The sequence below is a fragment of the Leptodactylus fuscus genome, chromosome 10, assembly GCF_031893055.1.
Source record: "Leptodactylus fuscus isolate aLepFus1 chromosome 10, aLepFus1.hap2, whole genome shotgun sequence".
In the NCBI taxonomy this organism is placed as follows: domain Eukaryota; kingdom Metazoa; phylum Chordata; class Amphibia; order Anura; family Leptodactylidae; genus Leptodactylus; species Leptodactylus fuscus.
The window spans coordinates 15,519,247-15,591,335 of NC_134274.1; the positions used below are offsets into that span (position 1 = coordinate 15,519,247).

Consider the following 72,089-nt stretch of genomic DNA (forward strand, 5'->3'; position numbering starts at 1 on the left):
CCTTCAGAAGAGCAATATTTGGGTATGTGACCATCTAGTACCACTTTGGCTTGCTTGGTACTGAGGCTAACCAGTACCAGGTGCTTTGCAATACCTCTTGTGCCATTGAAGAATGACAGAAATGAAGCGATCCGGCACCATGGTATAAAAAAGTGTACAAAGACCACAACCCTTTCATGGTGTGCCATCCTATGACCTCTATACAATGCCTGCTGCTGTGTGACACAACATTAGGCCAGGGCTCCATGGTGACTGCATGCAGGTGAGTGCATTAGATCATACTGTATCCCTATGGGGTCAATTTAACACCAACAATTCTAGGTTTGAGGTAATAATGACCTATATTGGGCGGTTTTTTTCCCATAGGGTTATATTACACTGACGTCTACAATACTATGCTTCCCCTCCTCAAGCAAGGTTCTATATTCAAATCAGAAAAATTGTCATTTGATGTGTTTTTTTTTTTTGCATTGTGAGGTTTCGTAAAAACCTTTGATTGATTGCATCATTTCTGATTTGTCATCTTTCATCAGATCATATGGTAAATCTAAATCTGATATTTCATCTGCAGATGAAATGCAAACAATGCTGCAGAAAGAAATTCAATGCAATTTCGTTGTGGATTTTTCTGCAGTTTTTTTGCTGTGTTTCGCTATGTTGGGCTTTAACCTAAAGGGGTTTTCCAAGCAGTAGCTTCCCGTGTCCCTTGTCCAAGTGGAATAGTTATGTCAGGCCTGGAGTAAAACCTGAGCTTTTTCTCAAAAACCAGTGGAGTATAAAACAGTGGCAACTTTGAGTGAAAGGGTCCTTGTGAGCTTGGTGCATCCCCTGTGCGAGCAGGAATAATGTTGTGTTTCTGTGGGTCTGCGACTTTAGGCTCCGGTCTCATGTTGCAGATTTTGTTGCGGTTTTTTGAGCCAAAGCCACAAGAGGATTGAGCAGAAGGGAGAACTATAAGAACTTCTTATAATGTTTCCTATTCCTTTTGTAGCCATTCTTGGCTTTGACTCAAAATCTGCAACGAAAAAGCTACATTCTTGCAACGTGAGGTGTCGGCCTTAGAGGTTGTCTAGGATATACTCTGTTTTTCTTTTTTCTTTTTTGCACCTTCCCTGACTGTCAAAAAAAATAAATAAAATACTCACCTCTCCCTAGTTGCCCCAAGCTGTCCAGTTTGGCGGTGCACCGGGGCTTATTCTAGTGAAAGTCTGGGGTTCATTCCAGATTGGCCTCAGCGGACATGTGCGATGGGGACTTCAGCTGAAACAAGCTCCAGGAGTATGGGACACTGGGGATAGGTGAGTATGTTTGTTTATTACCTTCCCCTAGTCTCCAGAATTTTTTATTTTTTTCCCGGACAACCCCTTTACTGCTGTCAGTAAAAGCATACTGTAAAACAACTGTCGAGCTGTGAAGTTTCTCTACACCCAAAAACTGTGACCAGCAAATATTGGTAAGTAACTAGGAGCCCTGGCATAGTGGTGAGCCAGCTGCCTGTTCTTCTCATTGGGGTAGGTAGGTATATTAGGAGGTGCCTGGTGCCCATACATTTCCCCAGGTGTACACAAACACAGCCCCATACAATACGGTCGTACAAAATGGTATCAGCAATGTTTCTAAAAACTAACCCTGCAGCACTCCTCGTTCTCCTGCAGAATTCAATCCTGCTTATACCAAAAATCTGAGTTGTATGAACGATGGTGAGGTTTTCTATAAAATAAATAAATAACAGGACTTGGTGTGGGGCAGGGAGCAGGGGTTTCTAAATGCTGACCCAAATGCAAAAAAATGCACAAAATACCCCCCCCCGGGGTCATCTATCAAGTCTGCTAAGGCTCCGTTCATGTGTGAACCGGGTGTCAGTCCAGCGCAGATCCAGCAGAAACTTTTTCGGCCTGTGATTTCAGGGGAGAAAAAAAAAGGATACCCAATGGACGCTGTTGCAGTAATGGGGTCCCTGGGGATCCGTTTATGTGTGTCATTATACTGACTGGTTTTCTGTTGTTCTGGTCCTGCAGCGGACACAGATGTGAACGGAGAATAACTCCGCCCCTTTTTTTACATTTACATTATGTGCTCAAGATTTATCATGGGGTAAAAATAAGTCCAAAAAAAAAAGGGGCAACTGCTCTTCCTACAGCGCAAAAAACCCAACATATCTAACAGATCAGGAAACAAGATATACATTATATGTATTTGTGCAAAATATATCACACAATTGCATCTTTTTTACATTATCTAATAATAATAATAAATTTTCACTCTCTCTGATTCATTCTCGCCCTGACTACTGTAACTCCTTACTAATCAGTCTTCCCCTCACTAAACTCTCCCCTGTACAATCTATTCTGAATGCAGCGGCCAGGCTCATCTATCAGGCTAGACGCTACAGCGATGCCTCTGGTCTGTGCAAGTCGCTACATTGGCTGCCTATTCATAGAATAAAATATAAAGTTCTCCCCCTCCTCCACAAGGCTCTCCATAATGCCGCACCTCCATACATTTCCTCCCTCATCTGTCTACCGCCCAACCCGTGCTCTCCGCTCACTCAATGACCTAACACTTACATCCTCTATTATCAGAACCTCCCACGCTCGTATACAAGACTTCTCCCGAGCTGCACCACTTCTCTGGAATGCTCTACCCCGGACAATCAGATTAACTCCCAATTTCTACAGTTTCAAACACAAACTAAAGACGCATCTTATCAGACAAGCCTATCACAATATCTAACGTAATCCCTTAACCCTCCTCTGTCCCCGCTCCCACATTTCCCCACATGATATGATGTCATCTCAGGATAACTTTATAGGTCCAAGCTCCATCCACATGTTACAGGACACGACTGTTGATGGCTCATAAAGTCTTGTTTGTTTAATGACAGTCACCTCTATTACAGAAGTGTCTGACCCCTGTATAAGCAATGCCGCCCCTGCTACCTCTTGTGTCACCTCCTCTACCTCATAGATTGTAAGCTCTTGCGAGCAGGGCCCTCAGTCCCATTGTGTGAAATGACTTTCTTTGTAATGTATCTCTCTGTCTGTATTTAAATCCTACAAATTGTACAGCGCTGCGGAATATGTTAGCGCTATATAAATAAAATGTATTATTATTATTAAATTTTATTTATCTCTTCACACTCGCGTCACCTCTCTGTTGTTCTAGTCCAATGGAGGATCAGTATAATGGATGGACACGATAACACGCAGAGTCCTACAGACTATTATGGGCTCTGGTGTTTTCATACTGAAGCCGGTGCAGGTAGTTGCCCTCTGCTGATTGTCAGGTGGACTCAGTGATGGAAACTCCGGCACCAATGTGAACGTAGCCTTAGTATAATAAAAGGGAAGTGTCAAAAAAAAAAAAAAAAAAAGTGCATGCTAAAAGGAAAAAAATGGTAAACCAAAAATAACCTCCAATATGTCAACGTCTGTGTGTGTGTGTGTGTGTATATATATATATAGAGAGAGAGAGAGAATATGTGTATATAGAGAGAGAGAGAGAGAGAGAGAGAGAGAGAGAGAGAGAATATGTGTATATATAGAGAGAGAGAGAGAGAGAATATGTGTATATATATAGAGAGAGAGAGAGAATATGTGTATATATATATATATATATAGAGAGAGAGAGAGAGAGAGAGAATATGTGTATATATATATAGAGAGAGAGAGAGAATATGTGTGTATATATATATTTACCCACACACGTGTGTGTGTATAAATATATATGTGCGTGTGGAGATATATATCATACTCACACGCACAAATATACAGTATATATATACAGTATATATACACAGTATATATATATATATATATATATATATATATATATATATATATATATATATATATATATATAGTATATATATACATGCATACACACAGCTCTGATTTCCAGGGCTACATGAGAGAACCACTTGTGTCAGGACACTGGCAGCCACACAATAGAGCTTGTCATTTATGTTACAATGGATCACACGACACAGGATTCCCCCGCTGTGACGTCACAAAGCCTGCTGTCCCGGCGTGACGTCACAATAGCCAGTGGGAAGGAAGAAGTGGAGACTAAGTGGAGGGGGCGGGGAATCCCGGTTGTGTCGTCATCGCAATCCCAGAGCAGCGACAGGGAAGGAGGAGGAGGAGGAGGAGGCGGCCGCGGTGCTGGTGTAGCCGGAGGTCAGACGGAAGAGGGCAGGGGGGCGCTGCTGTGCACTCTGCAGGCCCTCGGCTATAGGGGACGAGGGAGGGCCAGAGCTGGCATCCGGAAGCCGGAGGGAGCATGGAGGCCGAGGACGGGCAGGAGCTGCGGGTCGGCTCCCTGGTACCGGTCCTGCTGGAGCAGATAGTGAATGACACTCTGGTGGTGACTCTGAGCTGCGGGGAGAGGAGCTATACTGGCGTCCTGCTGGACTGCAGCAAGAAGTGAGTAGCCTGCTGCTGCCTGCCATAGCTACACCTGTGTACACATAGCCAGACCTCTGCAACTTCTACAGGGTTATACTCCATGCACTCCTATCTGATTCCTGGAGAGATGGGTGACCACCAATATGGCTGCCAGTACTCCCTTACAGGGCTTGTCACCCACAGCCTCCTACTTCAGCAGCTTTGTCACATGTTTCCCCTATTTGGGATGCTGGGAAAGCTGGGTGATTGGGTGTCATTAGTGCGGCCATATTGGTTGTCATTCTGCTTTTCCTTGTCCTGATAGGATGACACAAGTTCTCCGGGATGTCTTTGATCTGAGTAGTTGGGTTGACATGATTCGCCCCCGATCTTATAAAGGCCAGCTGCTGGCAGAGGTGTAATGTGTAAAATCTGTAATGGGGCCCCCACTGATCATGTGCTATGTGGTAGAGCGCCCCCCCGATACTGCAGGGCCCAGTAGGCATTGCTACCTCCGCACCCCCCACACCTCTGGGGAAGATATATGCTCACTTCTAGTGCAACAATGGCAGCCATTTTGCTACAGTTGTAATGGTGTCAAGTATGAGGGCTACTGAGTCTTTGTATTGTCTCGCAGGGGACAATCCTCAGCTGCAAATGTTTGCTGCATTTCTGAAGAACTTTTTTTTAAAATTTTTTTTACTATTTTGTGTTTCACAGTGACAATTATCAGCACATTGTCACACCTAGGGCATGCTGTGACTTTGAAAGTCTGTGGCATGACCTAAGAGACCATGTGTGAACGAGTTTTCTACAACTCCCTTCACTAGCATTGTAGTGTACTTTATGGCAGATTTTCTGATCGATTCTACGCATAGAATACACGATATACCTGCAACATAGATCACTGCCACTTTCTATTATAATCTGGGCATTAGATGCTTTCTTTGGGGTATGTTCACACAGGACGTGTCCACTGCTGATATTTTGTTGCAGGAAATCGACACTGGATGTTCCAGAATTCCATCACAGCAAAAATGAGTCCAAAATGGGGTAGATTTTAAGGGTAGTCGCTGTTCACACTATGTGCTGTAAAGGGTACAATAAGAACCCGGGCGTAAGACTGGGGCTACAACCAAAGATTGCCACGTGGCCTTGGAATTCCTATAGGTCACATTGTGACTCTTGCCAAAACAGGGCTCAATCTTTTGGCAACTAGAAGTTACGGTCACTTACGTTGGTGAAGGAGTCGCAGGGCGGCGCAGTGATCTCTGGTCGCATCATAGGAGTCCCAGCCAGCTGGAAAACCTGCGCTAGAATAGACACATGCTGCCGTTTTGTGTGCAGAGAGCGGATGAGTTTATATGTGTCTCCTCCACTTTGCCGCTGTTGTATCGCGCAGTGGCGGGTCCGCTGAGGTTAATGTGCTCCATATACATACCCTTGGAGAAATTACTTTATTTGAGCACATCGGTGAAATGTATGTAACAAAATATCCATTGTGGATTTGCAGTGGAACTTGTTGCAAAATTTGTTGCCAAAGCCATATGTTTACATGTGGAATTTGCTGCAGATTTCATTCTGCTTAGCTAAGGCCTGGATCACGTGTGCGTTCAGTGTTTTAGTTGGCAGAGTCGGCTTGGGGACCCCCCCAAAGGGAATACTGAACACATTAACAACCCCATAGACTATAATGGGATCCATGTGTTTTCTGTGCGGTGTCCGCCCGAATCATGCGAAGAGGGAAGTAATTCATGAACTACTTTTCTCTTCGCATGACTCGTGCAGAAAACACACGGACCTCATTCTAGTCTATGGGATCCATGTGCTTTCATTGCTCACCGCTTGTCGATGTGTTTGGTATTCAGTTCGGGGGTCCCCAAGCGGACTCTCTGAATGCAGACGTAAATCAGGCCTAAGGTTGGAATACGCTGTTAAAATCTGCAACATAATGCCGATTCTGTATTGTTCTGTTGTTAAAATCTCACCCGCTTTCCTGCTCCTGTGCACACTGTAGATTTCCAGCCTGCAAAATGCATATGGAAAATCTCCAGTGTCTCAATCCCATGGGCAAATACCCCGAGGCTGGATTTACACACAGTGGATTTTAATAAGTTTTTATTTGCAGTAACTCCATTGAGGTGCGTTCACATATTGGTTGGAGACTTCATCTAAAATCGTGGCCAAAAACGGCCTGAAAGCACAACTTCTTGGTTTGGGAAATCACAGAGGAAACCACATGTACCCAGCGGATCCCATTATAGTCAGTGAGGGTCCCTTGGGATCTGGCTTTGTTAATCCATAGGAACAGAGGACAGGATTAAACAGGCAGATGTGCAGCCACCCTTAGTATTGTTTGTTTGTTTGGTTTGGTGGGGGTTATATTTGGGATGGGTCTCCTCTAGTCGTTTACCTACAGCTGCCTAAAGCTTCCATTCTGCAAATTTGATCAAATTTCCCATCAGCTGGCAGGGCGCATGTTGCAGATTGATGCCTGGTTTATAGATGGGCGCACTATTAGGGAATTGTGGATCTGTTGTGTATTCATGTATGACTTGTGTTCCAGTAGGTGTCCATGACGGTGGTTTATGCCCCCCTCCCCATTACAGATAAGCAGATGATAAATTTGCACATTGTCCTTGGAATACAATCATGGAACACAGGGTGTCTACTTAACAAAAGAAGCCATTTTGCCTTTACCTTGTTAGATCTTCAGTGATTCTTAAACATTCCTGTAATCTCTGGTCACTGAACCTAGACTGAGGAGATGAGAAGGAAGCCATTTTTATTACCTCCAGCTTCAAATGACTATACAGGCTGCTGGCTATTGGCATGGGGCCATCCAGACTCCTCGGAGACTGTATTGAGAGAGTCTCACCTAGAATTAGAATGGATTTGACCGGAATCTGAAAGAATCAAATTATAGAGGCCTCGCGCACCTCTACAAAAGTCCTATATCATCTCTGTACAATACAACCATGTGAATGAGCCCAGAGAGCCAACGTAGAAACGGGAGTGTTGGCAGATTGATGTGGTCTGACTGTACAGTTCTGCCAACCCAGATTAGTGAACCAGGACTGTACTGACTGTATAGTATGTAATGTCACTGCCATACAGTGAGGACACTTGGAAGATTTCCTGCTTGGTAATAGGAATAGCGTGACGACTGGCGCTTGTACGTGTAAATGGGCAGTGATTGCGAGTCTAGGGAAGAGCAATCACAAATACGTCTATGCTTAGAATGGGCGACGATCAGGAACGGTTCACATTCATTTACGGTTCTCATTAGCCTATATGGCCGGGCCCCACGTGGTGTAAATGCCGCTGCAAAAACCCCAGTGTATCACAGTCTCTGCAAAGTGGATGGGAGTCTAGCAAATCCTGTCCACACATTGCAGGAAAATACGTGCAGCAGAAATGCTGCGATTTCCTAAACTGTTGCGTTCTTGGAGTTCACTGTGATTATACTTAAGGAAACGCTGAAAGTCTGTAGAAGAAAACTTGGTGGATTTTATGTGAAAAGCCATTTGGTAGAAACCACAATGCGTTTCCGTCACAGTTTTTCCCGCAGTGCTTTTTTGTTGTATCTCACTATGTGGAGCCTTAGCCTTAAATTGCTTTCGGTCCCAAATCCATATTTAATACTGATGACCTATCCCCATACTCAATCCCATCATACTGAATAGGTAGGGTGGGGGGGATATATATGGCTGAACTATAAAACCCAGCACAGGCACAATGTATGGCATTATGTCTGTTTTCAGTGAAGGAACCATAGTGCTCGTGTGGAGGCTGCGGTCTCTTCAAAAATCTTATCATTGTGTGTCCTGGTGTCAGACCTTTCTGCTGATGCCACTTTGTGTGGCCATTGGTGACTTTGCGTGGACAGAGTTTCGTCCCATCGCTGTGGCTGCCAAGTGTGAGTTATCTATAGGATGTGTTTCCAGATTCAGGTTTTTTTTAATGCAGTTTTTGATGCCAAAACCAGGTATGGATCATCATGGGAGATAAAATCCAGGGCTTCATACAGATGGCCAAATCCCAGCCTGGAAACAGTCTATGTACTTGCCATATTTGCTAGACTAGTGAGATATGGATGCAGTGAGCTTCTGAACACTCGCTACATCATATCTTACTGGCAGGAGCGATATGACCATTCGGGAGCTAACAGCACCATAACTCACCAGAATGCAATGGGTTCCAATAAAGCGGCCATGGCCAATCCTACACTGTCATCCTCTTCAGCCCACACATGGCCGGTTGTTTGACACCTTAAGGACAGAGGACACTTCTCTTTTTTTGCAGTCCAGTTATGGTTTCAGCTTCAAAATCTGCAACAAAAAACTTGAATGTGCAAACACACCCTTATAACTGGGCACTGATCTGGAATAAGCTCTTGAAATTATCCTCTGCCCTTATAAAAGGCTGGACATAGACCTTTATAGCTCCCCAAACGCCTATAACCCCACTGACCTGCACATCGGCCGCACGTTGCCCCACTGACCTGCACATCGGTCGCACGTTGCCCCACTGACCTGCACATCGGTCGCACGTTGCCCCACTGACCTGCACATCGGTCGCACGTTGCCCCACTGACCTGCACATAGGCCGCACGTTGCCCCACTGAGCAGCACATCGGTGGCACGTTACCCCGCTGACCTGCACATCGGTGGCACGTTACCCCGCTGACCTGCACATCGGTGGCACGTTGCCCCGCTGACCTGCACATCGGTGGCACGTTGCCCCGCTGACCTGCACATCGGTGGCACGTTGCCCCGCTGACCTGCACATCGGTGGCACGTTGCCCCGCTGACCTGCACATCGGTCACACACCTCTGTCACTTTTCTCTAGGATAAAATGTGGATAGAGTAAATAAGGATTGACTGCACCAGGCACAGGTACTACATTACATTACTATATAGAAAATTAATTATTCACTGTTACAAATTGTATAACATAATTAAAAATAATAATTGAAGTCTGAATTGGAAATTAATTTTTTTAACTTAAACTCTGCTCAGAACTGGTTCTGACCCTACAGTCCTGCTTATAGGGAGTCTGTCACTAGATCCCAGCAGTTAGATAGGTTAGGGTCACCTGAAGCAAATGTTGCCCCCCATCCTTTTGTGAATCGCTGCCTCGGCTGTTTTTGTCCATATACAAATGAACTTTTTAAAGCAATGAGGATGTTGCTATTGCTCCAAAGTACTACGCGGTAACTTCCTTGTTGCTCCATAGAGCTCATTTGTATATTAACAAAACCATCATTATCTCGGTAACAGAGGCAGCGATTCACAAGTGGAAATCTCCATTGTATTCGGGTGACCTTACCCTACCTATCTGGGGTCTGGTGCCAGTCCCATTCAGACTAGACAGTCTACATCGGGCTGAAGAGATCCAAGTACATCGTAACAGCTGTCCTCGATTGAGAGACTGTACCTGGTAATAATCCCAGCGTCATTGCAAAACAAAGGCCTCTTGGAAGGTCAGGCATGATGCTAAAGGGAGCAGCCATTATAGGGTTATTTTACTGGAATCCTGTCATAAGACAGGCTTGCACATTCCAGTGAGCGCCCTCTATTGGTTTGCAATACTGAGGCAGCAGCTGTCTTCCTAATTACATCAGGGAAGGCAGATTTGCATATTCTTCCCATAGACAGTCTAAAGTCAGTATAAGCCACTGTGGCACATTTTCAGAAGGCCTATCTTTTGGCTGTCTAATGACTAGTATATCTGGGCCTTTGTTTTTTTACCTTACCCCCACCCCCATCGATCTGTGAGCGTGAATCAGACACCTTAGTCACTGTGGGTTTCCCTTTGGAACAAAGGGTTTTATTGCAGGAGCAATACTGTAATACATGGTGAGAGCTGCACTTTGTTAGGGGGGAGCAGAGCGCCCCCTATGTCCTCTTCATTCATAGGGCCAGCTTTATTCAAATCCACTCCTGGGGTGATCTAAATGGTCAGAGCAATTACCCCTCTCCAGATAAGTACACGGAGTGGTGTGGGCCATGGATAGGCAGATGGTTCCTGGGACAGCTGCCCGGCCTCCGACCATGTGTGTGATGTTCTAATAACATGGCAAAAGGAACATGTAATTGTACAGAGACTTCCAACATGTACAGTATAAATCGTTGTCGCTAATTGAAAAGGTGGATTGTCTTCCAGATTTGGTCCAGACATGGCGGAGAAGGGGGAGACGACTTGCAGTGTTTTTTGGAGAGAGATCAGCTTGAGCCTACCAATGGCATGGTGCTATATAAGGCAGCAGAGATAAATGCGTATTTCTTACAGACATAATACTTAGGATATGTGTGTAATACATTGCCATATAGGGTATGAAGGAGCTGTCCGGACAATAGACGGATTGCTGAAGGCATATGTCAGATGTCTTCAGTTTAGTTTTACTATGCCAACTTCTGTAGACTACCTTTTTATGTTTATTAGACGCTGGGCATAAAACTTTGGGTGGGCATTACTGTGATCTAGAGAGGTGATCAGGAGAGAGGAAGATAAAAAAAAGCAGCTGGCAAGGCCTTGGATATAATCAGCTTTAATGAATGTAAGCCTTGCACGGTGACGTGGGGGATGGGTGGCAGGCTGCTTTCATATGATCTGCTGTCCTTCTCTGTGTTCACTCCATTTACCTTCACTGCTGGGCAGAAGACGGCATACGGCTGCATTCACACACAGCGTATTGCTGCGGTTTTAGTTAGTTAACGATTTAAGCTGCATTTTTATTTTTTATGGTAAATTCTGCACCCAGGTGTTACTTTGTAGCCTGTAGTGATGTGTAACAACAAGGGGGAAATGTATCATTTCTAATATTCTTTTTATCTCTGCCATGCTTATCTCTTTTAGGCTACATGCACACACGTGTTCCCTATACGGGTCCATGAAATACGGAGTGGACAGGACACGGCAGCCATGTTCTTCACAGACCCATACAATTCAATGAATGAGCCTAGACAAGAATAGGACTCAATTTGGTGTGTGGGCTCACGGCGCCCTTAGGCCCGATTCACATGTGCGTTTGGTATTCCATTCAGGCGGAACGCATTGACAAGTGGTGAGCTTATGAAAGCACACAGACCCCATAGACTATAATAGGGTCCATGTGTTTTCCATGCGCTGTCCGCATGCGGAGAGAAAAGTACTTCACGATCTACTTTCCTCTCCATATGACTCATGTGGAAAACACATGGACCCCATTTTAGTCTATGGGGACCGTGTGCTTTCATTGCTCACCACTTGTCAGTCCGTTCAGTTTTCCGTTCAGGGGATCCCTATGCGGAATACTAAACACAGATGTGAACCGGGCCTTAGAAAGAACAGTAAAAAAAAGGCTGTCATGTGTATGAGACCATAGAAAGGAATGGGACAGTATGTGAACAGATCATCCGTTATGGGCAAATAGTCTTGTTAGTGAGAATCGGTGTGGGTAACTCGTCAAGAATGTCACGCTACATTTATTGCAACATTTTTGCATACTCGCATCATACTGTAATTGGTAGGGTGGGGGGATATATATGGCAGGAGCCATCCTAGACGTTTAACCCCCTCCTGACCTAAACCATGCAGGTTTGTCAGAAAGGACGTAGGCCTCATGCACATAAACGTCGTTTATTTCCATATATGATCTGCAATGACGGGTCCACAACACAGACGATACAAGCCCTATCTTTTCTATGGAGTTTTTGTGACCGTGTGTCTGGGCCGTGAAAAAGAGTTGCATCGGTATAGGACATGCTCCGTATTCTGCAGCTCTTTCCTACTGCCCAAATACGCAGCCACAAAAACTACATAGAAAAGAATGGGCTCGTATTGTCTGCATTAGGAATCCGTAATTGTGGATAATATACTGGCCGTTCATTCAAGTGTAGGGGATAGTGAAAATCCTCTTATTCCTACTATCTCACAGTAAAGTTGAAACCCCAAAAGACAATACTGGTGTTTTTATTTTTTTTTTTTTCTCCTATTCTGTAGTTTTAATGAATTGTATTAAAAACCTGGCTAATGTGTATTGTGAAGAGTGTATATAATCTGCTCTTTCTTTCATGCCCATGTCAAGTAAGACAAAGGGCTGAGATGATTTTATCAGGTCTCCGCGTTTGCACAAACAACTTTTTGCAAGTGCAAAAAAAATCCCTGGAAATGTAACTAAACAAACCTTGGCTTGATGAATCGGCATTGTACGACTGGTTTCTTTCAAATACCACAGCAATATTCTATTTTAGATGTGGATATATTAAATTATGTACACTGGTAAGACAAAAAATGTTATTCAAAACTTGTCTCGCTCGATAAATCACAATGTTTTTGTTTGTTTGCCCCGCTAGGTCTGGTTTGTTCTGTGTGCCACCAGCTTCAGTTCCAAAAGACGATGACCCACCGTGCAATAGTTCCTGTAACAGTATTCTTGGAGATGCCAATTTTTCACACCCTGTATCTGAAACGCCTACTCAAGACACTGGTCTCCCTGTAACAAGTATCACTGATCAAGTTCCTCCGATCCTTCCGCCTCCTGGGACCGCGCCACCTTATCCTCCGTACTTTGAAGGTGCTCCTTTCCCCCCTCCTCTATGGCTGAGGCACTCTTATAATCAGTGGGTACCTCAGCCCCCTCCTCGCAATATCAAAAGGACAAAAAGGCGAATGTCAAGAAACAGAGACCCCGGTCGGCTCATAATGAGTACGATAAGACTACGGCCTAGGCAGGTCCTTTGTGAGAAATGCAAAAATACATTAAATACAGAGGAGACTCCTAAAGAGAAACAAAACCTTCGAAGTAGTAGGAGGCTTCACGGTGAGGAGAAAGAACGTCAAAAGGTGGAATCGGATCCTGAGGAGAAGAAGATCGGGAAGGAGAGGAGGGAGGAAAACAGTGCCTCTAGAGACTTTGTACATAAAAGTCCTACTAAAGACTTGGTGCATAGGAGTCCGGTCATTAAGATCTCTTATAGCACGCCGCAAGGTAAAGGGGAGGTAGTGAAGATTCCTTCACGTGTACACGGCTCCGTTGAGCCTTTTTGTCCAAATAAAACTCAAGAAAATGGAAGTGGGGACCATGAGATGTCGAAGGATGCAGACAGTTGTCAAACACCGAAACGTTTGATGGACAGATCGACGAATAGTCAGGTGGCTTCCATTCCAAAGTTAAAGCTAACTAAGCCTTTGCATTCCAATGTAGATGTTCCCCCTCCCAAAATCAGACTAAAGCCCCAAAGGATTAGCGATGGACAGAGTGTTTCGATCTATAAATCTGAGCTAATAGATGAGATAAATGTGCTTCAGAGCAGCAGGGAATCGGAGACAGATTCCTCTGCTTTTTATATGGACGATGCTGCCGAAAGAAGCTACCATGATGTCTCCTTGGGAAGCTCAGGAGAAGATGATGACTTTAAAGGATTTCCGCACACCCAAGAGGGACACAACTTAAATCTCCTGGGCAGTTACCGCAAAAGAAAAGCCGATTCTTCTAGTGCGTCCTTGTGCAGTAACGATAGTTTGGAAGAGTCCAAATCTTCTTGCTTGGAGTTGAACAGGATGGATTTTTGTGATCTTATCCCCGGTGATGATATTTCAGTGTCCTCTTCTAAAGACGAACCAAAAACTGTGCCACCGCTTACGGTTAGACTGCATTCTAAGAGCGTCTCGAATTGCATCACTGTAGAAGGAAAGACTATTTCAGTGGGGGATATAGTGTGGGGGAAAGTCCATGGTTTTCCATGGTGGCCCGCACGTATTCTAAGTATTAATGTGAACCAAAAGGAAAATGGCGATCCTTCTTGGCAAGAGGCTACAGTCTCGTGGTTTGGTTCTCCAACCACCTCTAGTTTATCTGTTTCAAAACTTTCTTCTTTCTCGGAATTTTTCAAACTGAGGTTCAATCGGAAGAAGAAAGGGGTCTACCGGAAAGCTATTGCAGAAGCTGCCAAGGCTATGAATCAACTGACTCCAGAAATTAGGGAACTTTTAATGCAGTGTGAAACGTAACTTCCATGGCTGGAACGTAAGTAAACCCTACAGACACCTTGTATTCCTCGCTAGCGGAAGATTCTTCAAATCTGCAAAGGCGGCTTGCTTATTTATGTAATCTGTTGTTTTATCTTTATTCATCTCTCTCTTTCTGATGATTCAGGAAATCGAAGATTTTTTTCACTGTTGAGAATATATTTAGGGCATTGCACATTCTATTTGCTAGAAGTTTCAAAGTCCTTGATTGAAAAAAAAAATAGTTTTGCGAATACGTAAGCAGAATTTTCAGGAGCGTGATAGAATGTGAAGTATTTGACATAAACTTAGAAACCAAAGTGTATGTATAGTGAAGGGTGCAGTGAGTCTAACATGGAAACCAAGGAAGCTTGAAAATACGGCGTTTGTGGGCAACGGGTTTGGCATGGTGAGGTGAGCACTGGCCACGTATTTTGGACCACAAAAAAATAAATATAAGTATATATATATATATATATATATATATATAAATACAATAATAAAAAAAAAAATAGTAAAATATATATATATATATATATATATATATATATATATATATATATATATTAAATACAATAATATTAAATATATATATATATATATATATATATATATATATATATATATATATATATATATATATATATATATACTCATACTCACCGGCCACTTTATTAGGTACACCATGCTAGTAACGGGTTGGACCCCCTTTTGCCTTCAGAACTGCCTCAATTCTTCGTGGCATAGATTCAACAAGGTGCTGGAAGCATTCCTCAGAGATTTTGGTCCATATTGACATGATGGCATCACACAGTTGCCGCAGATTTGTCGGCTGCACATCCATGATGCGAATCTCCCGTTCCACCACATCCCAAAGATGCTCTATTGGATTGAGATCTGGTGACTGTGGAGGCCATTGGAGTACAGTGAACTCATTGTCATGTTCAAGAAACCAGTCTGAGATGATTCCAGCTTTATGACATGGCATTGCATTATCCTGCTGAAAGTAGCCATCAGATGTTGGGTACATTGTGGTCATAAAGGGATGGACATGGTCAGCAACAATACTCATGTAGGCTTTGGCGTTGCAACGATGCTCAATTGGTACCAAGGGGCCCAAAGAGTGCCAAGAAAATATTCCCCACACCATGACACCACCACCACCAGCCTGAACCGTTACCGATACAAGGCAGGATGGATCCATGCTTTCATGTTGTTGACGCCAAATTCTGACCCTACCATTCGAATGTCGCAGCAGAAATCGAGACTCATCAGACCAGGCAACGTTTTTCCAATCTTCAATTGTCCAATTTCGATGAGCTTGTGCAAATTGTAGCCTCAGTTTCCTGTTCTTAGCTGAAAGGAGTGGCACCCGGTGTGGTCTTCTGCTGCTGTAGCCCATCTGCCTCAAAGTTCGACGTACTGTGCGTTCAGAGATGCTCTTCTGGCTACCTTGGTTGTAACGGGTGGCTATTTGAGTCACTGTTGCCTTTCTATCAGCTCGAACCAGTCTGGCCATTCTCCTCTGACCTCTGGCATCAACAACGCATTTCCGCCCACAGAACTGCCGCTCACTGGATGTTTTTTCTTTTTCGGACCATTCTCTGTAAACCCTAGAGATGGTTGTGCATGAAAATCCCAGTAGATCAGCAGTTTCTGAAATACTCAGACCAGCCCTTCTGGCACCAACAACCATGCCACGTTCAAAGGCACTCAAATCACCTTTCTTCCCCCCCATACTGATGCTCGGTTTGAACTGCAGGAGATTGTCTTGACCATGTCTACATGCCTAAATGATGCACTGAGTTGCCGCCATGTGATTGGCTGATTAGAAATTAAGTGTTAACGAGCAGTTGGACAGGTGTACCTAATAAAGTGGCCGGTGAGTGTATATGTGTATATATATATATATATATATATATATATATATATATATATATATATATATTATAATTTAAACCCAGAATCAAGTATTCCTACTTGTTTCTGGGTTTAAAATATTAATGTCCTATCCTAATAATTAGTCAGTCCGAAACCTGGCACCCCTATGGATTAGCTATGTTTCCCTGTGTAGTGCCTGAACCGGAGTACCCGCAGCTAGGTACCCATTTATTGAATGGGAGCTGATCTGCGGTACCCTGGTCTGGTCGTTGCACAGCAACATAATTTTCTGTGTATCAGCTGCTGAGAACAGTTGATCTATAAGGGTGCCAGGTGTTGTACCCCCACAGATCTTATATTTATGACCTGTCCACAGTAAAGGACATCTATATTTTTAGCCTAGAATACTCCTTTAACTAAAGGTCATTGGACATCCCTGAGTCCTTGTGGGTCATGGGGGAAGCCATGACGTTGTTGTTTTCTCCATTTCTCATTTAAGTAGGATGGTCAGCCATGCAAGGCCTCATATTATGGCTCTATACAAATCTATGGGGTCACACTGTATGTCTTATGCCAACTCGGAAAAAATGTACAGTATTATATTGGGTACTTTTATGTAGATATGCAAATAATTGCAGTAATATAATGTGATGTGTACCATATAGCCGCATATGGAGCGTTCCCAGTACTGTACTATACCGCTGTGTGCACGCCATGTACTGTATAGGCCATACAGTCTGTAGGGCCAACAAAGGCCATTAGATTAATAACGGCTGAATATGCTTATTTTGGCGGGACTGCACAACCATATAATGTTATATAATAACATAATAAGAATTTGTGTGTAATACATATTTATTATTTTTCATAAGACGGCCCTTTAATTTGCTTTTGGTTTCCCCATGTGTCTGGGATGGGCTCCGTACTAGGTTATAAAGGTGTTAATTACACTATTTATTTAGCATTTTAATTAACTTGACTGTCATGTTGAACAGTGATCAATTTCATAGCTTTAAGATGACAAGTTTCTGGAATTTTCCAAGTAGTAATTATGGGTTATCTGTTCGGGAGGAGAATTCCCTTTTTGTAACGGTTATCTCACCCATTGTTTAAGGGCGGCAGTGACTACATGATCATGTCCTGAGCTATTGCAGGTATCCCAGTCATTTTGATATATATTGACTATACAGATCCCTTTTCATCTCTATGGGGACCTTCTGTAAAACGCACACAAGGCGACATCTTCTAGCCAGGGCTGCACTTAAGCACCAGAGATGTATTGCAGGGATCAGAAGAGGCAGCTTTGTGTGTGATGAACGACCATGGCGTCACATACGGAGCAGCAGGTCCTGTATACAGAGATTTCCTTTAATGCCTTGCTAAACATATTAGACAGTGTCTATAGAACTAGTCTCACATATCTTTGCAGAATTTAGGCTCTGTTGTCCTCTTGCCTTACCGTTCCACTAATATTGTCCAGGTTGCCACTTGTCTTGTTTGCTTGGTCTTCCTCTGAATACTTGCAATGAAGTGGCTACAGGAAGACTCCTCTTGTGTAAAAGGCTCACGTCACAGGCTTGTCTTAGGGACCATCCACTTGAGTCCCGATGCATTCACACCGTGTTTTGCCGTGTCTGCCCGGGGTACACATTGGGAGGGTTTGTCTATGTGAAATCGAGCAGCCTGACAAGACACTTTTTTGACCTCCAAATTAGCGGAGCCGATAAATGCAAAAACGGACGCTGCAAAATTCAGTGGGAAAGAAGCGAACTTGAGAGTTGTAAGGAAGAAATTGCACAATTTAGCATACGGAACAATGAAGACAATGGGAGCTAGTTATTCTGGTTCCATTGTTTCCAAGGGACTGGAGCGTTAATTGTCCAAAGTAAATACTGAAAATTAAAAGGAGTCTGTGACCAGGAAATGCCATATCAAACCAGCCACAGCGCATTGTAGCCGCCATTATGCTGAGCACCATCTTTGCTTAAAGGGGTTCTCTTATCTCAGCCAGGCTGTATGCATTGTCTGCTTCTCACTCTCTGTATTTCTCCTCCCCTTAATGGGACACAGAACACTTAATCACAGCAAATATGCACATTGTTGTACAGAATGGACTCCATGTTATCTGTGTGTTTACATAGAGAGATAAAAGACTCAGCTTTATCAGCAAATTGCATTTAGCTGAAGTATTGTCCTGCCAGTACTTAGGAAGTGATGTCACTTGTCCTCTCTCCCAGGTCCGTGGATATAGCAACGCTGTGTAAACAATGGAAGGAATAAGGTCACGTTGCAGGCTAATAAAGCAGTATTTCTAAAGCAATATATGTAGAAAAGTCTTCAATTTACATAAGCCGCCAGTATAGATAGGATCCTTGAGATGGGACAACTCCTTTAAGATAGTTAGGTGGCCCAATGAAAGTACAATGTCCTTTGAACAAAAAGTTTCTAGAAATGAGCAAATTAGGAAGAAGTGCAATGCGAGTGTGCCCGAGCCTACAAGGGCTCTGTATTCAGGGTTCACCCCATTGCACTTCAGCCTCGTTTGCTTATTTCAATTACTTCTTTCTTAAGAAAATGGTGCTTGGACTTTCTAAAAGTATGATGGTGCTCTGCATAATATCCCCTTCAATGCACTGTGTGACTAGTGATAGGCGCCCTTTAATGAGGATGTGCAGAACTAGAAAATATGGCTGCTTCCTTTTCAGCAAGTCTTCTCATGTGTTGGTCACATGGCAAGGCTGTAGTTCACTACCAATTAAGACTGGCGTTTAATATGCCAGTCTTGGTATGAAGTGCACTGGAGTAACATGCTCTAAATCAGGGGTGGGGAACGTATGGCTCTCCAGCTGTTGCAAAACTACAATTCCCAGCATGCATACTGGCTCTTCTGTTCTTGGAACTCCCATGGATGTGAATGGAGCATGCTGGGAGTTATAGTTTCACAGCAGCTGGAGAGCCGAAGGTTCCCTATCCCTGCTCTAAATGTTTGGCTCAAGCGTTAAATGGGTCCGTTGGGGTCCAACCCCTACAGAACAGCTGTTTGAAGTGGAACCACCGCTTGAGTAAGGCCCCGTTCCCACGGAGTAACGTAACGCTCATTTAGACACGTAAACACGTGTCAGAGCGCGGCACTTCAAAACATATCCGATTGACTTCAATGGGTGCCGACTTATGCGCGCTACACATTGAAATCAATGGGAGGCTTTATGATGATGTGATGTTACGTTCATTAGTTACAGGTCTCCGGATTGCAGTTCAGTCCCATTCAAGTGACCGGGATGAGCTACGATACCAAGTACAGCCCTATCATGAGGCTGCAGCTTCTTCTAACATTTCATCGGACCACTGCTAATCCTTAATTGATGACCTGTTTTATGGATAAGCCATCAATTAATAAGACCTGGATAACCCCTTAAGTAAATGTAGGGAATCTTCTCGTAGTCCATAAGCACTCAACCCTCCTCTGTTTCTTTAAACCATGACGTGAGTGCCAGGAAAATCACAAAAATCTGCAAATATTGCTAGGCCGAGCCAAATGTCTATTTGTGTGGTGGCTTGGGAGACGTAGCTGTTGGCTGAATGTATTCTTTGCCTTGTTAGACCTGCAGACAATGGGGCAGAAGGACCGGATTAGTTTAAGTTTTAGACAATGCAAACTTAGCCTAGACAGTCATAAACTGCGCCAGTTTCTCAGTGTGTCTGATACTATTTGAAAAACCAGGCACAGTTTTAGCCTAGTCTAACTTTACACCACTTATTGGCTTAGTTGCTGCCAAAATTTGGCCACTTTGAATCATAGAAAATTCTAACGCTAGGAGTCCGTCTCCCAGTATAGTGTTCAGGTCAGTAAATACGGCCAACACATGGACAGAGTTTGATGGATGATACTCGGAGATGTTACAAAGTATCTATTAGAAAATGAGGCGTTCCGTTTTTTTGTTTTTTTTTTATGCAAGTCCTTAAGATCTCTGGTGCATCTATTCTCAATGCTGAAAACCCAGGCATTTTCCGCCACATTTTATTGCACTAATACAAATTGGCATGCAGCTGCTTTGCTTGCATTGTATGCCTTTTGCTGATGTGTGTGTATACAATGTGCCTGAATGACTCTTACCATTCCTGTAATTCCTCCATGCAATGTGCAACAAACATGTTTACAGAGAGGCGCAGTGTGCGACCCCTCCCATGTTATTAAGGTATTCCTTAAACATATAAAATCCATTCTGGCATTAGGTCCCTGGCGTCTGTGTACACAGAAGTTCCATAAACACTTTATCCACTGTGTCCAGCAAATAACACACAGAGCTGTTAAGTGTCTCGTTTCCTTGCGACAATTCCAAGAAATTGACATTTGTACTTGGAAATGTTTGTTCTTGGAAACGCCAGGTACGTTATACCCACTCGCCAGCTAGAGAATAGAATACCTGTTATGTGGTTTTAGCTGCATAATAACAAGTGATACGCAATCCTTAAAGGGGTTGTCCCATCACAAGGATCCTATCTATACTGCTTGTTAAGGTGGATGTAAGACTTTTCCTAAATACATTGCTTCAGCAAAACTGCTTTGTTTGTCCACTATCTTAATTTATTCACTTTTTTTGTGGCCACAGCCCTGACTTAGCTGCTCATGAGTCAAATGATGTATCTGCTGCTCTCAAGGGGAGGGAGGAGGGGCTAAGTGCAGGGAGCGAGCCTGTGTATCTAGCTATTCCTGTGTCTACACCACGTGACCTAGGTCCCTGCTCTCAGATAGGGGAGAGGAGCTGCTTTCATTTCTTCTGTTCTCCCAGTTATCAGGCTAACTAATTCAATTGTGTTCATTATGGCAGAGACAGGCAGTCTCTGTATGTAACACAGAGTTGCTGCTGCCTGTACTTCATAGTCCAATATGGGTGGGCGGAGCTACACGCTAATTTGGGGGCAGAGCTAAACGGCAGGTTGCATGTGAAACCCCACCCACCAAATGATGCAAGAAACCTGGAAGAAAGAAGATTTTACAGCAGTGAAGACTGGTGAGTATGCGACGTGGGAATACCCCTTTAAAGGGTGTTCTTACATGAAAATCATTTAAGGAATAGCCAAAGGATTGGTGTGAGTCTCACCTCTGAGATAACTTAATCTTTTTGGGGAACAGACAAGGTAGCGCGCGCGGTTGTTTTCACATCTTTCTGATAGAAGAGGTGTAAAAATAGTAAGTTGTTGAACACAAAAATTGCTGTCGATCAGATAACTGTAATCAGAGGCGTCAGAGTATCGGTGACCTAAAAATGGCTGGACTCTAGGACAGCCCCTATGAGACGTGACGGCGTGAATGTGTACAATGCTTCACTTCTGATTCTTCCTACGAGGTCTCCACTGACTATGAGGCGTGTGCATGTGGTTGGTGTAGTTTTTACATGTACGTAGCATTGGCACTGAACCAACTCCATGACTCTGACTCCATAGCCCTGGTATAAAGTACTAATAATTTATCCTTAGTTTTCGGTTTACACTCGCATTCAGGTCCGCAAGGGAATGTGAAAGAGGGAGAACCTGTCCGCTCAGGAAGAGATTACCTGTGGACCCCATAGACCAGGGGTCAGCAACCTTCGGCTCTCCAGCTGCTGTGAAACTACAACTCCCATCATGCTTCAGTCACTTCCAAAAACAGCAGAGCAAGTATGCATGCTGGGAGTTGTAGTTTTACAACAGCTGGAGTGCTGAAGATTGCCGACCCCTGCCATAGAGAAGTATATTCTTTGCAGGAGTTTTCTCTCTGACGATTTTAGGCAGGAATCTGTGGCGGAGACTCCAACCCAGATGTGAACGTAGCCTTAGAAGAACATTCACACTTCCTATTGGCACATGTTTGTGAGTGTTATCTTTGTGGCCTGTTTGCTTGTACAGTGTCAGCATGTGACCTGTACACAATCTCCACTGATAATATACAATGGATTAGAATTATGACCTGCAGGCAGCCCTGCTTGGCTCATGGCACAGAGTACAAATTTGTCATTTCTGTGCTTGACATGAGACCTGTAAGGACCATGAAGGCTGCATTACTTGCTATATACTATGAAGGTGTTCCTACACTGGCAGTAATCTGTATCTCTGTGTCACGCACAGCACACTTTTGCACTTTTTCTTCCTAGTGGCCTTGTGTTAAGTGTCATGATAATAAAGCATTTAGCAAAACGACGTCCTTGTTCTATTTCTAGTAGAAATCTATTCTAAGTGATGAGTAGGTTTTTGTTTACACCGGTGGATTTTGCTTTTCGAGTGCTACAAAAGTACAGGAAACCTGACAGAATTACAAGTTAATCGGATCCTTTGGGATTTGGTTGATAGACTTTATCATGGCTTAGCTATGAGAGCCTTACAGAGGACCTGTCACTATTCCTGAGATGTCTATTTTAGTAAGTAATTGTACTCCCCATTCTCCAACAATTCTGGAGCATCTTCATTCCTCTGTATTGTATGAATAGACTGACAATTGGATAGTTGTCCTAGCCACAGGATAGGGAATATGTGTCTGATCACTGGGGATGGAAGCACTGGGACATGAGACGATCCTGAGGATGGAAATCTTAAATTTTAAGGGAACCTGCCAGGGTGATTTGGAATACTATACCATTCACAGGTCCTCATGGACTGGTGGTTTAGTGCCCCTAAACGCCTTGGTGTAAAGCCATAAGCGCCTACACAAAAAAATAGGGATAAAAACCCTTTATGCTTGACCTGCTGCGGTACTCCTCATTCCAGTGCAAGTTCTTCACTGATGCCAGAGGAATACACTTTGGGTTCAGTGTACATGCACCGTACCTTCAGCGCATGCACCGTACTTCCAGTATATGCACCGTACCTCCAGCGCGCATGCACTGAAGCCAGGTTGTATGCCCTCTGCTTCACTGAAGCCCCACAGGTGAGTACGATGAGACTTAACTTCTATGTAAATATAAAGTTGTTTTTTTTTCTTGTTTTTAAATGAGTGCATGGATAGCTTTAAAACAGTGAGATTTGAGACACTAAATCCCTGGTCTATAAGGACTGTGTGTCCTAAATTGACCCGACAGTGCTTCATGTGAATTGAGTGGTGTTGCACATGTGTGACCACTGCTCTGTTTACTTCTACGGGGCTCTCTGGTTCCTGTTGCAACGATCCCATAGAAGTTAACGTGTGCACCCACCACTCCATTCACGGTGCACTTAGAGGAGCTTGGGTCTTTTTTTGTTGCAGAAAGAATTGCGGTTCTCTTCCTGCGTCCTTTAGTATACATAAAACTTATCATTTTTTTTTATCATGGAATAAAGTGTCTCTTGTCACTTATTTCCCATGGGGGCCATGCTTAGCTCATTAGAATTTACATTGTATTTCATTTCAAGTAAAACGAGGATTTGACCATCAGAACTAATTGCAGTTATTCATTGGGGATTGCCCTTATGGATCCCTACTGTATAATCTCTATAATCACAGAGCTGGACAATGCCTGGATTAGTTTGGGGAACGCCTAGAAACCAGATGACCGGGGTTGACTTCATATGCAGTTATGTAAACTGACTGTAAAGGGAATATGAACTATCACATGTAACTCTGCAGGTCATGTATGTGTGGTCAGGGTGTAGGTCAGAAAGCTTTTCTGTGCAGTTATTTCAGCTATTTCGGTATGTCCACGTAGGGTCACAGTCTGTCAGGTGACCCCCGCCGGGTATATGTGTTATTTATGGAACATCCCCTGTTGAATAATCATTAAAGAGATTGTCCTGGCTAAAAATATTGATGACTTATCCTCAAGATAGGTCACAAATATCAGATCTATGTGGGTCACCCTGACTGGTGTGCTGCCAAATATCATCTTATATTGTAACTGGTTTGTAGGGAGGACAGTCTCCTGTTTTCTTGAGACATCATAGCAGCTAGTCTCTATCTACTAGCTCAAGAACAGCCAAGAATTATAGAGAGGGGACCTGCAGAAAATGCACAATGCTAAGGCCAGGGCCCCGTATAGCATGAACGCTGTGGATAGGATTCTAGCTAACACCAATTCTGCAGACTTTGCGACAGGCGCTGGTGAAAAAACTGTAGTGCAGTTTTAAGACCCTATCATATACTTTTTCACATATGTACAGGGAAAAGTCATAGGTATGGCATAGCCTGTCTCCATATTCTTCAAGCCATTATATACCTCGGTAAATCTGCCCTAATGTTTTTGTGTACTTGGTACCTGTGAGATAATTCTGTTTGTTTTGCAGCACAGAACAGGTAGGGCGAGATTGGCTGTATAAATATGTTATCGTCTACCCTTGTTGTTATTCCTTTGTAAACCGTGATCTTGAAGATACATAACCTGTGTGTGACGGTTTGTTTTACAGATTGTTTTTGTATGTGGTTTTTATCCCTTAGAGAGGGGCATGTGGTCATCATGAGAGTGTTTATTAGGTGATAAACCCTTGCTAATGTGTCTCTCTGGCTTCATGCACACACCAGTATTTTGGCCTGTATTTGTAAGCCAAAACTAGCAGTGGCATCTACACAGAGGGAAGTAGAACAAAAAGATTTGTCCACTATTTTTTACTTTTTTTCCGCAACCAATCCTGGCTTACAAATATTGATACAGAAAACAGCAGCAAGATAGTGACTTTAATTACCGCATATACTCGAGTATAAGCCGACCCGAATATAAGCAGAGACCCCTAATTTTACCACCAAAAACTGGGAAAACTTATTGACTCGAGTATAAGCCGAGGGGGAAAAATCCACCATTGCACATAAAAAGCCTGGTCATGTGCACTGCAGCTTAGTAACTCCATGGGGATCATAGTAATAGCAGTTAACCCCATCATGTCCCTCACATTAACCCCCTGTGTGCCCTGTGTGGGACATATGGAGGTAATAATTAGGTATCTTCATAATTAAGGTCCTTCATTAGTCCCCTCATGTGTCTCACATATTAGTAAGCCTTATATGGGGCACACGGGTTAATATGAGGGACATGATGGGGTTAACTGTTATTAATGTGAGGCACATGGAGTTACTGAAACTAAATTAATAACCCCAAATACCTGACATTAATAGGCAGAGTAACTAAAGGAAGGTCCCTGTGTGTCACATTACTGGAGCTTCCTCTCCTCCATACTACATTCATCTTCCTTAAGACACAATGAATCCTGGCCACTCATCTGCAGGGGAGATGCTAAATCCTAGTGTGCTAAAGGACCTCTGATGACGTCATGTCATGACCATGTGATTGGACTCTGGTGTGGGCGGAGCTACTAGGATTTAGACTCAACCTTATCTGCAGATGTTACATACCAGTGGCTACAGGACCTTTGATGACATCACAGTCGCGTGACCTCATGACAAGCCAATCACAGAGCAGTAGCTCGTGTATAAGCCGAGGAGAGCTTTTTTAGCATGAACAATGTGCTGAAAAAGTCGGCTTATACTTGAGTATATACAGTATCCCGAATATACTTCATACTTTTCTTTCTTTTGCAAGATTACACTACTGTTTTCTGGTATAAGTTGGGAAATGAAGCTCCTTGGGCCTTCTAGGGGGGATGACTCTTAGGAACCACCCAAACATCTGTACACAACAAATTCCATTGTAAACGAACACAATTGGCACAAAAAATTATACCCCACCTCCAGAGAAATCTGATTGGTTTATCTCCCAGAGAACAAAGAGCTGGGTAGTTGAAATCCAGTTGCCCGATCCTCATCTCCCCTGTCATCAGGAGGGCATCATTCAGATTAGACTGTCGGCCAAAATTGGTGGTTTTGCTTGGCAAGGTAATATATACTTAGATATGGATGATTATGACTTAAATCAAAATCACAATTAATTGGGCGTTTTGGCTCGAATACAATTCATGGCGATTATTTAGGTCATGCCCCCCCTTAAACCTCACCCCTTTTACAGTATGAATACATGTTGGGTGAACCTGCGAGATTTGTTTCATAAAGATTGTGGTCAGTTTTGTTCGGACTGAAGATGGCTGAACAGAAAATGCCACTATATTCTTGGGTCTGTTCAGATTATAATAAGCGGAAGATGACAAAACATAACAACAGTGGTGGCCACATGGTGGCTCAGTGGTTAGCACTCCAGCCTTGCAGCACTGGAGTCCTGGATTCAAATCCTGCCAAGGACAACATCTGCGAGGAGTTTGTATGTCCTTCCCGTGTTTGCGTGGATTTTCTCCCACACACAAAAGACATACTGATATAGGGGGAAAAAAAAACCCGAAACTGCAGATAGAACCTCACAAATTTTGTAGCAACTGACATGAACTATATATATACTTCGTTTTTTGCTCTGATTAACTATACAGCTCTATGTGTACTGCTACTGTAAAGAGCTTTTGTTTCATGTATATTCCAGGAAAAGCACCTAGTGTATGCGACTCATGTATCTATAGGGTTCTGTACACCACACAGAGAGTGTCCTTTTGTCCTCTGATGGCCCGTATACTGTGTACAGTATACTCCAGTGTATGGAATAGCATAGTAGACTACACAATCCCATGTAGTATTATACTACATGGGATTATTATATTGTACTGTGAAATATGTCACAACCTTTCAGCAGAGGCAGATGTGAGGACATCCTCTTGATATCTATACTACCATCCATGTAAGGACTTGCACTTTATGACCCATCCTTATCTCTAGCTATAAGATGGAATTTGATGGCTTCTAGGGAACATTCTTCCATATTACGGCATGTGATTTTTGGGTCCTTCCCAGGGGTTCAAGGCACATTAATGCCATTCTATGTGCCGTCTGTTCCATTTACAGTTGTGAGAATGAAGTTTTAGTTGCTGTTCAGAGATATTTTTCTATATAATTTTTTTTTTTTTTTAATGGAAAAATTCCTCTGAAGGCATACCCAAGTATAATGTATATAAGAGGCCTTGTGCACCTCACCGAGAGCACCATTACAGCGCTAATGTTCATGAGGCGTAACCCGTGAGTAATCTGTCAAAAATGGGGACACGCACTCTCATCTACTTTACTTTTACATTTACTTTGCAAACAGTAATTGGCAGATGAAGAGTCAGTTATCAGGATATCCTCTTCCTTTTGTACACGTATGTGTCATAGAATCCTTTACATGCCCTTTATCTTGTGTTTTTTAAAGGATTTACCGTTGACAGATAATAGAGCAGTGTTTCCTTACAGAATAATATCTGTCCTTAATGAATTGTCTATTGTCTTAGTCCTTACATTTTATGTGCAGGTTCTTTCTTCAGGATTGGAGCCCTGTGACATCGGTGATTTCTTATTGAGTTCATCTAAGTGATCACAGAATTCTTGCCGACAGCACGCGAGCAGTCTTGTGGGGGTTTTTACTCTAAAGTTGCTTCTCCTTTCATGAGGAATTTGTTCCTAAAGGGAACCTGTCAGGACACTAAATTTTTCGGCTTAAGTCACAGGTTATGCCCACATCTCTTTTGGTCACAGAGTCATTTCTTCCTATAGATTTTTATGGTTCTTTGTCACTGTTGTAAAGCGTACTGGCAAAAGCTGCAAAATAATGCTAAGACAAAATAAGATGGATGTACATAAAATGGAAAAATAATCAAATCTAGGAAGTTAAAGCAATTTAGGGAAAAAAAAATGTTTCTTTGGGTGAATTCACACTGAGTAAACGCTAGCTTATTCTGAACGTAAAACACGTTCAGAATAAGCGGCGTCTAAAGCAGCTCCATTCATTTCTATGGGAGCGGGGATACGAGCGCTCCCCATAGAAATGAATGGGCTGCTTCTTTCACTCCGTGCAGTCCCATTGAAGTGAATGGGGAGTGCCGGCGTATACGGCAAGCTCTGCTCATGCCGGAGCGTACACGCCGGCACTCCCCATTCACTTCAATGGGACTGCACGGAGTGAAAGAAGCAGCCCATTCATTTCTATGGGGAGCGCTCGTATGCCGGCTCCCATAGAAATGAATGGAGCTGCTTTAGACGCCGCTTATTCTGAACGTGTTTTACGTTCAGAATAAGCTAGCGTTTACTCAGTGTGAATGCACCCTTTATTTGGTTTTAGGTAGGTGCTATGTACCCTTTAATACCAAACTGCATGGTGTACGTATAACACATTCACTTATGACAATATATAGGATTGCTGCATATTCTGGTACCATTCCCAGAGGAAACTGCTGCACTTTATTAAAATGCTAATTTATATCATTACAATTATTTAACATTATTTTGCTATGGCTTATACTATTTGATTAATTAGTTATATATTTCTATATACAACTTCTCCAAAGGAGAAGCTCAGCTGAAAGACAGCACAAGTGTTTCAGTTTTAATTGTTGGTTATTTCTACATAGAAGAAGGCTACAAAGATGGCCCCGTGTACACAGTCTCCTTTAGGACCCATTGTTATCGTCTTGTGTGAACCCAGAGAGTGGTTAAGTGATGAAAACAGAGGACTCAGCCATTTCTTGTAGTAGGTAGGGTGAGGCCGTTTCTTGCTGATTAGGATGTATAATGTTCCTCCTTAATATTGATTGCGTCCTTGCTCGGTCCCTGGTGGTTTTGATGGCTCGCTCATCAATCATTGTGTTGTGCTGCTCACACAACGTTGCATTTATCTCTTCTCTCTATTCTGTGTCTTAGTGAATTTAATGCCGATGATGTATTCTAGATTGTTGTGTTATGGCTAATTTGCTTTGTGTAGTGTGTTTTTTTTTTCGTGTGGGTGTGTACAGAGTTACAGTTAGTTGGAGAGTAAGCAGCGTGGTGTGTGTGTGTTTAGTACAGTGTGTGTCTTAGGTTGTATTTGTGTATTTATAGTTTGACTAGTCATATGCTGAGAGGCCTACAGTCACTGGGGCATGTATTGGTTTCTGTAAATCGGTTGTTTGTGTCATTTGGTGACTAATTCCAGCCATCACCATGCCTATCAGTGTTTATGTCTAGATTTCTGCAGGTAATACTTCCTGCTGCTTCTCACTTTTATAGTCTGCCTTAAAATAAGGCCTCCTGCACACAAGTATATTATGGCTACCTGCAAGATAAATGCATATGGCCGTGACTTTGTCTGCGGGTTGGTGATGGCGCTGAGCCGCTTATATTTAGCCAATTGCTGTTGCGGATGATTGGCCTGCTCCCGCGTCTCGGCTCTGCTACATCGCAGCATATGCGCAGCATACCCAGCTGTATGTACATCTCTGCATATGGAGAGCGTACTCAGCTGTGCTACAGCGCTGCTTAAGCTCTGCTACATCTGGCCATTTGGATTATAGGGGTGTTCTTATGTCAGTGTGTGAGCAGCTTCTGTGTTACAAAGGGCTGAATGGATGTTGCTGAAATGTGCCAAAGTTCAAGCAGCCTGCTCCCGCGTCTTGGCTCTGCTACATCACTGCATATGTGTAGGATACCCAGCTGTATGTACATGTTTGCATGTGGAGAGCCTACAGAGGTGTGCTACGGTGCTGCCTAAACTCTGCTGAAACGGGCAATTTTTAGAAAGGAGCAAAAACTTAATACAGTATTCTATGAAATGTATTAATGACACAAATTACTGGCAGAAAAATAAAAATCCTAAAGCAAGTGATGTCAGCGCCCAGTAAGGGTTGGAGGGCATCTTTAGACTTAAGACCACACGTGTTGGGATGCAGCAAAAAAGCGCTGTGGGGAAAAAAAACATGTATTTTTTCCCTGCAGTGCTTTTTGCTTTTACTATACCTGTAGGGAAACCACCTGTGTTTCTGTAGGTATACTTAACATGGTGTGATTTCCAAAACTGCAATGTTTTTGGAAAATTGCAGTGTAACCACTGCACATATGTTTCTGCATTGTGTATATGAGAGTTGCGAAAATCCCATCTACTTTCCAGGGACTGTAAAATGCTGCAAACTGTCCAGGTGTCTAATGAACATTTGGTCACTGCTGCCACAGCTGCTCAGCGAGTGTGCCGGGTGTTTGACCCCTGCCGATCTGATGATGGTGATGGCCTATCTGTCCACAGTATAAGAATGCAGCAACGTTTCAGGGAAGATTGTCCTTTACCAGGCTAAACTGGTGGACCGTGTCAGGAGAAAGTTGCAAAACTATATCTATAACTCAAATTTTTATTGAAAATTTTTTTAAACAATAAGAAAAGAAAAAACAATTACAAGTTACAAGGCGAACACCCGCCCTGTGAACAGAAAAAGCACACAGTGCAACACAAAATACAATCAGAAGAATAAAATAAAAAAATAAAAAAATAAAAAAAAAAATTAAAGACAAAGAAAGCAACATAGAAAAAAAAGAAAGAGGAAAAAAAGGGGGGGGGGGAGGGAGGGGTTAGTGGGACAGATGAGTGGGGGAGAGGACTAAATGTGGGGGGTGAAAGGGTAGGTAGGGGTGAGTGTGAGCAGTCAGGAAACCAGTGAGAGCGCTCGCCAGGTCATCCATACCACAGCCAGTTGGGAAGGGCTCGGGAGCAACCACTGGTCAAATACCTGAGACGAACAACAAGAGTATCAATCAGAGGAGGGGTCAGAGCCCAGGAGCGTCCGGTACTCTGCAGACTGTTGAAACCTGAACCAGTAGAACCAGGTTTTGATGTACGCCTCAGTCGTGCCATGCAGGAAAGACGTGAGATTTTCCATGCGCATTATCTCGTTGACCTTCGAAATCCAGAGGGAGAGAGGAGGAGGATCCACTCGTTTCCAAAAAAGGGGGATACAAGCCCGGGCAGCGAGGATCAGGAATCTAAGTAGGGAACGCTTAAAGACCTTTACAGAAGACTCACAATGATTAAGGAGGAACAGGGCAGGGCCCAAATGGTGAGAAGTTTCAGTAAGCTGGAGGGTTATCCGCTTGACCCCCTCCCAGAAGGACGAAAGGGCAGGACAGGACCAAAAAATGTGTAGCAGCGTGCCTTCCTCGTCGCCACAGCGCCAACATAATGGGGAGACCTGAGGAAACATAGCATGGAGTCTCGTAGGAACCCTATACCATCGGGACAAGATTTTGTAGCTGGCCTCCTGGTGGCGAGAGCCGATGGAAGCAGTATGAGAAAGGCGAAAAATGCGCCTACGCTGTTCCTGAGAGAGGGAAAGGGATAAGTCAGATTCCCATTTCAACAAGAACGGCGGAACAAAGTCCTCCGGAGGTTCAACCAGGATCCGGTAAGTGAGCGAGAGGGAGTGGCGAAGGGGGCCAGCACCAACAAAAATCTTCTCCAAGGGGGTAGGTTCGACGCGGAACTCTGCAGGAGCAGGGAGAGAATGTAAAAAGTGACGAAGTTGCATCCCCCGCCAAGCGTCCAAAGGGGGCAGCTCAGGAGGGGCCTGGGAATTCAGAAGTGTAGTCCATCCCCCAGCGTCCTGGAAGTGACAGGCACGGAAAATCCCATGACGGCGCCAATTACGAAAAACTCGGTCAAACATTCCAGGTGGAAAGGCAGGATTGCCCAGCACTGGGAAAAGAGCGGAATCCTTAGGGAGGAGAGTGGAGCGAACAAGGCCCCTGGAGCAAATCCGAAGCGTGGGACCAAGGGTAGGGTGAGAAAAGAGAGATGACAATGAGGAGGAGTCCAACCATGGGGCAACCTGCAAAGGGATCGGAGAGAATGCCTGTTCGATGTAGACCCAAGGTTTAGAAACAGCATGCCTACACCAGTCCACGACACGAGTCAGGTGGGTAGCCAAGTAATAGGACTTCAGGTCCGGAAGCGATAAACCACCGCAACTCTTGGGACGAAAGAGAAAAGCCTTGCTCACTCGGGCGGGTCTGCCCGACCAGATGAACTTCAGTTGGACGGAAGTGAGGGATCTAAGAAAAGACAGAGGGATGTGAATGGGAAGCGCCTGCATCAAGTAGAGAAGACGAGTGAGAATGTTCATTTTAAAAATCGCGCATCTCCCGAACCAAGTAAAGGCTCCAGCGGACCATCGAGTACAATCAGCCCTGATAGACGCCAGAAGTGGGGGGAAGTTGCAACAAAAGAGATCTTTCGGGTCCGGAGTAAGATAAACCCCCAAATATTTGAGAGAAGTGGGGGCCCAATGAAAAGGGAAAGATTGACTCAAGGAGGTGGCCGCCGAGGAGGAAAGGGTCACATTAAGGGCTTCTGATTTCGAAAAGTTGATTTTAAAATTCGAAAGGGTCGAGTAAACCTGAAAGGCAGACATCAGAGCTGGAAGAGAAACATGAGGGGAGGAAAGAAAAAATAGCAAGTCGTCTGCATAAGCCGCCACTTTGTATAAACAGGAAGAATGAGCAGCGCCTGAGATGTTCGGGTCGGCTCGAACCTGGCGGAGGAAGGGTTCAAGAGTCAGGACGAAAATGAGAGGCGAGAGGGGGCATCCTTGCCTAGTGCCATTTCGGATAGGGAAGGACTGGGACAATAAACCGTTCACCCTAACCATCGCTGTAGGGAGAGAGTATAGAGCCATGATCCAACTCATCATGCGATTTCCAAGGCCAATATGTAACAGGGTCTCTTCCATGAACCGCCAGTTGACCCTGTCGAAGGCTTTCTCAGCGTCAGTTGAAAGAAGCATGAGAGGAGAGCCCGATTGTTTAGCCCCATACATGAGGTTGATAGCTTTGGTAGTATTATCTCGAGCCTCACGGCCGGGTAAAAATCCAGCTTGATCCGCGTGAACAATATTTCCTAACAAGGGCGATAAACGCGTCGCAAGGATCTTGGCTAAAATTTTTAGGTCAACATTGATTAGCGAAATGGGGCGGTAGTTAGAGCACAGAAGAGGGTCCTTTCCGGGTTTGGGGATAACCGCTATGTGAGCACACAGGGAGTCACGACAAAGGGCCGAGCCATCGGTGAGAGAATTGAAAACTTTCAACAGTCTGGGGCGGAGTTCAGGGCCAAGTTTCTTATAGTATACCAAGGTAAGGCCGTCTGGGCCTGGGGCCTTACCCGTTGCCATACTGGAGATAGCTAAAGAAATTTCCTCTTCAACAATAGGAGATTCCAAGGCCGTCAATTCCTCTAGAGACAACGACGGGAGACCAGAGGAGGAGAGATAAGAACGAATGCGATCTCGGAACTCCGCTTCAGGGAGAGGAGAAGGGCCAGAGTTTACAGAATACAAAGAGGCATAGTAGTCCCGAAAGGCAGCTGCAATATCAAGGGGCATGTGTAATCGAGTACCCTGGGTGGAATTGATGCATGGAACGTAGGTGGAGGACTGCTGAACCCGAAGGGCCCTAGCTAGTGAACGCCCGCTCTTATTTCCAAACTCATAAAAATGACGTCTGCATTTAGCTAGAGTACCCTTCACCCTATCAGTGACGAGCGTACGCAATTCCTCTCGGGCGCTGGCAAGCTGGGAATAAACATCAGGAGTGATTTGGCGTTTATGAAGAAGTTCCAATGAGCGGATCCGCTGCAGCAGAGATTCAATACAAGCCCGGCGTTCCTTGTTTAAGCGGGAACCATGTTGCAACAGGATACCCCGGATAAAACATTTGTGAGCCTCCCACACCATTGGAGGAGCAATCCCCGACAATTCCTCCCTCTCAAAGTATTCCCCCAAACGGGTCTTAATGTCATCCAGGATGGTTACGTCATCAAGAAGTGATGCGTTAAGTTTCCACTGACGCTGGAAGGGAATAGGAGAGGACAAGGAAACAGACAAAGTAACCAAAGCATGGTCGGAGAAAGTAATGTTATCGACTTCCGCAGCCAACAAAGAGTGGAGATGTTGGTGACGGATAAAGAGGTAGTCGATACGAGAATATCGGTGATGGACCGGAGAGTAATAGGAGTAATCCCTATCCAATGGGTGGAGTAACCTCCAGGAGTCCACAAGCTGGTGGGAATGAAGGTCCCTCTTAATCCTCCTGATGAGCGAGTAAGGGTGAGAAGAGACGCCAGCAGAAGAGTCCAATGAAGGGTCTAGGACCAGATTAAGATCACCCCCCGCCACCAGGAAGCCCTCCACAAAGCCGTCCAACAGCCCTAAGTAAGAACTAAGGGCACGACCCTGTCCCGAGTTAGGCAAATACAAAGAGGCAAGAGTAAAAAGCTGAGAGGAGATACGACCCTTGACCATAACAAGTCTCCCCTCAGAATCAGTGCGAGTCTCCAAATGTTCCCAAGGCAGGGAGCGAGAAATCAAGATACTAGTCCCTCTGGATTTCGGATCAGGAGAGGAGCTATGATATGCATGAGGAAACCAAGCATTAGTCAACTTGTATGGCTTGGTAGAGCAATGGTGAGTTTCCTGCAAAAACACAACATGAAGGCGCTTACCTTTGAGCAGATTGAAGAGTACGGAGCGCTTCTCTGGACTATGAAGGCCTCTCACATTGAGGGAGCCCACAGCGATGGAGGAAAGGCGATCAAGCGGAGGCATGGAGGGAGACGGGCTTTCCCAGCTCACACCCTAGGAGCAGAGGGGAAAAAAAAAAAAAAAAGGGGGGGAAAGGGGGGAGGGAGGGGAGAGGGCGAAGAATTGAAGAGGGTAAAGGGGAGGGAAAGAAAAAAAAAAGAGAGAAAAGTAACAGAGTAGAGGAAGGAGAGCAGTAAAGAATGAGGGGGGGGGGGGGGAGAAAGGAAAGGGAAAAAGAACCAAGAGTAGAACAAATCTAACTACCCCTAGACAAATGGGCCAGGGGCACAACAACAGACAGGAAGGAGTGAGGGAGTAAGAAAAGATGGGGGGAGAAGTGGGCCCGCAAGCACCACGAGTGTACCTGGTAAGGAAGACCCTATGCCCCCACCCCCAACAAAGTGTAAAGGGATAGGAAGCACAGGGCTACAAACTGACTCTAAGGTCCAAATAACAACATTGTATAAAAACACAGCAATACCAACAACAAGGGCCATCTATAAAGCCCAGCAGGAACAGGATCAAGAGGAACAGAGTAGTCACAGAACAAAATAAAATAAACATAGTGAAAATGTCCACCAACCGCGAAACAAGTCCAAGACCACTCAACATAAAAGGATATTAACACTGTCCTGTGGGCAGATCAAAGACCGGCGGTATGAGGGCTCATGCTTCAATGGGAAGCTGAGCTGAGAGATCTGGTTGGCGGAGTGGAGACCCAGGCGGATCCGGTATTGGAAGACGTCGTGGAGATGAGTTTCGCCGAGGTCTCTCTCTGGAAGCAGCCGAAGAAGAACGCCTGGAACCGCGGCCGCGCCTGGGTATAGTAGGGCGGGAGGAATCCAGAGCAAGCCAGTTCGGGACTGAGACAGGGCGCACATCCAGGGAGGCAAACAAATCAGGCAAGTCCGCCGGGGAACGGACAACAATCGAAGACGAGCCAACACGAACAATCAAATGGAAGGGATGACCCCACCTATAGGAACCTCCACAGTCCTTAATCAGAGTCAACACCGGCTGAAGGGCACGGCGCATAGCCAATGTGCGGGATGAGACGTCAGGATAGAGCTTGACAGAGGTATTCTCAAAAGGCACCGATCCCATATCCCAGGCACACCTCAGGATGTGTTCCTTGTCCGTGAAGTAATGTAGTCTACACAGAACGTCTCTAGGATTAGCAGGGTCAAGCGGGCCAGAACGTTGGACTCTATGCACACGGTCCATCATGAAGGTAGCATCCAGCGGGCGTTGAGTCGCCATATTGAAAATGGTATTAATACGGCTGATCAGATCATCCTGAGGGCCTTTTTCTGGCACTCCTCGTAATCGAATATTATTTCTGCGACCCCGGTTCTCCTGGGCATCCAGGAGCAAGGCAATTTGTTGAAGGCGGGCCTCAGAGTGGGTTTGATTGCTCTCCACTGCAGACAGGCGTTGTTCCAAAGAGGACAGTGTTTGATCAGTAGCGTCAGCCCTAGTAGTAAGTTGAGACACATCAGACTGGATCGCACCGAGGGCCTGTGCCTGGGATTGTTCCATTCGGGAAACTACAGCATCCAGGTCCTGTTTAGTGGGCAGAGCTTGAATAAGGTCCCGAAGTAGCTGAAAGTCCGCAGAGGCAATATGGGCTGCCGAGCAGGGCAGGGAGGCCGAATCCATGGATTGCACGTCATGTCCAGGGAGGGTGGCAGACAGTGAAGGAGGTGGCTGCGATTGGCGAAGCGGAGGAGATGGAGGAGCCATGTCATCAGTGCCAGACCCAGTAGCCGAGGTTCCAGATCGGGACAGGAAGGTAGAAATTGACGGTGAGTGAGTAAGAGAGCGACTCGGCGTGCGGGAAGGAGCAGTAGAGGTGTTAGGACGTCTTCTGGACATATCACAATGAGAAGCGACCATAGAAAGTAAGGAAGGTACACTCGCAGTATCACCAGGCCTTACATGAGGCGGTCACACAGTTTCATAATCAAACCTGGTACCCATGAGGTGCAAAAGGAGCAATGGGAGAAGTGCTAGTTCCGTGGGGATATACTGCAGAACGTGGAACACACAGCAAGTGGAGGAAGGTGAGGAGCCCCCCCTGATGGTGGAGTAGGGGCTCAGCACTCCCTTCACACCACTGCAGTGCACGACAACAACAAAAAAAAAAAAAAAATTCCCTGCTAGAAAGGTCTCTGAAGAGGGTAAGAAAGTCCAAAAAACAGCAGGGAGTACTCACAGAGTTAGCAGAATGTCCCAGCAGAAAGTGTCAGGATGGGAGCCAAACAGCAGGGGGGGGTGAGGTGTCTCCACTTCAGGCCGCAAAACTATATCTGACAGTCTAGGGCAAAGTCTTATCTCCTGTGTTTCCTTAGTCTAAATCTTCATACAAACGCCATGGATCAGTTATACCAGTATACGGCATTGTGTAAATTTCTTGCTGACTTAATTTTGCATACCTGGTATGGTCTATGGCTTATTTACGTTTTGTACAGCCCGTGAACCCGAACATTTCCCTGAACTCTGACTATACAACCTCATGTGATGACTTTTATTGCTTGTTGCATTCTTTTTCATTGTCATCACACAGGAATCTTGAATGATGATGCCATGTGTCACGTTTGGGTGGTGGCAGCTTGCAGTCTTTCTTTTCTATGTATGGATAAAAAGGGCTTTCATGTGACTACTAGTATTAAACACGTGTTTAATGGGGTTTTCTGTTTCCTAATACGTTCCATACTTTTCAGGTTTGTGGGGTCTCCGATGTTGAATAGGAGCAGAGTTCATTTTGCTTTCTGTCCACGGCAGCAGTAAATTCTGGTGCCTGGAACAGCTGATCTGTGCTGGTCCTGTGGATAGGTCATCAAAATGAAACATGCTTAATGCTAGGTTCACAATTGCGTTCACAGCAGTGAAGTAATAGTGTAAATAGGACATATGGGAAGGGATTGTCATAAGTAAATGGCACCTTCAAATTCCCACAAATAATTGAGCAACCTTGTAAATGGAATCAGTTTGGGCTAGTATATTAGGCTAGAGCTTTCATGCTTTGGCTTTGTGGCATTTTTGCTGTAGTTTGTGTGAAATTAGATTTTGCAGTCATTTATTTGAAGGGGTTAGGGTAAAAACACAGCGAGGCAGTGGCCACAATCTGGGCCGCCTGTGCTTTCTGTTGAGTCAGTGATTTATTGATTACTGCCTGTAACTTGTTACCGGCAGCATGGCAGCCGATGAAACCTCACTGCCAGTAACAAGTCACAGAATCAATCAATCTTCACTGTGTTATGTAAAGACATCAGCGGCCTGGTCCTGAGTGCGGCTGAAGCGTTTGTCTTTACTCCAGATTATTAAAATTGATGGCTTATTCTTGAGACCGTTATTTTACGATAGTTGGGGGTCATTCTATTACCCACCTGCTGAACAGCTGGGATGAAGGGGCCGCAGAGCTCACACAAATGCTATTCCGCTCCTACTTGGCTATTTGATGGGGCCGCAGCTTGTGCAAGAACCGTGGCTGCTTCATTGTTTACCTTGGTTGCCAGGCGTGGTTTTATTTACTTGCCGTATTTTTCTTGGCCTGATTATTGTAGCATTGTGCCATTCAAGTCAATGGGGAAAAATCTGCAATAATGAGAACGACCACTAAAAAAAATAGAACGTTTTGAGTACAGACCACGCTGGCCAGCACCACTAAGACTTGGATATATGAATCTATTACCTAGGATATAAGCACCGCCATCCTCCAGAGTGCACACTCACTATTACCACCAATCATCTACTACTGATGGAATGGCGTGGATGGAAAGAGTCAAACCCCCTACAAACTAAAATTGAGGATGATCATCAATTTTGAACATGGGAAGAATATGCAAACCTGACTTCGTTGATGTAATTAGGAAGCCAGTGCCTCAGGCGTGCACACCAATAGAGGGCGCTCACTGAGAATGTTCAAGTCTATCTTCCATGATGTAATTAGGAAGACGGAGCCTCAGTCAAGCAAACCAATAGAGGGCGCTCCCTTTAACATCATGCCGACCTTCTCAGAGGCCTTTGTTTGCAATGATATTGGGATTTTACCAGGTAGTCCCTCAGCCAAGGACAGCTGTTTCGATGTATTTGCATCTCATCAGCTTGGTGCAGAGAGGACTGACCTGGCCGAGGTGAGAGGCTTAGACAGGGTTGAGGGGATATCGTCACTCCATAGGGAGAGAACCACCGTTTAGGTGTGCGGAGTCTCATTAAGCCATGAGCGCTCCACTATGCAAAGGAACATGGGAAGAATATGCAAATCTGACTTCCATGATGAAATTAGGAAGACAGAGCCTCAGTCAAGCAAACCAATAGAGGGCGCTCCCTGCTTTTTCACCTTTGAATTGCAGCCATATAGCTTTTTTTTATGTACCCACTGTATGTAAATATAACTTAGCAGCTTGTCCAGTTTCCTCAGTTCTCTATGCTGTACTACTTTGGAAGACTGTCCCAACTTGTATGGTTTTTAGAGGTTTCCCTGCTATTAAGAGATAAGGCAGAGAATGCTTTATCTGCATTATATGTTCCTAAATTATGATCATGAGTTATTACAGTTGTTATACATGACTGTGGGGCATTTATTCCAACCATTTTCCAATGTCCTACATAACCTCCACTGTGTTCTCCATAGGTTAGGTCTATGTTACATAGTTACGTAGTAGATGAGGTTGGATGAAGACATTAGTCCATCAAGTCCAACCAGTGCATGGCTCGGTAAAACCAGCAGTGCATCAGCCGTGATTTTCACTGATCCATATATTGAAAAGTATGGACCCAACCGCGACGTGGACATATTTTGTGGCTCTTCATTATGAGCCCATAGAAACGAATGTGTTCATGCTTTCACCCGCCATTGTGTATACAGTACAGTTGTGTGCAAATAGATCCAGAAATCTTCATACCTACTCTTCAAGTGTTGATAAATGTTCTGAGTAAAAATGACAAAAAGCCCCAAAAACATTTCTATAGTCCAGGGCTTAAGGGCCCACATTGCGAAAACACCTAGTTTTCTCTGTGGCAAAAAAAAATTCCCCAAAAACGTTTTGTTGTTCAGTACCTGCCAAGTGGATAAGATTCTAGTCAATCCCATCTATACGTTGCAGAAAAAGATCTTCAGAGGAAATGCTGCGCTTTCAAAATCTGTTGCGTTTTTGTAAATTGCAGCGTATCAATTATACCTATGGAAATTCTGGATTTTTCAATGTAGGTATAATGGGGGCAGAAAGTCCGCAGATAAAAAACTTTGCATGCTTTCTGTGAAAATCATGTGATCCGCCATGTTTTTTTCGGTAAGGTTTTTTGGTTGGGGCTCGTTTTGTGGGTTCTGAGAGTGAAGGGGTTTTCCAATTTCAGACAAATATTGAAACACAAAATGTTGTTTTCTACAATGGAAAGCTATGCAATTTTCCAACATCCTTCTGTGGCATTCTTCATGGTTTTCTAGATCTCTGCCTGCTGTCATTCATTCTGCTTGCCTCCATGGTCATGTGTTGAACACACGAGTACACCGCTTGTTAGTCACGCCACAGTAATCTGACATGTTTTTTTACCAATTTGTGTACATTAGAGATGAGTGAGTAGCATTCAATCGAATACCTCGCAGCCATAGGAATGTGTGTAAGCAGCCGAACACAAAGGGGTTAAACACATCGAATATTCGTTGCACTTAACCCCTTGGTGTTTGGCCGCTTACACGCATTCCTATGGCGGCGAGGTATTCGATCGAATACTACTTGCTCATCTGTAACGTACATGTGTCCTTCACATGATCTTAGGCTGATTCTTATCTACTAGAAGTAAGCTGAATGGATGACAGCGAACGGAGATCTATAAAACCATGAAGAATGGATAAAGAAAGTATACTAGAAAATGTTACTTTTCATTACACAAACTTCTATCTGTATATCTTTCTGAAACTGGACATCCCCTTTAAGCAATCCTACACTTTTCACAACCCCCTATAGTGTTTGGATGTGTATATCCACCCTTATACACATGTCTTTAGTTAAATCCAGCCTTGTCCATAAAAGTATTTATGTAATTGCTTATGATGGCGTATCGTGTGGCCTGATGAAGGAGCAGACTTCTGTTGAAAAGTGAACATACTGTAGGCCTTTCCTTGACATTGTTCCCTGGGGTGTAGACATTGATTTGTTTTGACATGTATCGTTGGTTTTGTCTTACTGTGATAGTTAATGCATGACCACATATATATTACCTATGTTTCCCTTCCTTTTTAGATAAGAGGATCAGAACACAGCTGTTCTAGAGTTTCACTATGCCTATAAACATCCCGTCAAGCTCCCCTGGAGACTCCTGCAGTGGCTACGCATCTGACAGCAAGATGAGTCTTCTGGTCATCTGTGAAGGATGGTCGTCGTCACCTGGACATCGACATCAAAGAGCTGACCTACAGAGTGCTCAAGGACATCCAACCACGAATAAACCTGCTCTGTTACTTTATAGTAGGGGTATAGGAACAGCAAACCATCACAAACTTAATTTATTACAAATTCTACTTTTTTTTTTTGTTTAAACTACAAAAAAAAATAATGAATCTTGCTGCTGCTTAGTTTACAGGTAATAGACTAAAGCTATGAAACCTAACACTAGAAGACAGACATATGTAATCAACGCCTAAAAAAACAAAAAAAAACCTTAAAATCTCTCAATTAGCAACATGATGTAAATGGTTTCAGCTTGTCATCAATGAATAACACCAGTATGTTTTGTTTTGTTTTCTGCACAAAATGTTTCTTTTCTGAAATCTCTACCAAAGGAAACTGTAGTTTCAACTAGTAAAATAAGTATTTATTTAAGAAACCGCTTTAGGGATATATTTTTTTTTTTTTTAATTTCTAAATCCTAATGTGAATTTCATGTATTCACTAATGTACATGAACCTTTTGCAAACTTTGTTGGTTGATTTTATCCCAAACTTAGTAAAAACAATTTTATTTTTCAAAGCGATTTACTTTTGTATATTATTTCTAGTCTATAGAAATGACAGGACCACTTCCACTTACTTTATGCTGTATGATATGCTGCCTACAGATGTAGTGAACACTGGATTTGAAGCCTGAATGCTCGCTGGTAAGTCTAAGTCTATCGCAGTAAGGCTCCATTCTCACAGATCCCATTGGTTTCAATGGATTACACGTGTAAGCCGGCACCCATTGAAATCAATGGGATCTGTTTTGAAGCGCCGCTCTCTGACACGTGTATACGTGTCTAAATGAACGGCGCGTTACTTCGTGAGAGTGAAGCCTAAGGCTGGGGGATGTCACGTGGGGCCCCAGCCTAAGACTGGTTTTGTAAGGCTACGTTTACACTGTCATGTGATCAGAACAACAGACTGAAAAATTGACAAAATAATGGATGCAGACAGAACACCTTTGGTTTGCATCAGTCATCATTGACTAATGTTCAAAAAACCCAAAAAAACTTGGAACTTCAGTTTTCCATGTAAGATAAAGTTTTTTGTATATGTTTTTGCACGTAAGAAAGTTTCCATCTTTTAATTTGAGGGTCAATAAGGACTGATAGAAACAGAAGGTGCTCAATCTAAATCCCGTGTGCCCTTCACTCCAACAGTACTAACCAGATGCCAGTCACAGGTAACACAGGAACAATCCTTACCTTTTACATCCAGTGCCTAAGAGGTGACATTTCTTTGGATTGCAGACAGACTCATACTGGAGAAGACGAGGAAAGAGTCTAAGGCTGTATTCACACAGAGTAACGCCAGCCGTTTTTTGTGTGCTTTTTGCAAATAGCGCCGCGTTAACGCCGCGTAGCGCCGCACTATTTAGCGGTGGCATTGCCCGGCGTTAACGCGGCGTATACGCGGCATTAACGCCGCGCTATGTGCAAAAAGCACACAAAAAACGGCTGGCGTTACTCTGTGTGAATACAGCCTAACACTTGAATCCCCCATGACTCGCTTGTGATTCTGGACGGAGACAATAGATGGACTTGCAGCACTTTTGCTACATCCAAAAAATAAGGATGCACGACTGGCAGAAACAAATCCGTTTTGTTGTTGTTGTTTTACATAGAGGTCTATGGAAGGCAGACACAAACGGATTACCAACAGATAGTAATCTATATGTGTCAGTTTTCCCTCTTCATTCATCTCTCTGCATGCTCAGAATGAAAAAGGGAGGGAAAAAAAAAGTCAAAAACTGAATTTTTGACAGACACTCAATAACTAATCCATCAAAAACAATGGATTTATGGTATGCAGATTATGTATGAATCAGTTTTTTGACCAATCCATGTATTTTATTTATTTTTTAATATACATGTACATTCTCACCTCACTCCTGTTCCTGCCACTATCTGAGTCATTGTGCCACTGACCTTCTCACTTATAGGCTATAGGCATTGCATAGTGATATTTCGCTGTTAGGGTACATTCACACAGAGGAATTTGTTGTGGATTTGCCACCCGGAATCTGCCTCTCATTATTGTCAATGTGAGGCAGAGATAGCGGGCGAAGATAAAAAGAAACCTCCTTCTCGATCTTGCAATGCAGTCCATGGCGCGAGACTCCCTGCTGATCATGCCCCTTCATCCGTAGCTAAGCAGCAGGAAGCCGTGACAGAATGCCGATGCACTGCAACAGCATCCCTTCATGGCTAGACTGTGGGCGAAAATGACAACAACGGCGGAAAATGAAGAGGAGTTCCTCTTTATTTTCCGTCGTGTGAACATACCCTTAGATTTAATCATGCTACTGCATAAATATTTATATCTCAGTTCATGTGTTTCCAAACATTGTAACTAAAACAAGGATTGTGTAAGCTAGTATTAGGGCGGGTCAGGAAACTGGACAGGAGACAGAAACCCGACGATCAGTTTTCAAACCCATTCACTTGAATGGGTTTGCAAAGTGACCGCCCGTGAGCGTCTTGTGGTTCTCCGCAGTGAAACAAAGTCGGACATGCAGGATTTTGTGTCCAGTTAAAAAAAAAAAAAACAACAACTTTTGCCACGGAGACCAGAAGTCGCTCGCGGGCAGTCACTTTGCAAACCCATTCAAATGAATGGGTTTGAAAACTGACCGCCGGGTTTCAGTCTCTTGTTCAGTTCCTTGGGCAGAAGACGGAAACCTGCAAAGCGGAGCCCAGGCGCAGGTGTGAACCCACCCTTAGTTGTTAGTACCTTGCTGTGTAATATGACATTTACCCCATTTCTAGGTGGTTGTTGATGTTTGTTTTTTTTGCTTTTTTTTTTTTTACACTTACCACCCAGTAAAAGAAAGTTGTGACTGTAGTTAGAAAAGATATGTCACATCCTGTATCCTAATCCTCTAGTCCGGTAGATCCTGTTTCAAGGGATTTACTGTAAGCTGCAAAGAGAAATAGTTAAATGGTCATTTCAGTTAAGAATATTATGACGTTATGGGATATAACTATACAGCCATCTACAAACAGCAAAGTCATGACAGTAGCATTATTCCATACCCTACCTACCCTGAAGCAGCCTTCCAGTATGGACATCATATTTTGGATCCCTACAGTATGTACGTATCATAATAGTGTATGCACTTGGTCTAAACATAAAACATACACGTATAGTAATGCTCTGGATGAGAAAGCAGAAATGAATCATTTACACCACAGAAATCTCTACAGTATTGTAAAACTGTACTACACATTCTGGTTGTGGCGCTACTTTCTGCCTCACAAAACTAATGACATGAGAGATGAAATATACAAATAATTAGCAATATTATTCACCTGTTAAATCAGAAACTGGATGGGAGAAATTTATTAAGACTGTTGTCCTCTATGCCCTGACTGTTTATCCGTTGTCACAGATTCCTACATGCACTACATTGAGGGATCTGTGAAAATAGGTGCAAAACGGCTATGAAAAATTGACGTTTTTATAGCAATTTTTACCATTGTTCACGTGAACCTATGTATGTAATTGGGTGTATATAAGATAAACTCTCTTCTGCTAAGACTAGGGAAAAAAAAAATCTATTTTCCAGTAATCGCCTCAGTTTTGAAATGTTTATGAACTCATGTATATAGAATGGCACAGATCGGGATGGATTACTAGAATATTCTATATGCAATACTCTTCTGATACCTATGTCTTCTATGGGCTACAGTAATTTACCATACGCTACATCTTATACATTTACCTTCATGCATTATTCCTCAATGCTCCTTTTATTGCTGGAAATCAGATTAACAGAGCACACAGTGTTGGCTATAAATCACCAAATCTGCATCTATGATCCTTATGAAGTCATAAAGATGAAGACATGGACATATGGAGAACTACAAAGAAAATGCAAGACGGAACAATGATCACATTGGGGAATTACTAAAAATTCACTGGTCTGTACAAACAGTATGATGTGTTTCTTAACATGGTGCATTTTACAGAGGGATGGCAGAGTCCACCTTATGTTGTTCTCTACACTTTATCAGGAACTGTGCCCTAATACGATATGAAAAATGGCAAAATAAACCAGGCAGTGCTTCTCAATATCTATTTGACAGATTTTAAAGGGGTCGTGTGGGCTTCTCCCCCAAAATAGGCCATAAATACAAGATGTCCGGAAAGTAAGTACACAAAATGAAAGGGTGGACTTCTGCCGGTATATGGAACTTTTTTTTTTTTTTTAAATCAATGAACATGTGACCGGAAATGCACCGTGGTGGTGTTGCCGTTAGACCGACACAGTGAATGTACCCATATTCGTTTTCAGGCATTTTGTTGACATAAGTCATGGATCGATTCAGGTCAGTGGAGCAAGCAGACATGCCGCAGATGGAAACGCTAACCGTCGTCTGCCAAATCAAGGTACATTTATCACCAACGTTTGAAGCACCTGATCGCATGGGCTGTCCTCGCTCTGTGCGGACCCCACAGTTGGAGGAGGATGTCCTCAGAGGTCTCCTCTTCATTTCTCCTTTCACATGGTGCAGTGAGGGATAGCAAACCGACATCTTGGTCTACCTGCAGCGCCACAACGATGCCTTTCCGGTCACATGTTCATTAATTTAAAAAAAAAAAAAAAAAAAACGCTTCATATACCGGCTACAGTCCAGACTTTCATTTTGTGTACTTTCTTTCCGGACACCCTATATATATGATCAATAGTGTGCCAACAGTCAGACCAATCCTCAGTAAGGAGCTACTTCTGGCACCTGTCTAGTAAACAATATGGGGCGGGAAGCAGAAAGCTCTGTCCACTGTATATCAGCCCTGTGCCTGCACTGCAATAGGGTATACAGTGGACAGATCTGGCCCCGCCCCCTATCAGTCATATATTAATAAATATATATTGTCGGGATCAGCTCATACGGTGGGGATCATCAATAACAGAGTTCACACTGTTAGCAGGTTTCACTCTCCAAGGATGCTTTTATTCAGAAGTTTCAACACAAACAAAAAGGAACACTGTGCAAACAAAACCTAAGCCTGTCCGGCTCACCAAATACAGCAGCAAAGCATGCATAACATTCACTTCAGGGATGCTCTCTCTCTCTTAGGCCCCATTTACACGGGGCAAGAGGGGGCGGATTTTGGCACGGAATCCACGTAATAATCCGCCCTGTCACAATGGTGGTCTATGTAGACCGTTAGCGGGTTTTTTTCCGCTAGTGGCAAAAAAGAAACGAGCTGTCCTTTCTTCAGGCGTGGTGTCCACTTCACAACAGCACCCTCCGGACTAGGCCCAATCCCCATGTGAACGCAGCCGCAGGCAGTAAACTTGTCAGCCCTATTTTTACCAGGTTTCCTTCCCCAGTAATGACCATCAGGAAGCCTCACCTGAGAACACCTGGGACTTAGGGAAAAACCCAGTAGTGGAATTAGGGTGTGGACTGGAAGACTCCGAGTACCAACCTGTCCTCCAGTCCAGAAATTCCAGCCCATGTCATATAAATAAGGAGACCTAACAGACCGCGTCCTACTAGAACAGCAGTTATACTTCAGGCTGGCTGCGGAAATCAGGTGAGATATAGACCCTGTCCACGATTATACCATGCACTTTAGCGCAATATATATGTATACATTTTCTGGACAAGTCCTTTAACATTCATCTAGTAGTAATCCTATCATCAATAAAGGAAATAACTGCATGAAATAAGGTGAGGGTATGCTAAGTAATATGCCAGGTGGGTAGGGAGACATGCATTAGTAAATGGCACTTTGCATTATGTTTTTATAAAATCCTATATATGTAGACTACATCATTTTAATTAGTTAAGCCCAGTTTTGCAATATAAGGCTAAGGCCCCATGTAACAAGCCGCAACCAAAAATCTCTGTGGGAAAAACCACGTAGGAAGAGCATCATGGTTTGTTTTGTTTTTTTGTCCACTGCACTTTTCCTTTGCAGAGTTTTTGCCTTAATTCTACCTAAATGGAAACCGCCAGCATTCTGCAGATATAATAGACCTGCTATTTAGATCTCAGCATTTCTGCGGCAGATTATTTTCTGCAATGTGTTAATGGGACTAGCCACTTTGCAGTGAACGTAAGACGCTGCAGTTTTTGCCATTGCTTTTACACTACGTGGGACCCTAGCCTAAAAGCTACTGATCAGCACAAAGGGTCTTCACTGACCGCAGAGGCACGGTGGTTCATCTGTATGGGCTTGTACACTTGAATGGAACTGAGCAGCTTGTATGGACAGGCTGATGTGCCAATGTAATTATAAAGCCAAGGTCAGGATCGCTTCACACAATTTTCAGTCTGTCATTTCAGTCCTTCTATTACATCACAGAGACCCATGGTGTGTCATGTCAGTCATCAAATCCTGGAATTCTCTAGGAGCCATTAGTGAATTACTCACGTCTGACTAAAACGAGTCCAGGGTCATGTGTTAGACATAGGCGGCTTTATTTCCCTCAGGGACGTTTGCTCATTTTCTGTGCTTTTGCTAGCTCGCATGGTTTGTTAGTTATTACATTGACTCACCTGTCATGGCCGCTACAGGGCTTTGTATAGTTGGATCAAATATGTATAACAAAGAACCTCTAATATTATAAGAGCAGTTTATATATTCGTTGATTTTAACAATATAACACCTTTTAGACTTGTATTTCCATACGCCCTAGTGCTTTGCTCAGAGTGCTGCTGCGGCTCTACCGGTATATAGCCATGGTGGTTAGTATCTGTTCACATTGGGGTGTTCGATCTATATTTTCTTTTGTAAATCCCATAGGGGGCAGCTTCCTCCTTAGTTTGACTGGTATGCCCTTTCAATTGAACAGGTGTATTTAATGGGAATAGAGTATATGTTTCACTCCCCCATTCGCCTTAGGGTTTTTTAAATGGACTATGTTCTGGCTCCTACTTGCTGTGTTTGGAGACCTATTCTGAGTCTGAGAGATATGTCTATTTAGTTTAGGGTCCCATCTAAATGAACTTGCCTTGTCGTGGCAGGTGGGCTTTGTATAGTTTGATCAAATATGTGTAATAAAGAACCCCTAAATTATAAGAGCAATTTATAGGTGATATTACTTGATTTTTAACAACAACCTTTGGATTTGTATTTCCATATGCTCTTGTGCTGCTGCAGCTAATACTGGGATGTGCTGTCTAAATTTTTGCATTTATGTATATATATTCACACACTGTCTGGCTTGTTCACAACTAGCTGCAGTAAGGTCTGATAAAATGCACAGCAAGAGGCCTTATGTGCAGCCCGAGGCTCTTCCAATTTCTCCTTTCTTTTTTATTATACGATTTGCTCTATAAATATTGAAATGGAAGTGTGGATTAAACTTTTAAAGGGGCCTTTAAGAACACATCCCCTAGCCACACTGTCAGTCCCCCTAATGCCTCGTTCACATCTGCGTTTGGTAATCTGTTCCAGGAGTCCACATGGGGACCCCCGAATGGACTACCGCACGCACTGGCAAGTGAAAGCACACGGACCCCACAGACTATAATGGGGTCTGTGGGTTTTTCTCGTGCTGCACGCGCAGAACATGCGGACGTGAAAGTAGGTCACTTAGTTCTTTTTTTTTTTCCGCAGGACACCGCGTGGAGAACGCAAGGACCCCATTATAGTCTATAGGGTCCGTGTGCTTTCACTGCACACCGCTTGCCAATGCGTTTGGTAATCAGTTTCCTTATGTGGACTCACCGAACGGATTACCAAACGCAGATGTGAACAAGGCCTTGTGAAATGAGCGCCAATGCGATTGCACGATCATTCACTTCTATTAGGCTGAGGTGCTGCAGATTATATTCCTGGCAGCCCCATAGCAGTGAGTAGAGCTATAGTCAAGTAAGTGCACTGGTGCTACATACACAAGGAGGCTTTGGTGGGACTTGCGGTCTCCTGATTACTGTGGAACCCAACAGCTGGACCCCCCTGAAGTATTACTTTAAAATTGTCCTTTACCTGCTCAGGACAAATATTTGTTGACAGCCATTAAAAGGGGTTGTCTGGACTTAATATGTTTCTATGACCAGTCCTGAGTGTAGGACATAAATACCTGCTGTACCCGCTGTCTGATACACTATACAAGGCTGGAAGCGGAAAGCTCCTTCCATTGTATAGCAGCTGAAACCCTTTACTGCAGCTCAGCTCCCACTGATTTCAATGGAAGCTGAGCTGCAGTGACAGTGGCTGGCCGCGATACAGCGGATGGAGATTTCAGCTTCCAGCTCTGTATGATGTAGTCTACATACAGCTGATCAGTCCATAGTCTGGTACAGGCTCCCTACAGATCTGCTCATTTTAGCCAGACTCTGCGATGGGGTCACCAATGGAGATTCTGACGCAGATGACAGCCCAGCCTTAGGGCAGGTTCACACGATAGAATACGGAGTTAGAGGCAGTTGTCCCCCTTTAATTCTGACCCTATGTTGGCTGTCTTCCCTGGCTTTAGTTAGTGACTAGCCATAGACACAATGGGACTAACCAGCCTAAGCCTCGCACCACGGATTCTGCGGCGTAATCAGCTGCGAAATCTGCAGGAAAACCAAGTAGAACGCTTGTTTTTTCGGGGTCCTGAAAATGTCTTCTTTGCCTTCTCCAATTGCTGCAGATGCTATCCAGAGCTTGGATCTGATTTTGAGACCGGTTATTTGGAAAGCAATGTGAACAATGGCGAATGTGTACAGACCATAACAACTAGCAACACACAGTGGCGGCGAGCTACCCTGACAGAAAAACCACAAGGACCAAGTCAAGGCTTTTATAAGATGTAGATTTGGAGATGCCTAAGGCCAGGCTTATATATATATATATATATATATATATATATATATATACATACACACACACAAAGTACCAGTGCTCTTGCTCTTTTTAATCCATAAACCCAAATAGTACAGAAAAAATGCCTTTCTTTGTGTTTTTTTAATCAAAACCTTTCAAAAACGCAATGTTAAATGGGGCAGCTTACGTTTATTAACAATGGCGTACTTTGGCAGTATAATATCGCATTTTCAAAAGGCTCTGATTTAAAATATATATATGTCTTTTTTTTTTTTTTTTTTCAAATAAACCCCTAGATTGTCTACATTTTATAAAAGTCCTTGATTTGTACATTTTAGATATTTAGGTCAATGTAGCTGGCTGCCATTTTGTGGCTACTGCATCCTACAGCAGAGCAGCATCACTTGCTGCCATTTTGTGCCTACTGCATCATTCAGCCACATCACAACAGCCTCACGTCTGCTCTAAATGGCTAGAATAATAAGTAACTGGCTTTTATTATAAGAAAGCTGGGAGAGAGGAGTTATTGGTGACTGGTTCTGACTAGAAATATTGGAGGATGCAGACCTATTCCTCTCAGGTAAGGTGTACTGTATTACCTCAGGGTTCTTCCCGCCCTTTTCAGACTGCTGTATTATGTGACGTCACAGCTGCCTCACAGAGCACTACGTGTGAGGTAAAGCCGAGCGGCCATGTTGTCTCGTCGGTCACCAAATGGGACTTGTCAGGAGCCATTATAAATAACACCTTATACAGTAATGGACTCACTTTGTACAGTAATGTCTGACTAGTCTGGCAGGACCACACAGTTCATAGTAAGGTATAGGCAGTGGTCATGTCGTCTGACTTACTTGCCACCATGGTCTGTCTGCTCTGTCTCTGGCCAACACGACACGAGCTGTCATCAGTTCCTGAAGTACATAGGACAGAGAGCAGTAATGGTACCTGTATGAGAGCTGCAGATGTGCGGCCTTGGCATTGGGCACAGAGAGAGGCGGCAGCCATTAGGTGAGTGCTGCCTGTGTAATAAAAGCTGTCTCTGTGTCCTATGCAGATGGAGCAGAGCATTAGTATTACTATGAGGTGTGTGGAGACAGGGGCTGTTTATCCCCCTTTCTACAGGTGGCAGTTTTTTGGAAGGGAAATGAATTTATACACCTAACTGCACAAACATAGTGATGAAATGGCGCCTGTGTGTGTACAGGGCGCAGACGGACGGCTCCTCATGGAGGGGACACAGGGCTGGTACAGGAGAGGACACGAGCTGTGTGCAAATACAAAAACTCCTAGCTATCTATACAAATACCTATAAACTACATACATGAGCTGTCTCCTCTCCAGGTAGTGTCCTTCTAGTCAGCCACTCTTATCCATCTATTCCCACAGATATATAAACTTATCGTATGTGTGAGAGTTTGTGTATGTGTGTGATATATCTGTATATATATCATAGTGTATATACAGTCCTATGAAAAAGTTTGGGCACCCCTATTAATCTTAATCATTTTTAGTTCTAAATATTTTGGTGTTTGCAACAGCCATTTCAGTTTGATATATCTAATAACTGATGGACACAGTAATATTTCAGGATTGAAATGAGGTTTATTGTACTAACAGAAAATGTGCAATATGCATCAAACCAAAATTTGACTGGTGCAAAAGTATGGGCACCTCAACAGAAAAGTGACATTAATATTTAGTAGATCCTCCTTTTGCAAAGATAACAGCCTCTAGTGGCTTCCTGTAGCTTTTAATCAGATCCTGGATAAAGGTATTTTGGACAAACAATTCAAGTTCAGTTAAGTTAGATGGTCGCCGAGCATGGACAGCCGGCTTCAAATCATCCCACAGATGTTCAATGATATTCAGGTCTGGGGACTGGGATGGCCATTCCAGAACATTGTAATTGTTCCTCTGCATGAATGCCTGAGGATTTGGAGCGGTGTTTTGGATCATTGTCTTGCTGAAATATCCATCCCCGGCGTAACTTCAACTTTGTCACTGATTCTTGAACATTATTCTCAAGAATCTGCTGATACTGAGTGGAATCCATGCGACCCTCAACTTTAACAAGATTCCCGGTGCCGGCATTGGCCACACAGCCCCAAAGCATGATGGAACCTCCACCAAATTTTACAGTGGGTAGCATGTGTTTTTCTTGGAATGCTGTTTCTTTTTGGACGCCATGCATAACGCCTTTTTTTTTATAACCAAACAACTCAATCTTTGTTTCCAAAATGAAGTTGGCTTCTCCAAATGTGCTTTTTCATACCTCAGGCAACTCTATTTGTGGCGTACGTGCAGAAACGGCTTCTTTCTCATCACTCTCCCATACAGCTTCTCCTTGTGCAAAGTGCGCTGTATAGTTGACCGATGCACAGTGACACCATCTGCAGCAAGATGATACTGCAGCTCTTTGGAGGTGGTCTGTGGATTGTCCTTGACTGTTCTCACCATTCTTCTTCTCTGCCTTTCTGATATTTTTCTTGGCCTGCCACTTCTGGGCTTAACAAGAACTGTCCCTGTGGTCTTCCATTTCCTTACTATGTTCCTCACAGTGGAAACTGACAGATTAAATCTCTGAGACAACTTTTTGTATCCTTCCCCTGAATAACTATGTTGAACAATCTTTGTTTTCAGATCATTTGAGAGTTGTTTTGAGTAGCCCATGATGCCACTCTTCAGAGGAGATTCAAATAGGAGAACAACTTTCAATTGGCCACCTTAAATACCTTTTCTCATGATTGGATACACCTGGTTATGAAGTTCAAAGCTCAGTGAGGTTACAAAACCAATTTTGTGCTTCAGTAAGTCAGTAAAAAGTAGTTAGGAGTATTCAAATCAATAAAATGATAAGGGTGCCCATACTTTTGCACTAGTCAAATTTTGGTTTAATGCATATTGCACATTTTCTGTTAGTACAATAAACCTCATTTCAATCCTGAAATATTACTGTGTCCATCAGTTATTAGATATATCAAACTGAAATGGCTGCTGCAAACACCAAAATATTTAGAACAAAAAATGATTAAGATTAATAGGGGTGCCTAAACTTTTTCATAGGACTGTACATATGTATTATTTATCTCTTCATATACTGTATTTCTATTACCTGCCTATACAAATAAACTACATGATCATAAGTATCACCTATTTTTCTCCCTCACCAATCATCTATCTATCTATCTATCTATCTATCTATCTATCTATCTATCTATCTATCTATCTAATTTATCTATAAATCTATCTGATAGACTTAAATACAGATAATGGATACCTATCTACCAGTCTATCTTTGTTTTATATGAGATCCATGTATTTCCAGCTCTCTACTCTTTCTATATATAAAATATATCTTTAAGTTCACCTCTATCATCCATGTATCCATCTCCAGCTATCTCTTATCGGTCTAAAAACCTATCACACACATCTATTATCTATATACAAATCAGTGTGTCTCTCCATCTATCTATTGTTCTCAAGATACAAGATACAAATGAGCTTTATTAGCATTACCAAAGAATAAAACATTTGGTGTTGCCAAAGCAAAAAAAAGGGGGTTGGGGGTGGTGGAGGGGGATGGGTACAGGGTCTGTGGGTTGGGGGTTTGAGTGTCCTTAGGGTCTCGTCGTTCTTGTTTGGGGCGTGTGGGTATTGGTGGGTATAGGATAAACAGGTGATGGGGGGCGGCATTTAGTGGTGTTCAGGTGGTGGGTGAGGGGGTTTAATATGGGGGGTGGGGGTTTGATAGTCCATGCGTCTCATCTTCCTCTTGTTTGGTGACAGCTTGCCACGTATTGGGCAGCGATCTCCACAGTGGACTCTTCTTCTCCCAGTAGGATGTAGAGTTTCCTCTTCTCGTCTGCAGATATGAAGTCTGGGATGTGGGCAGAGAGTCTTTGGTAGTAGACAGCCCTCACAGCTGAGTATTTGGTGCAGTGTAGCAGGACGTGGGTCTCGTCTTCTAGGGCCCCCTGGTCACAGTGCTGGCACAGTCTGTTCTCCCGTGGCTTGTACGTCTGTCTGTATCGCCCCGTCTCTATCTCTAGGTTGTGGGCGCTCAGTCTGTACCAGCTCAGGGCCTGTCTGTGTTTGGGGTGGCATATTCTCTCCAGGTAGGTGGCCATGGTGTAGTCTCTTTTTAGGGATTGGTACACAGCAAGTTTCTTGGAGTTATTAACTTCATTTCTCCATTCTTCAGTGTACCGCTCTCTGTTTGCCTCTGTGGTTGCCTTTATTTGAGCCTTGATCATCATCTGTTGGTGTTTTTGGTTTGGTGATTGGCTGCTGTTTGGTTGGAGGGTGTCGAGTTTGCTCAGGTCTCTGTGGCTTAGCCATGCTTGGTGGTGGTAGGAGTCGGGATTGCTCCCCTGGATGTGCGCCTGGAATGCTAGAGCCCTCTTCTGTATGGTGAGCCATAGGGGGAGTCTGCCTAGCGCTGCCCTGCAGGCCATGTTGGAGGTGCTGCAATGGACATGGAGCAGGTATTTGCAGAACTCCAGGTGGAAGGTCTCTGTTAGGCTATCTATAATCTATTATCTAACTATAATATAATATTAATTTACCAGACTTCTACCTATCTATTTATCTACTTGTATTCTAGCCATCTATGATGTATCTATCTATTTCTATCCAAGTATTTAATATCAGCAGAATGGAAATCTACACTAATTAGGATCTGGCATAGATTCCCATTATAACTCATGCCAAAAAACTGCCATGTTATAATGAACATGTTGGGCTGAGAAATCCCTACTCTGCTACATCTGCACAATGTTGTAAGTAAATCCCTAAATGGTGGGTTGTGGTGCATATTTGGTACAAGAAAGACCTTGTGCCAAATGTGCACCACAATAGCCTCTTACTTTGATTAAATGGGTTATCCAGTACAAAACTGTCCCTAATATATCCTGGTTAAATACTGCACAGTATATCTGATTAATTTTTTAATTTTTTGGTCATTGACCTCAGCTGTGATATTTCGTTTGCAAGCTCACTACCCGTCCCTGTTAGCAGTGCAGCCAGCAAACTAAGCATCACAGCAACAAGTGACCTCGGATGTGGGATTTATTACCTGTGGTTTAATTTCAGGTGAAAGTGGAGACGGGAGGGGCGCATAGATTGAGAGCCGGCAGATGCATCATGGGAAATGAAGTTTGTCCACAGACTCACTGCATGTAAATAAGTGATACAAGGAGCTGCAAGTAATATAAAGCCAAGCAAAGGTTTCACAAGGCAACAGTGAGTATATACGGTAGCACTGTTGTGGATGTATTTGCAGATCGTTTTTGGAAGCTGGATAACCCCTTTAAGCCCTATGGCCAAATAGCAGATTTTGTTTTTGAGATGCCGGTGTTAGGTTCACAATTTTGTTATTTCTGTAATCATTCTAAACTTCTCTATGCAAGTTTTTTCTCTATGAAAGGTTTTTCAAAAACTCCTGCCATAACAAGCTTGTCTGTGAATAATTCTGTGTTGTCTGTGACCTTTATAACTACAGAAAATAGAATGAAAGCTTAAATTGAAAACAACTGTCAGGGATTAAATACTATTAGTAACCGTGTTTTAAATTGCTGTTTCCAAGCCTAGGGGAATAAGCTTTAACAGCTAAACCACAATGCAGTGTGACACTTTATTCCAGCCATCATAAAACATGTGCAACGCGGAGTTTAAGACCTTTCTAAATTGATTCTGTATGGGATTATTAGCAGCTGATATGATTGGATAGACTGCCAGCTTGCCCCAAGTCTTATTGTCTACACGGATTGCCTCGAAAATTAAATATCTCCTACATGACTAGCGGCATGGATCATTAAAAAGTTGTATCTATTTTTAGGGGAACCTGTCAGCAGTTTCAAGTTGCCCAAAATACTGTCAGGCGCCCTCATTACAAAGAACTAGGTTTTACTCTGCAAAGCCGCAAGATTTTAGAAAGAGCAAGGCATCAGGAAGAGTGTCCTCTGGAAAAGTTGGCAGGAGCTGCTCAGAGGATTTCACCCTATGCCCAGCTCTTCGCAAAACTATGTTTACTATGTAAAATACAGATATTTGTAACGAAAGAGCCTGACAGTATTTCACGCTGCCCTTGGTTAGGACAGTATAAATATAAAATATACAAACAGGTTCTATTTAAAGAGAGACTTTCATGTCCTCAAGCACATACGGTTTTATATACTGCTAGAAAGCACACGGTGCTCTGGATTTATGTTATGTGCTCCAGGGCTGGAGATATCGGTGCCGTTACCGATCTCTGCCCACTGTCACAAAGGTGTTCCTGACAGTCTAGCTGGGCTGTGAGGACTTTCCCCTTGACAGTTCTCGTCCATAGCCCTGCACTGTGAGAGGGGGCCTTCCTTACCGCTTAGTGATGACGCTGAACTGTGAGGAACTCCTTGTCATATCATAAAACCCATTGAGATGTCACAAGTGTCCATTCAGATATGCATTGTATAATATTGCAAATGAATGTCAGATAAGCAGCCGGGGGGGGGGGGCTTCAATAGGCTAATGTATGTCATGGCAACTGATCGCTGGTCCCTGATTTCATTCTGTGTGCCAGAAATCCGGAACAAAATGCCAGAGGCCTTAATGCTTAATGGGTATTAGAGCCTGGTCTCCACTGTACAATACAGCAGAGACCCAGCAGCTATGGCGGCCACTCAGCGTCCACCATATTTAAATACCCAATATCCATGGTAATAATACGGCAGATGTTGGGAAGGGGTTAAAGCCATAAACCTAGTCTGTCCTGAATTCAAAGAGCATGCTGTGCCCAGACTGTGGTAATAAAACTGAATGTGATGTCAGGAAGATAATGGTCTCATTCTTGGCTGGCCCATTGTGATGTCATAGAGATCACTGTAATATAAGATTCTCTCTCAATGCATCAATGACATAACATGTAACATTCACCACAAGTTTTTTATAACTGTAAATTGTATTTAATATTTTTCAAGTTTACATAAAAAAAACTAATCCATACCAAGAAAATAAAAACATAAAGAAAATATAATACAGAGGTAGGGTGGGGTATAGCGAGAGGTGGTTATCTAAGACCCCACAGTATAAAATAAGTATCCCTCAAAGAGTCTCAAAGGCCTCCACCATGGTGTTCAGGGTAGCTGTCAGTTATTCTAGACTCTGGACGACCTTTATACGGTTGAGAAGGTCTGTTCCAGATGGAGGAGCAGCACATTGCCACTGTAATGCTATGGGGGTCTTGGCTGCTTTGTCTTGGGGGTAAATTAGTCAGGTATGTGATGCGGGTTAAGGTATACTCCCTGCATGAAAAAGTTATGGCTTTTGGATGGAATGGCGGCGGAGAGAAAAATGGAAATGCAAATGTGAAAAATGGCCGTGACATGAAGGGGTTAAACAATAGAAATAATAGTTTTACTTGCAAGAGCTAACAATCTATGAGGAAATAGAAGTGACCCGAGGTAAGCACCTACCGTAGATGAGAATATCATCAGAGGAACAATGTGTTTTATAAGGGAATATATTCACAGAATGTGGTCTAGGCTTAATTGACTGCAAAACTTGTACCACTTAGTTCTAGTGAGTGTGTAATACAGACTGGGCTCACATCTGCTCGCTTACACACCGACACTGCTTTACATGTTCCTAATATTTCTAAAATGTTTTAATAGGAAAGAAATCTATTTAACGTCTTGATGTCACACTAGCCTGTTCTCATGGTCCGGATCTTTGTGTCTAGGACGCTTTAGTACTATTTTAAGATCGTACAGTTGTCATCCTACAGATATGATCTTCCCCAGAGGACAATATATCAAGTTTACATGTCGTCTTTTGGTGACACTCAATGCAAATGCCAGTGAGTTTACAGAGACTAAGAGAACTGGTTTTCAGTATTGGAATTTACTAATACTATTTCTACATGGAAGGTGTTCAGGGAATATCATTGGGAATAATTTTTGGACTTAATCGCAGGTAGTGAGGATAACCTCACAGAAAATAGCCTATGCTATTGCCTGGGATTTTCCATAAATACTTGCACTGTTGTCCATCAACTTGGTCAAGTATTTCAGCTCATTCCAGTTGAAATGGATGGGCTTGAGCTGCAATAGTAGCCCAAGGAGAACAAGGGCTCATTTTTTGAAAAATAAAGCTAACTTGGTTCTAAACTTGAAAGGAGTTTTTAGTGGCCTCTAGAGACATTTTTGGTGTCTGTCCTTAGGATAGGCCTTCAGTTTCAGATATGGTTGCTGACTTATAGCTCCACCTTTGGATTTGGCTGTATGAATGGGGTCACAGTACTTTTGCAAGCAGTGCATCCTCTTATGCGGCTGTGAAGAGTGTTAAAGATTTGTTTGTCTCATTTGAATGATACAAAGCTACAATACCCTGCATTTCTATACTATGTAGACAACATCAAGTGTATGCAATGAAGGCACTGCAGCACTTGGATGAGCTCCTTCAAGCAGGTGACTGACGGAGGTGCTGAGTCAGAAACCCCTACTGATCTTATATTTCAATTTAGTTACTGTATGTAACTCTATAATAACCTTAAAGGGTTAGTTACATCTTGGCAAATCACTGCTGAGACTTGAATACCTGTCCACAAGATGCAACCATCACAGTGGACATTTCAGGTGAGTGGCACTACTTTTTTTCTGTTTGCATAAGGCTTCTTGCAGACAACCACGGGTGAGATCTGTATGCTATCCGTGTCTTTCCTGGATATCACACTGACCCATTCATTTCTATGAGCACATGCCGACGATCATGATTTCCACTTATCAGTGTGTGGGCCGAGAGTCTGTGCTGCAAAATATAGAGCAGGTCCTATTCTGTTCAATATCTGTGGAACGGACTTGCCCATAGAAGCCTAGGGAGACTGAAAACCTAGGATGACATGCTGATGTACTCCGTGTGTCTTTGGTGTGCTGTCCGTTTTTGCGGACAAGCTAGGGATATCATTAGAGGTGTGTGTGTGGTGTGGTATGTTTTTTGTTGATCCACAAACTGGGTTGGCCAATTCATGACACACACTGTTTGTTTTTGCGGAAAAATGGCACTGATGCTGAAGAAACGCTAAAGACACACTGATGACTGTCCTCAAAAAAAGGAACACTGATTAATAGTTTGCTGACCACAAAATACAGTTGTCTGCAATCGGCCTTACTCCAACAGAGGTGAACAGAAGCTGTGGAAGTAGCTTAGAACGTTTAACTACACCATTTCCATATCTATGGAGCTACAGAAACAGTGTAGCTCAACTGTCCATAGCTCACACTCACCTCTCTATAGGTGGTAAAGGAAAAAACAATATCCGTTGAAGAGGATCTTTCATGTCCTCTAGCACATGTGGTTTTATATACCACTGAATTCAGCGCACTGTCGGTTTTCCCGTTACGAGCCCCGGGTTGGAGATATCGGTGCCATTACCGATCTCAATCCACTGTTAGAAGGGCGTTCCTGACAGTCTAGCCAGGCTGTGAAGAATGCTCCCCTGACTGTACTGTGCAAGTCTATCTTCCATGATGTAATTAGGAAGCCAGTGCCTCAGCCAAGCAAACCATTAGAGGGCGCTCCTTTTAACAACGTGCCGACCTTCTCAGAGGCCTTTGTTTGCAATGATGTTGGGATTATACCAGGTACAGTCTGTCAGCCAAGGACAGCTGTTTCGATGTGTTGCATCTCATCAGCTTATACTTCTGGTCAATTAGCTTATTTATGAGAGAACAGAAGGGTGATTACTCCCATAAATGAAGTGGGGTTTATACTGGAGGTCTGCGTTAATCACACAAACAGGACTGTTGGCTATTATGTACCTTATGATATTCTATACACATGCTTGCGTTTTTGCTGCTGTATTTTACCACAGTTATTTTATACAGTTGGATTTGAAATAACAAAATTTTTTAAAAAAAATCAGTGCCCACAATGTAGATGAAAACAATAGAAACAATTTTAAGAGCTGCTTAATTTCTTAATAATTTTGTTACTAATATATTAGTTCCATACAGTACTCAGTCTACCTTTTCCTCTGATTTTTCCTGTTCTTTTCAGGTAATTACACTTTGTAATGCGAGATTCTTACGAGTTTAATATCATAAATGAACTCTGTAAGGAATCATTCTCTGAACAAAGACGTTCACTCTGAACGGAGAGTCTAATCCTGTATCGGCTCCGTGTGACCCACCGCTAGTGATTTTATCTCTATGAAACTCATAATTAATGTACAAAAAGAAATACACAATGTGAAAGAGGCTTTTATGATGCATGTAAAAGGAGACTACGCGTGACGTTTAACGAAACATATATTTTAATTTTGCGTTTTCTATGGTAATTATTACTAACTGCAATGCCAGGACAATCTTAGGTCTTGAAAAGATTGCATACTCCTATCATGCCAAAATGAAATGATCTGAAATTACCAGACAGGCAGGCTAGTAGAGCCGAGCTCAGATAGACAGTTTGTGTGGTCCTTTTATTCCTGGAAAATATTACTGGAACCAAATGTTAAATGTCAAAAAAGTGGAAATTATAGATTTCCAGTCCACATGCAGCAGGCATTAGTAAGGATCATGGGGTGCGGTCTTCAGGCCTCCAACACTGCTGTCTAAGGTCTTATATATTCAATATTGTAAGAAATACAAAGACATTAGCATACCCTGGCCTGGTGCCATAGCAGCCTAGGCTTCTGTGATAGATAAGAGGACACTATAATCCTACTTGGCGCATAATTGTAGTGTAGTTGTACTGTAGTCTAGAAAATTCAAGATTTGCCTTTTGTTTGAATTGATAATTTGGAAACTGTAGGGTACAGACCACAAGGTACAGAATTGCTATAGATTTTACCTGTGATTTTTGTAGTGAAATATAGTAACAGGTACTTGGTCAAGAGTTTACAAATCTCATCTACATTCTATTGATTTATTTTTTTTTTATTTTTTTTTTATTTTTTTTTTTAAGTTTCTTGTCTATTGCTCCCTTTTCAGTGTAGCAGGGGTGCAAGATTTTGCTATGGATTTGCTGTGAAATCCTTGTGTGAGCGCACCCCTCTTAAGGCCCTATTCACATGGGGCAAAAGATTTTGGCAGGGAATCCATGTCCTAATCCGCCACCTCACAATGGTGGTCTATGTTGCCGCCAGCGGAAAAAAGAAGAGAGCCGCCCTTTCTTCAGGCGGAATCTGCAGCTGATTCAGCCAAGGCATCCGCCTTGCGGCAGCACGCTCCGGACTAGGCTCATTCATTTGGGCCTAATCCGGAGCGGAAAGCCATGATGGGATGCCGTGCGCTGCACCGGCAGCCGCGACTGAATTTGCACATGCGGAATTGCATGTGAACTAAGCCTAATTGTTAACACTGCAGTGTATCATCAAAGGTCATTGTACACAGCCTCCCTCTTACATAAATTCGTGAATAAAATGAATCCAGCCAGGTCGTGGTGGAAAAATATACATGCACTTCTTCTTTATTGTTTAAAAGTCTCCAAATAATAGCATACATGTATGCCTGTTGTACGTGTATGCTATTATTATTTGGAGACTTTTAAACAATAAAGAAGAAGTGCATGTATATTTTTCCACCACGACCTGCCTGGATTCATTTTATTCACGAATTTATTGCTTATCGCTTCAGACCGAGGAGCAGTTATCCAAGCCGAGCCATACTCATAAGAGTGGAATCAATATATGGGGATCGCTATTAGGACTACAAGCGGCTGAGAATATTTTTTCCTTTTCCCTTTCCTCTGCATATATTTTTCTTACATAGATTGTATAGTGTTGAAAGGGATTTTCTGGGATTGTACAACTGATGGTCTATCTGTGGGATAGGCTAACAATGTTAGATTGGTGGGATGCTAACTACTGGCATCCCCTGCTGATCTGCTGAGGTCTATGGAAGGCGGACAAAATTGGATAACCAACAGATAGTAATATATTTATTTCCATTTTGCAATCTGTTTTGCCACTGCTCATGCTCAAAATGAAGAATGGGGAAAGGGCGAAACAGATTTGCCAATCCAGGTTTTTGGAAAAAAATTTGTGTGTTTTATAAACGGTTTGGCACAGATACCAGGCGCAAGTGTGAACCTAGCATCAGATTAAGGGCTGCCCAGCTGTAGCTTGTGATGGGGTGACATTATCTAGTAAATCTTTTTTTAATAGGATCCATAATGATCTTGGTTATATTAACAACGAAACATAAGATGGATTTTCTTTAAAATTAATACAATGAAATCTCAATTTATTAAGTCTGGTAATATTAATATTTTGCAGAAGTAGTTCTTTATTGTAATGCTTATATTAACGTGCACATTATGGTCAGGTATGTACCAGATTTGCACAAATGTATATTAAAATATATTTATATTGGCAGGAGGATTTTAAAAAAAAAAAAATGTTGCAGGGAAAAAAAATGTGGTGCTGTTCATTCCACAGCGTTTTTAGCTTTATTCCGCAATGTGGAGACTTAGCCTTAAGGAAGTTATTGATGTATTGAAAATACATTGGATTTTGTATAAACCAATTTTCCTTTTTGATCTGGCATCAGGGCATGAAATTTTAGAATTACTTAACATCTAGTACATAAGTGTGACATGCCTTCCCAGTAGTCTGGATTCTGGTGCACAGTTACATACTCATATTAATTAGCTTAGTCATACGCTATAATTAACTGAAAACATCAGAGTGAATACATTTCAATTAACTTTATTTTAAGCTTCATAGTGTATTCTATACTATACAGATTTCAGTGTGTGATTTTAGTACAAGATAGTAAACCTTACTCTGGGTTTCTTTCTACGGTTGGGCCTCACGTACACAGCTGCAATTTTATCCACCATTGCAGATGAAAGTATGGGCCCATATACACATTTGCAGCTGTGTGTCTAGGCCACCTTTAAAAAGGACATTTCAAATCCTCATCAATGTGCGGTATTACCATATATACCATTAGAAAGCCAACAGTGCGTTGCGGTACTGGAGACATTGTTGCCGTTAATTTTGGCTGCGATATAACCCACTGTCAGGAGGGCGGACCTTACAGCTCAGCAACTTCTCTGGCCGGCAAGGAACGTTCCTTCCACATTCACTACAGTACTCTTCCATAGACTTGTACTGTCAGCGATGATGCTGAGCTGTAAGGCCCAACCTTCTGACAGTGGAAGACATCTGTACCAAAATTGACTCTCTGCAGCTTCGGGGCACATACTGGGAAAGGCGATGTTGCGCTGAATTCAGTGTACTGTCCGCTTTCTAGCGGTATATAAGACCGCACGTTCATGAGGACATGACAGGTCCTTTTTAACTTCACTTTCTAGCAGTATATAATACCATATATTGATAAGAACATGACTATAAGCACAATAAAAATGATGAAAATTGCAATAATTTTATATCCATTTGTAACACACAACTAACTAAATCAATTTAAGTGTATGTGTTAGCAGTCAGGTGGTAATGCCAGTCACTTAAGTGTAAAATAAACTAGCATTGTCAGCCCGCTCCTCTGGGCTACTGACTTGTACACAAACAGAAATGATTTGAATAGAAAAAGTAAGACTTTCCTTTGCGGAAACGCTGTATTTTTTTGTTGTTGCAGATTTTGCAGCTTTTTTTTTTTTTTTTTTTTGCCAACCTCAGGAGTGGAGTTAACAGAAAGGAAATGTTTTAAGGGCTTCCTTTATATTTTCTATTCTCTTTTAAGTAAATCTTCTTGTCTTTGGCTTAAAAACCCCCCACAGAGAAACTTGCAATGTGGGGCCTTAGACTAAAAGTCCTGATATCTCCCTATTGAGCAAGGAGTTGTAAACATAAAACAATCCACAAAGCGGTCTTATTGTTAATTTCACATGCATTGAAGTATTACAGTCTCCTGAGACGTGTCTGACCTTTTCGTACAAATACGTTAATTAATTTTATTTTTTAACTGAAGAGTTTCCCTAAATGCGGAGTTATAGACACCACTTGATGATCTCTCTGATTTTAATCAGATCCTCTTGCGAGACCATAGCATGTTTGTCTAGTCTGACCAACAATATTGGTATGGAAAATACATTTACAGGATTTGCAATTGCTAAATCCTTAAGATGGTTGTCCTCTAATTAGGGAGTGTTGGTATGTACTGTATGTGTGTGGTGTGCGTAGTCTATGGCAGACACATTTTTCAGGCAGAACAAATGTTTGTCCTCACGGGAGAGCGGAGTACAGAAGTCATTGCATTGAGTCCCTGTAACTTTGTGGTTCAAATGTGTCCAAAGTTCTGTATATGTAAAGTATAATAAGCGGAGGTGAGCAAAATAAATAGCAGTATTACTCACCTCTCCTGGGCTCCAGTGCAATACCCTCTTCTGTTCGACTTCTTACTGACGTCAGGGAGCGCTGAGGGCAGTCATGTGAGTCACAAGTCATTGCATCGCTTGTGTCTGTGTGTCCCAACACCACATGACTGCTGAAGCCCAATCACAGGCCTCAGTGGTCCCTGGCAACAAGTAGAAATGTGAAAGAGAAGAGGGAGCCGGGCCCTTAAGACCCCTGCTTATTATACTCTGGGGTCTGAAGAGATCCCAGCGTATAATAACATTTTTGATCTTGACATATTTGGTCTGAACGAAACTACATGACGAATCTTGCGAGGTTAGCCCGGCACATACTCTTACCTTTAAAAGGGGTGAGGTGTTATGTATGTTTGTTTTTTTAAAGGGGTGAGACCTAAATAATCATAATTGAGGTAAAATGCATAATTATTCGTGATTTTCGTTTAGACTAATTGCCTAGTCCCACAAATGATTTCTGCCGCAGTGTGACCTATTATCCTATCCTACTAATATTAAAAACACGGCTGGACGGATTTGCCTGAAATTTGCCACATGCATAGATAGGAACCCCGATTAAAACATAGGCTACTTTTTATCCTGGTAAATGACGTCCCTGCATGACTGCTATGAAGGAATGTAGGTTCACACAACACTAAAGGACCTGTGATGATGTCATCAGAGGTCCTTGAGCAGTTCTCCGATAGGATCAGGCTATGCAGTGTGCGGAGCTACATGCTAATTTGTGAGCTATATTGGATGAGGCTGGACAGTGTGAAAGCTGAAGAAAATGGAGTCTCATGGAAGATCAGGAGATTATAGAACATGCAGGCTGTGTCTGGGCAAGAGGAGTATATCGGGAGTAGAGTTTCAGTGAGTACAATGGGGAATGTGGTGTTCTACCTCTGTGGGAGGGGGAAGAACTGTGGCACATTTCACCAACATCCATTCAGCCGTTTGTAACACAGAAGCTGTTTAAACACTCTCACACAAGACAACCCCTGTAATCCAAATTGCCAGATGTAGCAGAGCTGAGACAGTGCGGTAGCAGTTTGTGTGCGTAACACTGGGGCATGTGCTGTTCGGGCTCTGCTGGGGAGAAAGGGCGAACTGTGTCAGAGTTCAGCAGCAGTCATTCAGCCGAGTCTAACACAGACACTGCTAGGACACTCACATAAGACAACCCCTCTGATCGAAATTGCCACATGTAGCAGAGCTGAGGCAGCACGGTAGCACAGCTTTCTCTGCTCTCCATAGGGATGTATATACAGCTGCGTCTGCTGCGCATATGCACAGATGTAGTAAAGCCGAGACGCGGACGCAGGCAGATCATCGCAAACCGCATTTCGCTACATATAAGCAGCTCATCGCCAACAACAACCTGCAGACGAAGTCGCGGGCAGAAGCTAGTGACTCTATAAAACTTGGAGGTTGTGATAAGCTCTATTACCATGTAATTGAGATCTTATTTTGAAAATGGTAGAATTTTTTTTCTATTTCATTTTACAAAATCCCTTTTTCTTATCGGTCCACATCTGTATATTATTATATAGCTCTAATTCATTTATGTTCATAGCACAGGAATAATTTGTGCTGTCAGTTATTGTCTGTATTACTGTAGTGAGATAGGAAATTAGACAAGCCTAGTGGACTGCTTTTCTATATGGGTGCGCCAACAATAACAGTAGTTTACATAACAGTTAAATCTTTATGTATTAGGTGAACACACAGAGCAGCTCAATTGTTTGTACATGTAGATGTTTCTCACTTTTCCAGAGCCAGCAATCTATCACATTGTGACTTTTTCTAAAGCCAGAAAATGTTTGTTTGAACGTTCGTAGCCAGCAAATTCCATATTCGTTAACCCACATTTTGCATTTTAATTGGCTTCATGTGACTTGCTTATGTAATGTGTAAACATGTGTTGCTTTCCATATTGAGACCTGTAAGCTAAAACGTATACACAAAAGGTGGAAACACAACAGTAATACCAATATGCAGAATATGACTAGCATATACTGTAGCAGAGATACAACGGAGTCCTGTATAATTATATACTGTGTAAGTACCGCAAAAGCAAATAGCTGAGATAGGTGTTGCCTGGTGAGTCAAAAAGATAAAACAATATGGCACCACCTTCAAATACAAATCACTTGTGTGTTATTAAACTAATGTAATAAATTGTCTTAGCCTGTCTACCACAGCAAGATGACCTATATAGATGGGTCAGAACAGTGACCGCTGAAGTTCTGCCAAACTTGCCACCCTCTACAGTGATTTTTACTGGTGTGTGTAGAGAAAAGAAAAAGAGGAATGTATATTACAGAATGAGCCAAAGTTTTGTTATTCATCCAGAGCGTTGCCATATTTGACAGCTAATATCATTTACATGACTTGTAACCTAGCCCTGCAGTTAGTGCAAATGACTGGGTTCAGTATGTTTCCGTGTCACTGTCATAAGCTCACAAGTGTGAAATGTGATAGACCATCATGTACTGTATAGCAGAGTCACAATGATGTGTCTGTTTTTAGCTTTTACTCCTGTGATAAATAGACATATTGCCTTTCTCGTGATTCTAAATATATGTGTACTATAAGATAAATGCACTGAGATGGCTGGGCCTAGAGTAAACATGTCGGCCTATATCACTGACATGTGAAAATGAAGATGTTAACCCTATATCAGGATGCCAAACCATAACATTAACTACTTTATTACTTTATCATTGCATGAAGTACATTGCTATTTTATGAAGAAGAGTTCTCACAAGGCTTTTTAGAGCGTGTGCGGCCCTTACATACTTTAGACCTCCCTCTGTAACAACATATATGTAATTTGAGTTATGTACCTTTGTTTTACTAGCTGTTAAACACAAAATACCTTTCCTCTTGGCTGGAGATATCCTGATGGCACGAGACCACTAGTTTTGGGGAGAACTTAAGCTTTGGTAATACAAAAGAAAAGTTAGTGAAATAAGGAGGGCCGCGGTTTGGAGAGATGTCCCCAGGAGCTAGGAGGAGCAAAATGGACAGACAGAAGGTGGTTCAGTGATTTATGTGGGCGCTTATGTTCGGTTTCCCTGTTTATAGAAGTAAAGGGATTAGGGTGGTTAAAGGGAGTGAAAAGTGTTTGAGAGCTGTATATGGGAAAAGGAAGGAGAGGGACTGATGTGTGCACTGGTGGTTAAGAATGGAGGGGAGGTCTGCAGGAAGACCATTGTTAAAGGGGGCATTCCCATGAACATAATCATATCTATATTTGTACATAATTAAAAGTTAATCATTTTTGCAAATATAAGTTGTTTAAAAATTCTGCAGAGTTTGAGATTTTCTCTATCTTAGGGGGAGTTCACACGGAGTTACGTGCCGTGAGATTTGGCACGTAGACGCCGCGGGACCCTTTGCGTGCCGTACACGCTCCCATTGAGTTCAATGGGAGCGGGGATCGTATGCGCCGCGCTAGTTTGCGGCCGTGCGTGCCGTACACGCTCCCATTGAGTTCAATGGGAGCGGGGATCGTATGCGCCACGCTAGTTTGCGGCCGTGCATTTATTCATGGCCGCAAACTAGCGCGGCGCATACGATCCCCGCTCCCATTGAACTCAATGGGAGCGTGTACGGCACGCAAAGGGTCCCACGGCGTCTACGTGCCAAATCTCGCGCCACGTAACTCCGTGTGAACTCCCCCTTAGTGGTGACAGTCTGTTGTCTTGATCGGTTGCCAATGGATAAGACCACAAATGCAGAAACTTTCTATGGTATGGGACTTGCCATGAGCCCGGCCATGATGTCCTTATTGTAGCTGAGTTATCAGGCATGACACAAGTATGAGAAGATAACTCAACCACAATAAGGAAATCATGGCGGATATTCTGACCTTAGAAAGTTCCTGCATTCATGGGCGTATCCACTGGCAACTGATCAAGACAAGAACTTCTGGCCGTGAGATATTTGGAGAAAATTCTAATTTACTTATATTTTCAAAAATGTCTAACTTTTAATTATCTACGAATTTAAAAATTATCTTCATGGGAATACCCCTTTAAGATAATAAGTGACAGTGCAGCTCCACGATACCATGTGTTTAAGCTTGTTGTTTTGGGTTCAGGTTTACCTGTTGTTCTTCCATGGTTTGCCTGTTTTGTTCCCTGTTTAAGTGACAAGAGACTGGTCTCTTCAAACAGCAGATCTGAGAGGGATCCTTGGTGTTGGACCCCCACAATCCTATATTGATGACCTATCCTAAGGATAGCTGATTAGTAGGAAAGCCCCAGATTATCCAGAACAATATCAGTAACGCTATGATTATGTTCTTGAAATTTTCTTTTTCTTCATTAATGAAAGACATAATTCTTTCTAAAAACATATTTAATACGACGGGTTTAAATTTGTGAAGCGATTTATATATCCAGTTTCATTCTAATCCTTTTTTTGTATGCTGTACTTTCATGCAGATTATGTTTCATGCTTCATGGAGAGAAAAGAATTTAGACTGAAGCAGTTGCTCCTAACTTGTCCACTTTAAATGTATTGGTCCATATTTAATAATAGACAGGGCAAACCTAGGAGAGTCTGAAAATATTACAGATATATCACACTGGCTAATGCTGGATGATAAATCTGGTGCATTTTTAATTGAGTTTGGGTTAAAATTTTAACTTTACAAATTTGGGCGATCTTATTGAATGGAAGCCGTTCCCCTTTATCATCACATTTTGGCACAATGTCGAACTGCAACCATAATTCTAAATCTGGCTCAATCTTTAATATACATGGTGGTATGATCATAAAAAATAGCAGCGGTGGCTGTGATTTACTGGTCCTAGCTGATGTCAGCAGTGACTTTCCACTTATGTGGTGATCAGTATAGTCAATCACAGGCATCAGAGCTAACCTCTTCACAAAAGCATGTGACTGCTAATGTAAAACTAAACATTGGGACAATCCTAGCCTGCCTGACCTTTACGAGTTGCCCGGTCCTGGTCCCATTATGGTGTGTCTTCCCTGTCGAACTTGTATGTGCAGGGAATCTTCGGCACGTTTGACTCTCTAAACGCCTCCCATGAAATTCCCCATCATCAATTCTTCCGATTCCTCCAAATACGCCATGCCCTCTCCTCTTTATTCCCTACTCAGCCGAGTGCTAACTCTGAATACCCACTGATTGGTGTGCTGCGCTCTCAGGGTCCAATGGGCCTGATTTCTGTTCTTTATGAACATCTAATTCATGCGAAGGTGTCTCTGACCGAGGCCCCGACCCTGATACGTTGGCATACCAATATTCCCAAGCTGACGGATGAGACGTTTCAGGATATTTTGGAGTCTCCCCTGTAAGTTTCACCCTCAGCCAATAACAAGCTGATTCAAATATTTATTCTACGTCAGTGCTACTTGACCCCAGCCTGTCTTCATAAGATGGGTTGTTTGTCGAGCCCGAACTGCCTCAGGTGTCTGCACCCCCGTGCAGATTTCTGGCACATGGTGTGGAGTTAAGTCATTCAAGCCTTCTGGAGAGGGGTGGTAGATCTCCTGGCAGAAGTTCTAAACCGCCCTGTCCCGTTTTCTCCCGAAGTTTGTTTATTCGGTGTATTGGATGAGGAGGCGTGGCAGCATCATACCCGGATTTTTCTTCGGGAGTGTCTATTCTACGCCAGGAAGGCCATTTCCCTACAGTGGATGGCCCCGCAATCTCCGTCGGTATCTCAATGGTGGAAATTGGTCAATTCGATTCTCCCTTTTAACCAGATTATATATAAAGGTAGGGGTTGCCCCCAGAAATTCACCAAGGTTTGGGAAGCGTGGTGTGATTGTTCTATCACCCAATATTCTGCCCCCATGATGCGCTCAGCACTGGGCGCCTTTACGTTTTGAGAGGGATGCCTATCAGACGGAGCTGTAGCCCCCTTGTGTTTGTATACTGTGTGACTGCCGACACTGGGGTGCTTCGCTCTTGTTTCACCTTCCATGTGGCGCTGTGGCAGATCTTTGTTTGGAACTTTTTTCTTCCCTTTTTTTTTATTGTACTTTATTTTGTGCCTTTCTGTATATGTACTCTCCTGATTGCATTGTTTAATTTGTTACATCATCTTCAATAAAACGAGTTTAAAAAAAAACAAAAAAAAAAAACTAAACAGTCAGTAAACCTACCCTAAACACAGGTGATCTCCCCAGTTCCTTTCCTTCGGCCATGTGCGGCAGGGACTTAGGCCAGAGAAGCCCTAGGGCCCTGTGGGGGCCGAACAGCAGCCTTGGTCACTGGAGTTTTCAGGGATGGGTGACAGATTTATTTTAATTTTTTTTTTTTTCCAGTTTCCCAGCCATCCCCTTTAAAGGTAAGGTATGATCTGCTGGGCATCTCGGAAACGCACAAGCATTAGACAACATGGTCTTCTTTTTTTTGCCTGCCTAATATCTCGTGTATACTTTGGTATGTAACATGCTTTGACAGTAACTGGTAATGGCAGAAACAAGCTTTAAAAAGGGCTGGATATCCGCCTTGTCAACCACAATACTAGTATTAATGTAGATGTTGACCTAGGGATGTGTCCAATTGTTATCTGGTGTCAGAAAGGATCATTTTTTTTCTAACTTATGGCAAATGGATATCTGCACTTAGTAAAGTGGTGTTTTTTGTATTTATGTGGCTCATCTAGGGGTTGTAGATAAGTTAACATTGATGGGCTATAACTTGAATGTTGGACAAATACATGTTGTGTGGATAGTCTATTCACCTTTACAATTACAATTATCTAAAAAGGTGAATAGACTATCTACACCAGGGGTCGGCAACCCCTGGCACGCGAGGCATATTTTGCTGGCACGGCAGCCAGCCTGAGACTTCACACTAAATTTAGAGAGAGCGTCCTTTCAGTGCTCTGGTAGAGCTGCTGTGTAGGACACGCCCCCTTCTCTCACTGCCCACCAATCAGAGGAGAGCCTCTCACTGCACGGGATAAGGGCTCCCTGCACCTGCTGCTACATGTGAGGAGGAGCTCCTGCCGTCTGCAGCTCTGAGGAGGAGAAGCAAAGTGAAAGTAAAAACACCAGGTACGTGTGTTACTAACTATTCTCATTAATGTCAGGCATTTGGGGTTATTACTTTAGTTTTAGTAACTCCATGTGCCTCACATTAATAGCAGTTAACCCCATCATGTCCCTCACATTAACCCTGTGTGGCTCACATAAGGGTTACTGATATGTGAGAGATATGGAGGTACTAATAAGGGACCTATATAATGAAGATATTCACTTATTACCTCCATATGTCTCACATATCCGTGTCCCTTATGTAAAGCACACAGGGGCTTAATGTGAGGGACATGATGGGGTTAACTGCTATTAATATGAGGCACATTGAGTTGTTAACCTGCAATGCACATGACCAGACTCTTTATCTACAACTGCGAATAAAGTACAGACCTATATATTTCAATTGACCCATATATACAGCCATTCTTTTTGTGTCTGTGTATCTGGGCCAAATTGAAGAACTGAAAACTATGGAGCAGGTCCTATATCTGTCCTATACATCCCCTATATGTGTCCTATACATCCCCTATATCTGTCCTATACATCTCCTATATGTGTCCTATACATCCCGTATATCTGTCTGCATTTGCAGCCCTGTCAATTCATTTTTAACATATAGGTCAGTGAAAACCACATGCGTGCCATTTGTATGCAGGAGGCCTAAGGCTGAGGCCCCACGTTGCAGAAACGCAGCATTTTTGTTGCAGATTTTGATGCGGTTTATTTCAACCAAAGCTAAAAATGGCTACAGAAGGAATGGGAAATATATAGGGAGCTTCTTATACGTTTCCCTTCTGCTCAATCCACTCCTGGTTTAGGCTCAGAAAAACACAGCAAAATATGTAACAAAAAAAGCTGTGTTCCAACAACGTGGGGGCCTTAGGCTAAAGCCCCACGTTGCAGAAACAGCTTTTTTTCGTTGCGGATTTTGCTGGTTTTTTTGAGCCGAAGCCAGGAGTAGATTGAGCAGGAGGGAGACATATAAGAAGCTTCCTATATATTTCCCTTTCCTTTTCTAGCCATT

General features: G+C 43.0%; 1 protein-coding gene across 1 annotated transcript; it reads left to right on the forward strand.

Moving 5' to 3' along the window:
* Positions 1 to 4,248: 4,248 nt before the first annotated feature.
* PWWP2B (PWWP domain containing 2B) lies at positions 4,249 to 41,444 on the forward strand. The gene is made up of 3 exons (XM_075258625.1): positions 4,249 to 4,424; positions 12,726 to 14,398; positions 40,785 to 41,444. The coding sequence occupies exons 1-2, from the start codon at positions 4,282 to 4,284 to the stop codon at positions 14,380 to 14,382; spliced, it is 1,800 nt and encodes a 599-aa protein (XP_075114726.1). The 5' UTR covers positions 4,249 to 4,281; the 3' UTR covers positions 14,383 to 14,398; positions 40,785 to 41,444.
* The last annotated feature ends 30,645 nt before the right edge of the window (positions 41,445 to 72,089 follow it).

Coding starts and splice junctions, on each gene's coding strand:
- PWWP2B (XM_075258625.1), top strand. CDS start 4,282: ATGGAGGCCGAGGACGGGCAGGAGCTGCGGGTCGGCTCCCTGGTACCG. Junction 4,425..12,725: donor CTGCTGGACTGCAGCAAGAA/GTGAGTAGCCTG, acceptor TTGCCCCGCTAG/GTCTGGTTTGTTCTGTGTGC.